The following is a 72,089-nucleotide window of genomic DNA, read 5'->3' on the forward strand; positions in this document are numbered from 1 at the left end:
CCACCTCTGGAAGGGACCTGGACCACCTCAGTAGTTTTCGGTTCTCACCCCTTATCTGCATTAATCATAGGAGGGGCCTGTGGTCTGTCTGAACCCAGAAGTGAGTCCCAAACAAGTAGGGTATTAGCTTCTTCAGTGCCTGGAACAAAGAAGAAGCTTCTCTCTTAATTGTGTTCCACCTCCGTTCCCAGGGAAGTAAACTCCTCTAATGAAGGCTACATGTTGGTCTAGGTCCTCTTAATTTAGCTGTACTAGAACTGCCCCCACACCATGCTCTGAAACGTCTGTCTGCACAACAAATTCCCTGGAAAAGTCGGGGGCCTCCAGCACGGGCACCACGCACATGGTAGCCTTCAGGGCATCGAAAGTGTTATGACAAGCCTCAGTTCAGTTCACTTTCCTGGGATGCTTCCTTCAAGTCACCTCAGTCAAGGGAGCAACAATGGTGCCATACACCTTGACAAATCTCCTGTAATAACTGGTGAGACCTAAGAAAGTTCTCACCTCAAGCTATTCTGGGTCTTGGTGTACTTCCAAGCCAGAATGATGTCATGCTTGGGTTGTAGGGGCGCCACCTGGCAGCTTCCTACCCGGTGTTCCAAGTACACAACAGAACCCTATCCTACCTGGCACTTACATGCCTTGATAGTGAGGCCTGCATTCTGGAGAGCCTTCAACACTTCCCAGAGGTGATGCAAGTGAACCTACCAACTGGAAAAGAAAACTGCAATGTCACGTAGGTAGGCGGCACTGAAATCCTCAAGCCCAGCCAAGACCTGGTTGACCAACCTCTGAAAGGTGGCGGGGTGTTCTTCAACCCAAGGGCATCACTCAGAGCTGGAATTGCCCCTCTGGCATTGAGAACGCTGACTTCTCTTTGAACCATCCGTTAAGCCAATATGCCAGTACCCAGACATTAAGTCAAACGTACTGAGGAACTTGGCAGTTCCCAACCGATCTATGAGCTCATCAGCTCTGGGGATGGGGTAGGTGCCAGTCTTAGTGATGGCATTGATCCCATGGTAATCTACACATAACAGTAGTTCAGGTGCGGCACCAGGTGCAGCAGCCTTGGGGACCAAGACCACTGGGCTGATCAAAGGACTGCTGGAGGGATCTATCACCCCTAATGCTAGCATTTTGGAAACCTCTTCATTGAAGCTGGCTTTGACCTTGTGAGTTAGCTAGTAAATGTTATGCTTTACAGGTGGACTATCTCCAGTATCCACATCATGGGTACACCAGTGGCTGACTCCTTGGGTAAAGGAAAACAGAGAGGCAAACTGTTTCAATCACTGGCGACAGTCACTATGCTGTTCCAGGTTCAGAGTTGAGGAGAGGTTGACGCCCTCCAAAGACCAATCTTGCTCCCTGGCATACAGGAGGTTAGGAAGAGGCTCACTCTCCTTCTCCATTCCATCATTTGTAGGCAGGATCATAGTCACGTCAGACCTCTCAAAGTGAGGTTTGGGGCGGTTCACATGTAGGACCCTCAAATTTTTCCTTGGAGTCTGCAAGTTCACCAGATAGGTGACATCACTCTTGAGCTCCACCACCTCAAAAGGTCCAGTCCACTTGTCCTGGAGAGCTTGCAGCTCCACTTGGACCATGACCCATACTTTCTGGGCAGCCTGAATCTCAATCAGAGTGGTATTCTGGTCATACCAGCATTTCATGTCCTCCTGGCTTGCTTCCAGGTTCACCTGAGTGAGTTTCCTGAAATGGGCAGTCTGGTTTCTGAAGGCCAGCATGCAGCTAAATACATCCTAGAGGAGCTTCTTACCAGCCTTCTTTCACCAGACTGAGAGGTCATCACATAGGGTGCCTGTACAGAAGGTCAAAGGGGCTAAAGTCAATTACCTTAGTTCGGTACTTCCATGTAAGCAAAGAGAAGACATGGCAAGAGGACGTTCCATTTACACCTCATGGAGTCGGTTAGACCCATAATCATCCCCTTCGGGGTCGGTTGAATCTCTCAACCAACCCATTTCCTTAGGGGTGATAAGGCGTGATTAACTTGTAGGTTACACTACACTGCTCCTACAGAGACTCTTTATATGTGGATATGAAGTTTGTACCCCAGTTGGATAACACCTCTATGGAGAAGCGCAAACAGAAAAAGATCCCCATCAATCCCCGGCCCACCACGGACACTGTCATTGTTCTCAGAGGTATAGCCTCTAGATACTGGGTGATATGGCCCACCAAGACGAGGATTAACCTGTTGCCCATGGCTGTCTTGGGATCCAGAGCCCCCAAAATATCGATGCCCACCTGCTCAAATGGGGTGCTCATGACAGGGAAAGGCTGGAGCGGAGCTTTACATCTCCCTCCACTCTTGCCACTTGCCTGGCAAATTAGGGAAGTACTGCAAAGTGCATTGGAGTACATTCTCATTGGGGTGCAAAAGAAGTGGGTGATAAGCCTTTCAAAGGTATTAATCTGCCCCAAATGTCCTGCCTAAGGCACATCACGAGCCAGACCCAGTAGAAAGGCTCTGAAAGCCCCAAGCTTAGCAACCTTAGGCTCACTATACAGGAGACCATTCTACCAGTAAATCCAGTGGGATCCAGACTCCTTACCAGCTGCCTGGTACGCAGACCCTGAAGAGTGGGCACTGTTTCTGTTCACTGCAGAATTCCTCCCTGGTGGGACCCCCTTCTTGCTGCCAATGGGTCTGCTCAGGCAAGTCTCCAGTTTGGCCACTTGCTCCCCTGTTGGTTCTGAGGTGTCCCTCTCAGGGTCAGCCTCTTTCCAGACCATGGGAACTTCTGGGGTGGGTTTCCTGTGCCCCCTTCCCCTCCTCTTCCTGGTAGGGACCTGGGCCACTCTTTCAAGCTCCACGTCCTTCTGATCACCCTTATTGGCTGCCATGGACTGAGTGATCATGCATGCCCCCTCTGACAACCTTACCATCTCCTAGTGTGACCGGCATGTCACCTCACCCAAAGGGGAATCCTCCAGGTCAGTTTCTAGCAGACAATCAACATGAATGCATGGGGTCACAGCTACCCTCATGGAACCTGAGAACGCCCCCCCTCAAAGGGAACCTGAGCCACCTTGTACTGACGCTCCCCGTTGTCCACTGCAACTACTTGGTGGCACATATTGGGGACTACCTTCTCTTCAGACACCAAGTGACACCTTACCGTAGTCACACTGGCTCCGGTGTCTCTCGGAGCCTCCACCCATTGATGGTCACCCACTGTCTGTACTTCTTAGTGTTATCAGGCACGAGGAACTTCTGGACCACCTCACTTTCCTCTAGTGACACAAGGGTCATCTCAGCTGACTCCCACCCTTTTCCTGGAACTAACTCCTCTCTAAGTGCTGCATTGGCCAGCCCCCATGACTGCGCTCCAGTAGGTTCCGGTGTCCACTTGGATTCCCTCTCATGTGACCCTCTTTGCCACATGCATATTACTTGCGGGGACCCCTCTCTGCAGGCTTCCCTGTAGAGATCCAAGGTTTTCTCAGCTGGGGGGTGGAAATCCTCACCCTGGGAACTAGATTGGGGCCCTTGAGAGAACTCCCTCTGTTTAACCTTGTCCTCTCACTCTTCTTCTGGGGACCCTGGCCACCCTTGGTGAGTCTCCCACTTACTCCTTGTGGACCATGGCACTCATCCACCGGTCCGCCTTCTGAGCAGGTTTTCTGTGGTCAGTCAGCTTGATGTCAATCAGATGCTGTTGCAGCTCTGAAAACAAAGACTATACAAGTGCCGCCATGCAATCAAGTTATACAACCCATTATAGTCAGTTACCTGGCTGCCCTATATCCAACAATCCAGTGCTCTGCAAAAATGTTCAACACATTCCAACCAAGTATGAGAATTAGTTTTCTTAAAAGATCTAAACTTCTCCTTGTACTGTTCTGGGGTGAAACCATACAGGGTGATTAGGGCATCCTTCATGGTAGAGTAGGTGAGATCCTTGGAATGCCCTAGGGCTGTCAAAGTGCTTCCACAGGCCCACCCACCAGTGTATGTCAGGGACCGCATGCATGTGGAGAGAAGACTCATACCCCAAAAACCACCTGTGTATGTCATCCTCCCTCTTGTAATCCTTTACCAAATCCTTGGGACTGTGCACTCTCCCCTCAGACTGCACGGGGCACACACTGCCATCCGTTGAACTGGACTCTGTCTGCTTGGCCTTGATGTCCAGCTCCTTCGAATACAACTCATGAGCTTAAAGCAATTTTATTTCCTCCTGAGCAAGGGGATCCTTCTCAAACTTTTTGCTCTCGACCCTGAGTTTCTCAAGCTCCCTCTCATGCTCTCTGGCCTGTCTCCTGTCCTCCAGCTCATCTGAGGACAGAGTCCTGGATAACATGCTGCTGCAACCCCTGGAAGTTGCTCCTACAGGCAGATTCTGAGCTCCAAAGTCCCCTTGCTAGCTTTGTGTATCCAAATCCATTTACTGATTCTTAGCCTCCCCAGCTTCTCTTGCTGTCCATTAGGCCCTCAGCACCTTTCTCAGCTCCTTCTTCCTAGAAAAGCTTGTAATTGGGCATTCAAAATCCTTGCAGAACTGTTTAAGGTGAGCCACTGTATAAGACTGCATCCTCTCAATCTCAAACACCAAATATGCAACAACACTTTCTGGCTCACCATCCTGAGACATGATTTGTGGATACTTTAAGGGTTGTCACAAGACAGGAAACGTCAAAAAGCAGTATGTGGTCGCGTATTGGTCTGCATTCAGTAGTAGTGTACAACAATCACTGTATGTCAAAGTACAAACACAAGTCCTATCCTCACCCCTGACCACCAATGTTAAAAATGGGGGGGCTCTAATTGGCAGTGGCTTGTACCCTGGTCAAGTAGTGACCCTTCCTTCTAGTCAGGATAAGGGAGTTACACACCCAAGATATCACCTGCTCACCCCCTTATTAACTTGCCTTCAGAAGTCGGGCCTACCTCAGAGGCAATGTGTGAGGTATTTGTACATAACCCAAACAGTAAAACAGTGAAAACACTACAAAAGGACACCACACCAGTTTAGAAAAATAAACTTTCTTCATCTAAACCAAACTGGACCAAAACAACAAATATCCAACATACAGAACTCAAGATATCACTTATTAAAATCCATATAACTCTACTGATAGAGTATACATGTTATCTCTCACCTATTTATGACACATGTTGCATTGAAAATGATTTGACATTATTTTTACAATATGACAAATGTAAGATAGGTTATCATGTTTTAAGAAAACACACAAATTAAGTTTGATTTAGATACTTCATCCTAAAGGCATGCGGAATGTTAGAAGTAGGCTTCTAATAACACTTAACAGTTTGTGAAGTTAACAATTATATTGACATGTTCTCATGCATAGATGAATATGTAAATAAAGAACACAGAACATTTCTCATGTGTTAGAAAAACGGTTAATAAGACTAGAATGTGAAATGTGAGCACTGACATTGACGATAAAAATAGATGTTACACAAAGTAATGCTATGATTTGTACTTCATAAAAGTTTATTTCAAATGTGCTTTCAATCCTGAATGATGCATTGAACATATAATGTGCATAAAGACTTACAATATTATATGCAAAATAATAGTGAAGAGTTGATTTTTTTATGTTTACCATATACTTACATGAAGTAATTGCAATTCATTAATCTGCTGAATTGAAGAACTAATGTACTGTTTTGAATAATGCGAGATTCATATTTTAACCCAAATTCATCGTGCACAAGCTGTGTTTCATGAAGGCCTCAAAATGTGCGTTATTTCCTTGTATAAACTTATGAACTGAATAGTCTGAAGTCTATGGGAACCTTTCTTGAAGTTTCCACTTGTACGCTAACTCTCAATTGATTTATTCCGTGCTTGTAGCTTACTTGACTAGACTAGCAACAAAATTTGTTGATTCCTAGGTCCCATGCTTGGGAAAGGTCTGACAAAGAATGTAAACATCGATTCGCCCTACTTCCTAAACGTCAATACCAATCATATGACTAAAGTACAGTGGTCCTAAGGAAAATGCTAAGTAATGGATTACTTAATTCTTCCGGATTTGTATATTTTTACCTATTACATCATCTTATCCTTTCAAAACTGACCAATGGGGCAGAATGGTTCGACAATTTGGTGATGTCAAGGAGTGTAAACCTGGAATCAATGGAATATAATTGCCTAAACTTTGAACTAAGGGTTAGTTCTCACTTTACCCATCTTGGCGTACAGAGACTGACGATTGGGACTTCCAGAAACAATGCAAACTGTGACGAAAAACTGCGCTTGCTGTTGGCTGGTATGCTCCTGTAGACGAACATTTTTGGCAGATAGGGTTCTCGTCTGATCAGCTGTGGCATTAATGCTGCAGTACTGACAGGGGCAGACAATCCTGTCAATGAAATGGAACTGGTCATTTGGAATTCACTGAACTTTCATTATTAGGGTTAGTATGGGATCTGCTGATTTTTCTATAAAATTACTTCTTAGGGTAAAATCTCTCTCGGCTGAGGAAGACAGCTTCCTTCATATCTGGGTTTCACTAGCTTGTCAATCCTTATTAAATCTGATCTAATTTAAGTTTAGGTTGTATGCAAATGATTTGAAAGTAGATCAAATACAAATTTAAGATCAAAAATACTCTGCAGAATGTTTCATTATTTGTTGTGGCTAAAAATGAATTTGAATTAAGATCAACTGATCGAGGGGTAGAAGCTACCTGGGAGGTTACATTAACCTATTAAATGATAGCAATTGTCTTATTCTATGTCCTCATATGATAATTGTTCATCCCCTAAGTATTCGAGCCCCTTACAAGACAGAACAAGATCCATCAGACGACCTAAGAGAGTTGGAATGGTAGGTCAGGTTATTCTGAGATAAGAGAAATTAAATCAAGTAAAATAATTTATGATGTCCAACATGTTTACGCTACAACACTGTGGATGCGGTGCTTTTACACAAAATACCTTAGATGCATCTTAATCTTCAATGAAAAACAGCCACACAGGAGGGAAGCTTCGGAAAACACAGCAATGCATCTGTTCCTGAGTCCCTGGGGAGGCAATGCGTTAGTGCGGTGGTCTCGGACTTTGGAGACATGGTGTGCTGATCTCGGGCTGCTGCGGTTTCTTTGTGTGCGGGCAGGTGCTGCTTAGATTTCTTCGGCTGCCCAGCAGTAATGCATGGAATCATTTTGCCCATGGCAGTACTGCATCGGAAAAACAGGTGCTGGAAGGGCAAAGCATCGATTTACAAGTCTTTTGTAGCTTTTGGCAGCAGAAACTACCTACAATGGCCCAGAACTGGAATTAGTACCACTTGGCAGGTCAGAACTCCCAGTGTGCTCCCTGTGTAAATTTTGATTGATTGGTTCTCCATGATTGGCATATTTGATTTACTGGTAAGTCCCTAGTAAAGTGCACTGAGGGTGCCCAGCGCCTGTAAATCAAATGCTACTAGTGGACCTGCAGCACTGGTTGTGCAACCCACATAGGGAGACCCGTAAACTTGACTAAGGCCTGCCATTACAGAATCTGTGAGTGCAATTTAAAATGCAACGTCGTCCTGGCAAGGACAACCATTTGCTAGGCCAATACTTCCCTTGTACTACATGTAAGGCACCCCTAGGGTAGGCCCAAGGTACCAGCGTGGGCAGGGTGCAGTGTATGGGAAAGGTATGACTTGATGTGTTTTACATGTTCTGAATGTTTTTCACTATTGCAAGGCCTGTCTCTCCGAGGGGTTAGGATAGGATCTGCCTTGTAACATTTTACAAGTGTAACTTTCAATTGGAAAGAGATAGAGATTTGGAGTTTGAGCTCCCTGAGCTCAGAATTTAAAAATACATATTTTACTGAAGATGGTTTTCAAATTGTGAGTTTGAAAATGCAACTTTTAGAAAGTGATAAATAGGTAAAGGTGCCATTGGCGCATTTGTGGTGACAACGGGCAGTGTAGGAAACAACGGCAGCTAGCGATATCTACAGCTAATCCATCCGATTGCTGTGAATGATTTTTTCAATCACCTTGGAGTTTTTAATTACTCGTCCGGCGTTAGCTATATGGAATTATCAATCTAAATAGGATTCTGCTGGTCTAAGAAATACATTACTTGACCAGATATAAGGGTCAATCATTAAACTTTTAATTCATCGTCCTAAAGATGGTCCAGCGGACTTATCAGCCATAGAGACCGAAACGTCGACTAGCTCATCTATTTCCACAATTATTTGCTTTCCTGGAATTGTTTTTGTTGCCTCAGATTAATTTTCCACTACACAAAAACCTTGGAATAGATGTTTATATACTGGACCCTGAGGTCACAATTGTGTACAAAACTGATTTACCTCGGTCTCTGTATGTAGGTATATTATTTTGTACCCTGGTTATTTGCTTGTATTAAATATTCTGATTTGTTGAGCTATACACACCCGTGTTTAAATTGTTTTCTGGAAGATTCATCTAAGTATAAATAAGTTGATTCTAATTTTGATTGTTCATTAGTCAGTCACCATTGCTGGGCTTGATAATAGATTTCTTCATGTGACTGGTGTTTATTTGACTTCTTTAAAGTAAATCCCTTGTTGGCACCTTTACCTATTTATTTTTATGTGTCCCAAGCCTTCAAGGGTCTATTGGGATCCCCACGTCTTGTTTACTTTTAGTAAGTGGGCATTTTCTTGCTTTACCTCTCTATGTCCCTCTGCCTGCTTGTGGAATCAACGTATGGTTCAGATTGACAGGGGCTCTTTGTGTATTCACTCCAGACACTCACACAAAGGGAGCTGAGGTGTGCTCTGCACTAGTGTGGTGGGGGGAGTTGTCACTGACACCTGAATGGGGTTGTGTCTGCCTTTCACAATGCTGTCGCCAACCACTGTAGTGTCGCTGGACCAGGGAGAACAGAACTGGTTCTAGTAAGCTAGAGAGACTTTCTTTGAAATCTGCATACTTCAAAGGCTGAAAGTAGAATAAGTAGTGGGGCCCTGACCCCAGAACTTTGAAACACTTCTGGACCGAGAGGAACCTCATCCAAGGAGAAGAGCTGATGTGCTGTGAGGAGGAATACTGCACCTTCGCTGTGTATTGCTTTGCTGGGGTGGCTCACAGTTGGAGCTTCTGCTTTGGAGAAGAATGAACTTTGCTTGGTATCCTGCTTTAGACGTTTCTCCAAGGGCTTGATGTCAACTTGCCTCCTGTTAAGACGTTTGTAGGGACACAAAGACTTCACCTGCAGCATCCCTGAACTCTACTGCTGGGAGTTCTCACCTGCCTTGTGGTGCCAACTCCAGTTCTGGTTTCCTTTGAGGTATGTTGCTCCTTTTGCCGAAAATCCACACATCGCCGGGCCAGTGCCGTTTTTCTGGCCACAAGCTGCAGGGGGTTGAAAAACACATGCTTCGCCGAGGCTGAACATACCAACGCAACACCTGTCTGTAGTAAAAGAAACCGCCATAGCCCGAGCAATGAGTTTCTGAAGTCCAAAACTCCCGCTCTGACTCTAACGCAGACCCTGCTGTGCACCTGGAAATATCTGCACATCACCTGTCTGCGACTGCAGAAATCGACGCAGTGCCTGGATCACCCCTGCTTCGATATGTAGCAGCTGGATTTTCCCACTTATCGCATCTGTGCACCAAATCTACATCGACGCTGGGCTTCCAGTAAGAAACCAATGCATCACCTCCCCTCGCAGTAAGAAACCGACGCATCACCTCCCCCCCAATAAGGAACCTACGCATCACCTCCTCTCCTCTGCATGGCAGTAAGGAACCGACACATCACCTCCCTGGAGCAAGGAACCGACGCATCACCTTCCCTGAGAGTAAGGAACTGATGAATCACCATCCCTGCTCCTGTTTTCGTCCTGTGATTTTGACGCATCCAATGTACTTAGTGCTAAAAGTGACACACTCATAGTTTTCTATGGACAGCATTGTTTTTATCTTTTAAAAGTTATATTTTGATATCTGCATGTTGTATTTTTGTCATTATAGTCTTGATTAGATAAATATTTGCTATTTTCTAAACTGGTGTGGAGTCTTTTTATGATATGTTCACTGTTTTACTATACGCGAGCACAAATGCTTTACACATTGCATCTATAGTTTAGCCTGACTGCTCTGTGCCAAGCTACCAGAGGGTGAGCACAGGCAAACTTAGGTGTGTACTTTACTCATCCTAACTATAAAGAAGGGTCCCTACTTGGACAGGGTGTATACCACTGCCAATTAGAGACCCCCAATTCTAACAATTGCTATTCATAGACTACTCTTCTAAACTTACTACAGTCCTAAACATGTCAAAACAAACTTAAATGTACAACAGTCGAGGAAGTGAAATAGAATAACACCCTATAGGAACTAATGTAATCAATTACATTAGTTCAACGCTTATATTTACATAGCTATGTGTGTGTAATTGTATTTTAAAATATAACCTAATTATGAAAATAAATAAAACTTGCATTAAAGAATTTGCAAATAATTTCAATTAATTCAAGACCATTTTTAAAACAATGACTACATCTAAAAAAATAATTGTTTGAAAAAGGGTTATAAATTAAATTATTAGGAATGTATATTTAAATGTAAATATTTAATACATATATATTCTGATGAGTTACTGTATTGCAGCATTTTATTTCCTATGTTCTAGATGAATAATACATATTTTATATTCATTTATATTCACACCATGCATTAAAATATTTTTTGTTTATTTTGTTTAATGAACTTTAAGAATTTCTCCTTCTTTTTGCACTCATAAATCCTCTTGTAGGATGCTCCAACCCCTGATGTGATGGGGTTGAGACATGTAAGTCTACATCTAGGTGTAAGTCTGCTCTTGTAAATGTTGAACAGCAAAAATGTGTAGAGTTACATCAGGGTTTAGTAATGAATATACTCATTTTATTTTGTGATTATGTAATTTTATTATATTTGGAGAGTACAGTTTTGCTTCTAGTTCTATGAAAACGAAATGGAATATTAATATGTTTCCACATCCTATGTATTATTCTCTGCATGTCTTACTTTGGTCCCATTTGTACAAAAATAGGAAACATGAGTCACTTCTGCGTGCATTTGATAGGATTTTTAAAACCATGCAGTCATGACCTTCTAATGTGTGACAAAAAGCATCTCCAATTAGACATAGGAGTGGCTAGCAGTCATATGAGTAGCTAGTAGGATTTAATACCCTTTGACACTAATTATTTTAATTTTTTCATAATACTTTGACTTCTTGAACCTAATTATCACAGAATTATTTATAAGAACGCATAACATTTGGAGGAAAGTTTAAGCAATGCAATAGTTAGATTTGTACAGATGGTAGCTGGAACTGAACAGATAGAAGTAAAATCAAACCTGGTTTTACGTCTATTCTATATTGATGGAAATTAACAATATGCCCTACACTTCTTTGGTTGCTCAAATTAGAAATATTTTTCAGGTTTCAAATTAGAAATATATAAATAAATAAAAATACATGTATATATAGTTTTTTTTTCCCCCAACCCAGTATTAAATATATGGAGCCGAGCCCCGGTGGTAACTTTCCAAATCACCAGGCCATGTCTATAAATTCTAAGATAAAAGCAAAATATAATGACGATTTCTTTTTTAAATAGACTTAACCACTGATATTTACTCTGGACAGTATTCCAGTTTGTTTTCGTCCTTTTTTGGTAAATGTGTGATGATTTACAGTGACCAACCATATACAAATTACTTTTGGCACCATGCCTTTTTTAATGTTAGGAGAAAAAAGCTGAATGCCTGCGACTCCGAATTTTGCATTTTTTAGGTTATAACGCTCTGTAAGGTGTTCCACCCTGTTTTGGAAAAGGATGGTAAATGAAGAAAAAATACTTTACATAATCTTTTCAGCAGACCTCACTCAGCAGAAATCTATTTCGCTGTAGGAAAACACAAACATCTGTTGTGCTCACTGAAGCCTTGACATACTGGCGCTACGAGGGAGTGTGAAAATCTTATGTTTGAAAGTTATCATGCTGCTCTGAGGACCACAGTAGTACTACCTTTCATTGTAGGTTAGCTAAATTCTCCCATTTGGTACTGTTGGGTTCCTGTCAGTTGGTATTGATTTCATCAACACAGCAATACAAATATAGAATTTCACTACACGTAACAATTCTGAGGAAATTGTCGACCCCTTAAGTGTGAGAGAAATAGTCAATCGAATTTTTTTAATGATCTGTAAATTGATATGAAAGATACTAAAATGTATTTCTTGGTCTGAAGTTATTTCTTCTGGTATTGATACTTTTCATATAGAGATTGGCTTAAGATCTAAAATTTGCAGTCAAATTTGAAATAAATAACGTATTAAAGTGTCAGGCTGATAAGGCGGCCTTACTCTTGATATGGACATATCAGACTCCAAAGGCATAAGAATCAAATATGGAGATGCTGCTGACCCATAACTTGACTTTAAAAGTAACAACAATGGTAGCATCCTTTCCATTCCATCAGGGTCTCTGCTCCATCAGTAAGTACAAAGACTCCCCAATCAAGATGACGAGAAGTACTTCCAGGACATGTTGGACAGAGACAGTATTTAACCCAGCACACATTAAAACATCCTGCCGCGCAATTGTGCATTTTGATGGGTTTCTTTGCTTTCATACCAGTTCACACTTGGCCTTACTTTCGCATGCACCTTTGTTTTTTAGTCATTATTTGAGTTTTCCTCTAACAATATTCTGCCTAACTTCTGCTCTTCGTCATTCTAGTTTTCTATTGCTATGACCCAACACCTGGCAACCTGTTCCTACCATCTCCTCCTCTACTATAAACCCATCACTGGAGTGTTTACTTATGTTGTGGGTGATGCCTTAGCTTTAAGTGGGGAATACTATCAATTAGCTTGGCACATACCAAGAGCATTGCTTTTTCAACTGGTGTCCACACAAAATAATATACCAGGTCTCGCCATAGTTGGTGGGCAACTATAGAGCAAGGGTAGGAGCCCTAAGAAGTCTGTGGAGCCAATTCAATGTTACTCACTTTTTTTTAATACTTCCATCTGTTTCCTTTAGTCTCATACATAGTGTTTATTCTTTGAGTATGTGAAGTCACCATTGGCATCCTTAGAACAGAATCCAGCCACAAAACTTTTGAAAATGCATTATGGAATGCACCAAAAACAACAATTAAATGTGACAATAAAAACAGCAAATGTAATCTCTTTAAGCAACATTGCTGCTAAGGAATCTTTGTCTGTAAATCCAAATATAGTAATTATATCTTCAGAGAAAGGTTGCAATAAAGTGGTCTGGGATACTAAATACTGTGTGCACTGTGGAAGCCTTGTGTCACTCAGTTATTCCAGTTTTTACTGCAGAAGAAAAAGAGGTATAACATTGGAATTAAAGAGCACTATGGAAGAGTGGTGGAATATAAAAATTGTATCAAAAGAAGATTTAGAATATCTGATGATTAGATTTCTTACTGTGCCTCCTTTCTACTTACTTCTGAAAGTTCCTAAATCGACAACCAAGCTACCTGGCTTTCCCATAATTGCCAGCATTAGATACTTGACGTAACGGCTCTTGAATTAAGTGAATACATTTTTATTTCCCATATATTACAGGATTAGCATCCTTTGTACATGATTCTATAGAGGTGTTGAAGAAAAGTAAATGATCTGCCATGGCAACAAGATGACTGGATGGTGACATGAGATAACCATCTTACATCAGCATTGACAATGTCTCTGTTCTTATGGTTGAAAATTACTTCCTACAGGAAAGATCAGTGTCCTTTTCTTTCCTACCACAACACAATACTATTGGGATTAATTGAATATTTACCCAACAACAATTAGTATTTGGTTGTCAATATTATCTCCTAACATTAGGTGTTGCAATGGGTAATTGTATCAAACGTCCATATGCAAACCTTTTGACGGTGGCCGGGAGAGATTCCCTTGACCCAGTCAACAGTAGTGTGTTGTGTATCAACTCATCTGCCTAGAGAGAGTGACAATTTCTGTTTGACTTCATCCGTGTTCATGTAGTCCTTTTTGTAGGATCTCCAGCTCACCCAGCTATTAGCATAACTCCATTCGAAAATTAAGAAACCACTACATGAATCCAGCAAACTAAGCATAATCTTTCTTTAAACAGTCTCGCTGCCGGCAAGAACAAATCATAGGCTGCTATGGTGTGAAAAGTCAGCATTTCAAACCGTTCGAATAACCCCCAAGATTCTTTTTTTTTTAAATGTATTAGAAGATTTTACATCATCTCATCATAATTCAATAAAATATACATTTATCAGCAATCACAGTTCATAAAATATTGATATATAATTAATAACATTATCGATTTGCTCAAGTTCTTCACATTCGCTCCACCCCACAGATTAAATTGCAGCATCACATACACTTGTTATCACTTTCCACTATCACTTTACACTTTCAGAACTGTTTAAACAAACCCATCCTTAATGCACAGCCTCTTTTACATTCCTTCACTCAGTATTTTCGACATCCACTGACCACATTTTTTTTCCCTTTTCTGCAAAATTAACAATCTTGCCACTAATGTGATTATATATAATTTTCTTCTATGGCTGTTGTCGCATCATATACTTGATGAATAGCCTAAATTGTGTGTCATCTGGAAAGTCAATATTTAATAAACTTTGACAGTAACATCGTATGGAGGTCCAATATTCCGATATCATTTGGAATTTCTTAATTGAATGTGACCAATTCCCTACCATATCTGACCATATCCATAGCACAACCAAAACAATTTTCTGGTATCAGTGAATTCATTCTATTTTCACTAGCAGGTTTCCTATACAGCAGCCATTTACTATAAAATTGCATATGTAAAAAGTTTGCTTCTTTCAATATAGAGAAATTATACAGATTTAGCATTCTCCAAGATTCTGCTATAATATCCAGCCCCTCTAAAGATTGCCAATTCTGGCTAATTCAGATGTTAACCTCTGTCTCATTTGATTCCATCAATCTACTTTTCCAATATTTTACCTAACTATTTGTACCTATTTCTGTCAGGTTCCCCACTAGATCAGAGTCTAAGTCCTTTAGAAAATATGCAATTTGAATTGAGGATCATTGAAAGGAGCTTTTGGCAGTACTAATAACTGGTTCGATATCCATCCATTTCTTCCATACATATATTTTTATAAAATCTTCAAGATCTCTATAGCCATTAATTCTCCCAATTACACACTATATTTTTATCTAATAGTGGCTGTTGCTCTAGTAAAATATCTTCCAATCCAGTGGATATATTACATAACGGAATGGCATAATTGCAAAACACTTGCTCTTTAGTTTTTAACATCCAAATCAGTACTTTGAATCATCCTTTGTAGTGCAATTTGGTCATTCCTAGGAATCATGGATTTTATATTCATTAAACCTAATATCTAGGAATAACTTATTTATTGTCTTAACTAATCTCTGATTGGCACCAAATACGATAAAAGGAATGTGCAAAACTCACAAAATAGTATTCTTTCACATTTGGCAAGGCAAGATCTCCTGCATTAAGCAGTTTGTATAGCATACTCGGTGCTAATCCAAGTATTATTTGCCCAAATGATTACCAAGAATAGTCCTTCAATTCCTTTAAAACAATTATTGTGTAAAAAGCATGGCAGAGTAAAATAAAAAAAATTAAACAGCGGTAAAATCGACATGCGAATCAGTGCAATTCTCCACATGATAGATAATGTCAAATTGTTCCATGTTGCAAATAAAGACTTAATTTTACCTATAATAGGGGAGATAGTTTAATTAAAAAAAGATTATATGAGTCCACAGTCATATAAATATAGCATGATACCTCTTGGCTAGTTGATTGACTAATGGCTGAAGTTCAGCGAGTAAAGTGTAGTGCTATTACATAATAAAAGTCTGTTTTCAATTCATTAATCTTATATCCTCCCAGCAGATAAAATTGTTGAAGGATGTTAAAGACTCTTTATTGAACTATGATGCTTGGTTTAAAAAAAGTGTGACATCATCAGCATATAGCTTAATCTTGGTCATCCCATTTAATCCTTTCTTATAGCAATAGCTATGGGTTCAATATATATTGCAAATAAAATGGGAGAAAGTGGACTTCCCTTCCTAGTCCCACGTTTAATCTTACATACACCAATTTCTATAGAGTTCACAATTAAGCATGCTTGCACACCTTTATATATATTGGAACTCACTTCGATAAATGCTGCACAGAAACCAAAATCCTCCAAGATACAGAATAGGCTCTACCAATTAACAAGGTCAACTGCCTTCTCGGCATCTAATAAAAAAAAACTGGCCTGGAATTTGTTTTCTTTTTTTTTTTTAAATCCAAGGCTTCAGTTAAACAGTTGATATTAGAAGCCAGTTGCCAGCCCGCTATAAAACCAGTCTGATCCTAGTTGATCAAACCTCCCACAATAACATTCTTTCTGTTGGCAAGTAATTTCATTATTATTTTACAATCCATGTTTAAAAGATTAACAGATATATATGAATTTAAATTATCTGGATCTTTCTCTTTCTGTAAAAAAATCACAATTATGGCTCCATCAAATGAGGGTGGAGTATGCCCCCCTTTCAAAATGTGATTTTGCAAGTCTCAGAATATGATAATTTAAGAATTGTGAAGACTTTTTAAACAAGCATTGGTAATGCATCGGGTTCACCTATGTGATGAATAAAGAGCTGTTTTTATCAATCATCGTTCGGGATAAGGAAAGAGCTCCCTGACAAATAACATGTGAGTAGAGAGGATGTGGCAAGCTGTGTACTTGATAGCTGGGGATCCTGGTTCGAGTCTCCTTATTGTCTCCTTATTTTCTTTCAAAGGGATTCCTTGTTTTACTGTTTGTTGTTTAACATTGTTTATCCACTCTGACCAACTAGATGGAGGAAAGTGATCACGAATATGATCCAAAAATTGTTCTGCAGACAATACGCACAGCACCTTTGTAGGAGCAACGATAGCCTGAGGTGGATCCAAATGTCTTTGTAGTGAGGAATCTTTTCTAGAAAGGGCATCTGCTTTTCTATTATCAGTACCTGGACGGTAAGTTACAAGAAAATCGTACTCTGCAAAGAATAGCGTCCAACGCAGTTGACGCGGAGTTAACACCCTTGCATCACTCATGAATTGTAAATTTCTATGATCCGTAAACACTGTCACAGTGAAACGGGCTCCCAGGAGATGAGGACACCATTCTTTGAAAGCATCATGTATAGCAAGGAGTTCTTTTTCCGCAATCGTATAATTTTGTTCTGCGGGATTAAGCTTTCTCGACATGTAAGCTACTGGGTGTAGCTGACCAGTAGTACTGTGTCATTGTGATAAAATGGCCCCAATAGCAATGTCCGATGCATCAGCTTCCACAATAAATGGTTTGTTTACGTCTGGGTGAGTCAGAATGGGAGCAGCTGTAAAAGCTTTTTTTAAAGATGAAAAAGCTAAATCGGCCTCTGAAGTCCATTCAAATGCTACTCCTTTTCGTAACAACTTAGTGATAGGGGCTACCACCAATGAAAAATGATCGATAAATTGCCGATAAAAATTGGCGAAACCCAAAAAACATTGGACGTCTCTCACTATCCTTGGTTTGGGCCACTCTGCTACAGCTTGAATCTTTTTATTCGTCATTTGCATTCCTTCAGGAGTTAGAATCACCCCTAAAAATTCTACGTTTTGTACATGAAACTCACATTTGGACAGTTTACAATATAAATGATGTTTCCGCAATGTAGTCAATACTTTTGTAACATGTGTTTGATGCAAATCTTCAGAGTTGGAATAGATAAGTATGTCATCGATATATACTATGACAAAAATATCTAAAAATTCTCTCAAAAATCATTAAAAAAACTGAAATGCTGCCGGAGCATTGCAAAGCCCAAAAGGCATAACCAAATATTCAAAAAGACCATACCTGGTTTTAAATGCAGTTTTCCACTCGTCACCCTCTCGGATGCGCACTAAGTGGTATGCTCCACGAAGATCAAGTTTGGTGTAAATCACTGCAGTTTTTACTTGATCTAAAAAAACGGAATGAGCGGTAGTGGATATTTGTTCTTAATTGTAATTTTATTCAAAGCCCTATAATCAATGCACGTGCGCAAATCTCCGTTTGCCTTAGGAATGAAAAAAAAGTGGAGATGCTGCTGGTGATCGGGAAGGACGAATAAATCCGTTTTCTAGGTATTGATCTAAATATTGACGTAGGTGTTGATTCTCAGGCTCAGTCAAAGCGTAAATCCGGCAATTTGCAACTGAAGCTCCAAGCATAAGACCGATGAGGTGGAAGAAGAGCTGCTTTGGATTCACTAAATACATCTTGAAACTGTAAATACTGAGATGGTATAGGGATGTCTTTTTCGTCTGCCGTAGCGATTTGTGCCTTACTCTTGGTTTCCAAATGCGGTTTAGAAAGACAATTAGCAGAACAATATGTGGATTCGAAATACAAAGTTCCTAATTGCCAATCAATTCGTGGGTTGTGTAAACACAACCAGGGCATGCCTAGAGTAAACCCATAATGTGGAGCCTGAATAACATCAAATTGAAGTTTTTCACAATGATCTTGTTTTTTTAGCATCCGTAAATTCCATGACAATTTCCACAGTCTGTGAAGTTACAGGACCTCCAGCTAACACTTAGCCATCAACCGCCTGTACAATCTCTGGGGTTGGTTTTTTCTCACATGCTATTTGTAATTTTTGTGCTGTTTCTGCATCAACAAAATTTCCCGTAGCTCCAGAATCTATTAGAACCAATAACTGATGAACTGTATCTTGAATCTTAATGGGGACAGTTAAAGGAAGATGGGCCTTGTAATTAGAGACCCAAGAATTGACTGAAGGGAAAGCTAGAGCACCCAGGAGATCCCTTCAAACCCTCTTGGGCTATTCAGTTTTCCGTCGGGGAATGTGTAGATGCTGCCAAAGGCTTGGATGCAATTGTCTTTCCTTTAGGTTTTGTTGGACATTCTTTGACAAAATGCCCTTTTCGACCACAGTACAAGCATTGTCCATTGTTCCGTCGCAAATCCTTCTCTTCCTTGCTTAGCGGTTGTCTAATAGGTCCAATTTCCATGGGCTCAACCATAGATTCTGAGTTCAAATACTGGCTTCTGTATTTTGCTGGACGCCAGTTTCCTTTCTCACATCTCTTTTTATCATGTGTTCTTTCAGATAAACGATGGTCCAATCGTAATGTGAGATTAATCAACTCAGGACATGAAGTAGGTTGTGGGTCTATTTGTGCGAGCACGTCTTTTAAATCGTCCTTCAATCCTTGGTAGATTCAATCCTATGGCCGCTCTTTTTTCCTCAGGCCATGAAGTTTCAGCAATTAAACGATTAAAATGTGATAAATAGGTGACCAAATCTCTATTCCCTTGTTTTAAATCCAATAGTTCTTTGTCTGCTGACAACGTGACTGCTCTTCTGTCAAACACTTTTTCGAACTCTTCAACAAAACGTCGCCAATTATATAACAACGGACTGTCTTGTCTAACCAAAGGCACAGCCCAAGTGGCAGCATCTCCGCTTAAATATGAGATTAAAAAGGCTATTCTTGACTGAGGGTCTGGAAATGCAGCCGGTCTACAAGTGAAATGTAATTCTATCTGCGTTAGAAAAATTTGCACTTTGGCAGGATCTCCTGAGAATCGCTCTGGAGGAGCTAATGGAATTTGCGTAGGAATATTTACTGCTATGTTAGTTGAAGGTTGAGACTCAGATCTAGACGAGGGGTTTTGCTGGAAAGTACCACTGGCCCCCTGAATATTTTGCATATTATCCACCTTCGTGTTTAATGCAGCAGTGGCGCTTTTTGCCTCGGCTAAATCTCGTTGTATTTGCGTAACTACATTCAAAAGGTCATCTAAAGTGGCCATTGTCACTTAGTGTACAGATCGGGAGGAAAAAAGATTTGTGGGCTCACTATTCTGTCAGGACCACCGGTTAGGAACCTGTGGAACCTTAGGAACCTCGGGGGCCTCAGCCCCTCCAGCTCCCCCCAGTTCCTCTCCTTTGACAGAACTCTCCCGACTGTCCACATCCATGTCAGAGGTGATTACTATGTTACCAGCACTGTTAACAGCCGCAGCAGCTGGGACAACACAGCCGCCATCCGGGTCAATGACTTCCCCTTCTGTCCTGCCCTCCTCCTCCGCGAGTACTACGCCAGTAGCAGCTGCCACCACTCCGACACGTCCGGTTCCCTTAGCTGAGGGTAAAAGGTTCTTTACTCGTTCGGCTTTGGGAACAGAAGAAAAAGAAACTATTGCTGTACAGGCATCCCAATGGATGCAGCAACCCATTTATTCATTATCGGATATTTGGAGCACCATGAGAGATTACGAGCCGGTAATGCAACAGCATGCATTAGAACATATGGCGAACCGCCTTATATCATTATGGGAACAGGTACACACGGAGGGAAGGGCCCCGGCCATATTATACAATATCGTTACACAAACCCATAGATCCGGCCTTACCCCAGAAGAAGTGTATGGGAATGTGCAGACCTTGGTGGCGTATAGAACTAATCCTACGGGGCTATCCCAGTACCTTATGCGGGAAGTACACCCCATCTACCATCCAGAAGTTACGGAAGTGGTAGACACCCTCGGGGTAGTTACTCGTCCCAGAGTGGAGGCACGTTTCCAGGAACAATGGGTGTATACCCCCTGGAAACGAAGTGAGGTGTTGTCACTAAAAAGTCAGTTACCAGATCCCAGGAAGAATCCTACCGCGTATTACAAAGAGCTAACTGAAGCGGCTTCCTCCGCAGTAATGACGTTGGCGGACATTGAACTATTCTTTGCTTTATTAGTACCGGTGGACATTTGGCGCCAGGTACACGATCAGGACCATGCAACCGAATTTGGGGGAACTTGGGAACAGCTACGGGAATGGGATAGAGATCGTAAACCAGGGAATAAGCCCCGGGCGGAAATATTGGCCCTTCCTGATAGGATAATAAATGATATGCATTCGCTGATCCCTCCCCGGAAGGTGGATTGGGATAAGTTGACGGCCTGCAAGCAGAAGAAGGAGGAGAGTGTATCAGATTTCTTTACGAGATTTGAGGGAGTTTTCATTGACTTCAGTGGACAGGACCTGGCCACTGAAGGAGGGGTACGTTTGTTCGTGAATCGATTCGTGACCAATCTGTTGCCGGAGGTATCGGCTCGATTACAGGCTGCTGGACAACTACTACCCCTACGACAATATTGAGTATGGCTCATTATTATGAACATCGTGAGAATGAAAGCAAGGACAGGACAGAAAAGAAGTCGAAGGACTTGAAGACTCGAGTATTGTTACAGCAAGTAGAGAGAGGACGGGGAAGAGGGCGAGGGTCGCAGAATTTTGCTCCAAGAGGGGCGGGTCCGGCACAGACGACAGGACGGACAGACTTGGGCATAAATCAATGTGCCTTCTGTAAGCAGGAAGGGCATTGGCGAGCCCAGTGTCCGTTATTATATGAACAGAACAGTGTTCCGAGAGGTCGGGGAAGGGGACGTTTTGGTGGACAGCGAGGAGGATCTACGAGACAAGAGCATTCGGCGACAGGTGAGACTGGTCAGAATTGTTTTGATCCCGGTCAGGGGAAGCAGTATTACAATGATGTTTATAAGACAGGCGAGGGATCAGGTTATTCTCAAGCATAGGACAGCCAAAGACAGAGTCAGGGGCAGGTGTCGATTCCAATTGATCAAGCTGGACCTTATGTCCATGCACGATTATTGAACGTATCAGGTAAGTTCCTAGTTGACACAGGGGCCATGAACAGTTCTGTTTCACGTGCCCTAGTCCCGGGGGCTGCTCTGTCTGGCCAGAATAATGTGTCTGTGGGGTTTTCTGGAACTCCGGTGGTAAGCCCCATCTCACAACCGCTTCCCCTTACCCTGGGGTCGGTATTAATAAACTCACCTTTCCTTTTGACCTCCCAGTGTGGAGAGAACCTTTTAGGCATGGACATATTGAAAAGATTGCATGCTCGCATCTATTGTTCCCCGGAGGGGGTTTACTTGACCATAAAAGACCCTTCGCCCCTCTCCGCGCAATGCTTATCTAAAACAGAATCTCTACCACCAGAACTGGCGTGCATCCCGAAAACCCTCTGGGCGACTGGAGACACCGATGTGGGCCATTTGCAAATTCCCCCAGTATCGATTACCTTAAAACAGAACGCCCAGTTGCCGAAAATTCCCCAGTATAAAATTGCCCCTGCTGGGGAACGAGCTCTAATGGCTATCATTCATGATTTGATTAAAACCGGAGTAGTGGAAGAAACGGCCTCTAACACGTGTAATAGCCCTATTCTTCCGATTCTTAAACGAGCCCCGGTACAACAGACTCCTGATTATGCTGATACCTATCGATTTGTGATTGACCTACGAGAGATCAATAAGATCGTGGTACCCCAGTACCCTGTGGTACCTGATATTAATTCCATCTTGACGATGATTCCTCCAACCGCACAATTTTTCTCAGTAATAGATTTGAAGAATGCTTTCTTTAGTATCCCTATACATCCAGATAGCCGCTATCTTTTCGGCTTCTCATTAGGGGGCCGTAGCTTCAGATTCTGTCGCGCCCCCCAGGGGTATACGGAAAGCCCCAGTATTTATAGTCAGGCACTGAAAAAGATACTAGACACCTTGAGCTTGCCGCCAGGTAATGTATTACTCCAGTATGTTGATGATCTCCTGGTGGCCTCTGATACTGAGGAGGGCTGCCGGACGGCAACAGTGGATTTACTACAGCATCTGGCAAGAAATGGTAACAAGGTGTCACTGTCAAAATTCCAATATTGTCGACCGGAGGTGACCTATCTCGGTTATCTCCTGTCGAAGGTGGGAAGGCGATTGACCTCGGAGCGTATTGCATCCATTACTGACATGTCTGTTCCTCGCACGCAACGTGATGTCCGTGCTTTGCTTGGTATAACCTCTTACTGTCGCCAATGGATCCCTAACTACTCTCTTATCACTAAACCTTTCTTGTATCTAATCACCAAAGATGTGCATGAACCCCTACCCTGGACTGATGAGTGTCAAATGGCTTTTATTTCTTTGAAGACTGCTTTATGTTCTGCTCCTGTGCTCGGCACCCCAGACTACCGGAAGCCTTTTGTGCTCTACGTGCATGAGGTGGACGGTTGTTCGCTTTCAGTGTTAACACAGGACTTTGGAGGTAAGCAAAGACCCTGTGCATATTTTTCGGCAGTTTTGGACAATGTCACCAGAGCGCTTCCCAGCTGCCTGAGAGCCACGGCCGCTGTAGCGGTGGCGATCAGGCAATCGGAAGGGCTAGTCCTAAATGCGGATCTCACAGTGATGGTACCACACGCTGTGGACGTATTGTTAAACAGGACACAGACGCAGCACTTAACCAGTGCGCTTCTTACGGGGTACGAATTGACCCTGTTTGCACCTCACATAACGATCAAGAGATGCGTCACTCTGAATCCTGCCACGTTGCTACCCCTCCCCTCAGGAGAAAGTGGTCAGGATGTACATGATTGCATATTTCGGACTGAAGAAGAAACAAAGGGCCGGATAGATCTAACAGACACCCCTTTATCTGAACCCCAAGGGGAATTGTATGTTGATGGCTCATGTTTTAGATTGCCCAACGGTACTACGGTTGTGGCTTATGCAATTACTACCTTGCAGACCGTGGTCGAGACGGCCAAAGTACCATATCATTCAGCCCAAGCGGCTGAATTAATTGCACTACTGAGGGCGTGTGAATTGGGTAAGGGATTGAGGCTGAATATCTACACCGATAGCCAATACGCTTTCGGTGTAGCCCATAGTTTTGGGAGGGGTGGGCAGAACGAGGGTTTCTTACATCCCATGGTGAAAAGATAAAGAATGGACAATTGGTCGAGCGACTGCTGGCTGCATTACCTTTGCCAGAAGCCCTTGCTATTGTAAAATGTAGTGCCCATAAGGCTGTAACTGATGATGTTGGGAGGGGAAATGCTTTTGCAGATAAGATTGCTAAAGAAACTGCCCAGTCCGACACCCCCTCCATGTTTGTGGTCAGCCAGTGCAGAAGGATGGTAGAAGCAGACATTTTTCGAAACACTGTAGATAGTGTGAAAGAATTGCAGCAGGAGGTCACCCCAGAGGAACTGCAGTATTGGCAGGAGCAGGTGGGGCGGTTAGACGAGAATGGGTGTTGGACGGACCTGTCAGAAAAATGCAGATGGCTACTACCGAATGCATTTGTGAATGCGGTGGTAGCCATGGCACATGGTCCCGCCCATGTCGGGGTTCGAGGCATTTGCGCGATATTGGACCCTGTATGGTACAACACCAATATCCAAAAAACGGCCAGGAATTTGGTCCAACATTGTATGGTCTGCCTTCAACATAACCCGGGGGGTGGTACTCCTGTTCTGTCAGGTAGTTTTGCCCCACCCACCTTGCCTTTCGAGGTACTCCAAATGGACTATATACAGCTGGAACGGGTTAACAACCTCAAATACGTTCTGGTGGTAGTCTGTACCTTCAGTAAATGGGTAGAAGCGTACCCCACTAGAGAAAACACAGCTATAGCAACTGCGAGAGCCTTAATAAAAGAGTTCTTTCCCCGATATGGGTTACCACGAGTGATCTGGAGTGATAATGGGACACTCTTTAATGCTAATTTAGTTCAACATGTATGCAAGGGTTTGTCCATACGACAGAAGTTTTACGCCGCGCGGCACCCTCAATCAGCAGGCCTAGTTGAAAAATATAATGGGATCCTGAAGTTAAAACTAGCTAAACTACAGGACACGACCGGCTTGAAATGGCCCGATCTTCTACCATTGGCCCTGTTGTCTGTGAGAACGACCCCTCATTCTCGGAGTGGGATTTCCCCTTACGAGGTGGTTTTTGGGAGACCTGCCAATGTATGGGGGGTGCCCCGGCCCAAGTCATTCAGGGATATTGAGTATCCTATGTTAGCCGACTACCTCTATGCGTTAACTAAAGATCTCCGTTCTATCCACCAACAGATTTCAGCAGTACTGCAGCCTCTGCCGGAGGGCCCCGGACACAGCATCGAGCCAGGTCAGTGGGTCCTAATTCGGAACTATCAGCGGAAGTCGAGCTTGGAGCCCCGCTGGACCCGGCCACATCAAGTGCTTCTGGCCACAAGGACGGCGGTAAAGGTCGAAGGGAAACAGCATTGGATTCATGTTTCCCATTTGAAGCGTGTCCCGCTTCCCTTGCCCGAGGAGTGTTAGGACCAGGAGGAAAACGTACAACACAGAGGTGAGCACGACACCGAAGAATCACCCTCCCCCGAAGCCCACGGAGAAGCGGAAGGGCAGGGAGAGAGGGCCATAATTTCGGGGTCGGCTGTGGCAGATAAGGCCCTGCCTGGGGACCAAACGCGTGACCAGGAGGGCCACACACCTTGATCCCATTGATCCCACTGTGCCCATCTTGTTCATGAATCCTGAAACCCCTGGTCACACTCGATACCACCTGCGGCCCCGCAAACGGAATGAGATCCCCCGGTCCGGCCTACAATAAAAGGTGAAGTCTGAGCTAAGGGACCTGGGGATCATATAAAGACTAGACTGAACTCGTGGGTGGAGGGCGTGGAACTTTAAGTGATAGCCCTGTTCAGAAAGAAGGTAGAGACACTGATAGAAAAAGGGGCCCAGGTAACCTTCCTCTTCGACCAGAGTTGCATCAAGTGCAGCTCCTACGCGAGAAGTTCTTGCACCCTTGATTTTTTTTTTTTATTTTTTTTTGTTTTTCGTTTTTTGCTGTTTGGAATGCTAAGAGTCTGCCTGTGAGGCTCTAATACGGACACAGGAAAGAAGCACCCTCCGGCAGATTGGACTGCTTGTAAACTCTTTTTGTTTCCCGAGCTTAGAACTGGACTTTTAGTGAGAATGTATCCCATTGCTCGTTTTGCCCTTGAAGAAGAACGTCCCATAATCCCTCGCCCTAGATACCCATATTTACCAATGTTTTCAACATGGAGTTTGCGTGCTAAAATTGTGTTTATTTCTATAATAGCTGTGTCATTTCTATTATGTTTAGGAATGTTCATTTATCTAGAATTCCGCCACCTAGTCCATACCCTGGTGTTATCTACCCCCACTCCTAAGGAACACCATTTCCAGACTTTGGCCCCTCATAAAGAGAGGCATCGCCAGACTTATGTACATAATGCTTTCATAGAAATGTTGCATCAAACCCACAGTTCCACTAATGTTACCGATTGCTGGGTATGTGGCCTCCTCCCTTCAGTAATGCATAAACATGATTTGTTTATTTCAATGCCGTTGTCACATTTAGGGAGCTGTGAAGCTTGGTTTAGATTGTTGTCTATGATATACGAGCATTATACTGTAGACGCACACAGGTTCTCAGAGAAAGATTATGACTTAATATTGGCCTACATAGAGAGGCATCAGGGGTTCACTCCAAATGCAGAAGGTACTGACGGCACTTTAGATCCAACAGCCTGCATGAATGTGTACATGGACCATGAGAATGATACTTGGCTAAGGGATGAGATATTAGATTTTGTATCCTTCAATTTTACCGAATACTTCAGATACTTCCAGGAACGCAATGTCTCGGAAGACAAGATTATACCAGTCCCTGTATTAAATACGTCATCCTCCTTTTGTATCCAGGGTGCCGGCCATTTGTTCGTGGGATTTAGCAGATGCAATTACACTTATCGATTACGGACTTTTAGTAGTCCGCCAATATTGACTCCTCTGAACATATATTTCGTATGTGGGGTAAATGCTTACACCTGGCTTCCCAGGGGATGGTCAGACAGGTGTTATCTGTCCTTCCTCTATCCTCCTGTTTATATTGCCCCATCAGATTATCACAAATCCCATTCCCTGAACAAAAGAAGTCTGTTATCCACGTCCACTGATAATGATGTCACTGATCAAACAGATACCCCGGCCCAACACTTCATAGATATTATGAAAGGGGTCCTACCTATATGGGGCCCTATCCTAACTAGTAAGGAAATTAGGAGGCTGTCCAGGGTGGTGGAAGGAGTGGTCAATACCACTGCCGGGATATTGACTAATATCACTGTTGAGCTTCAGGCGACCCGGCTTGTGACCCTTCAAAATCGTCTTGTTCTAGATGTTATATTGGCCGATCGCGGAGGAGCATGCCGGGTGATCGGGAGCTCCTGTTGTGTATATATACCTGACTCCGCCCCTTCGGTCCATTTAGCTATTCAGAAACTCCACCCACTGGCATCCGAAATCCATACGGAGACCGGTACCTGGTCCCTGTCAACCTGGTTCTGGGATCTCCTGACCACTTTGGGGTGGAAACTATTCATGGTCCTATTGGGTATAGTGGGTTTCCTTTTTACCTGCTGTATTTGTATCCAGTGCGGTCCTGCTTGTTGTTCTTATTGTGCCACCCAATTTCGCTCTGCAATACCTAAGTCCCCACCTACCCATGCTCAAGCTAATGCCCAGATGACCCAGAAAGAAATTCATAATATTATGCAAATAGATGAGGGCATTTTTGAGGAGTAGTCATTTTTTTTAAAATTTATTTTAGCTACACTCTGCTAAAAGGGCCGTTCTGAAGGATTCAAATTAAAATATAAGATTAGCATAGCGTAACTAAAATTAGCTTATTTGATTTAGTCCCGTAATAAGGCCCCTCTTCGTCATTATAAGTTAGTACGACGAAAAGGGCCGAAAACAGGACCGCGTCCATCTTGGCCCTTAACTCTCTCGTCGTGTAGGAACTACGATCACGTGGTTCTCTGAGCCCATATTTTCCTCATTTAGCACACACCAGTTTAGAAGACAGGCTGAATTGTATTTACGAACGAGAAGCAAGGTCACATCTGCTAAAAGGGAGTACCAAGCAAAATTCCTTCTGAACCTGGGACGAGAAGGGAGTCACCCGGCCGACCTTCTATTCTTAAAGATAGTAACCCTTTGTGTATCGCTGAAACTAGATATAGGATGAGCTCATTAGGAGCGCCTGGACGGGCTGGTACTTTTCCACTTGTAAGGCTTTGTTTGTTGCGCTGATAATGTATAAAAGTATGAGTTTGTCAAGGAGCCAGCAGTCTTCCTCGGCGCACCTCCTGGGTGAGGATCGATGAGGCTCCTCTATGTAGAGTTTTCTGTCTGGCCAATAAACGCTTGAACCTTCTACGTTGCCAACTGCTCATTATTTGACTTACATTGCGGGCCACCGGTAAGTGTGGCCCTTGAGATGAAATTTTGGTTACAACACGACAAACAAAAGGCCCACCTCTCGATACCACCAACTCCAATTGTAATATACTGGAGGATTGATGTGATCAAGCGGGGGGAAGGAAATTAGGAAGGGAACTGCTGGGAGGGAGACCTGTAAAGCAAAAGTTAAAAGCAAACAACATTCATATTTTCTCACCTGTTGCCTGTGTGGATTGAAGAGGGAGCTTTGGACTGCGAGCACGCTGGAGCTGCTCTTCTTTTAATTTCCTCAAACAACTCCTCGCGGAACCCGCTTCGCGGGTCCCGCTTCGCCTCTGGTTCTCTGTATAGCGCTGCTGGAAGTGCGCTGTGACTGCGAGGTATTTTATCTGACAGAGCCTCTGTGGCGGTGGTGTGGGCAGGGCTGCGAGCGTGGTCAGGCGAGGACTTCAAGTCCCAGGAGCGCCTGACCCTCGGCATCACCAGCAGCTGACCCGCTCTCCCTGCTGGCTCCTCCCCCGCCTCAGCGCGGCTAAAACCAGCGTGTCAGTTTCATTGTTGGTTTTCTCACCTGTTGCCTGTGTGGATTGAAGAGGGAGCTTTGGACTGCGAGCACGCTGGAGCTGCTCTTCTTTTAATTTCCTCAAACAACTCCTCGCGGAACCCGCTTCGCGGGTCCCGCTTCGCCTCTGGTTCTCTGTATAGCGCTGCTGGAAGTGCGCTGTGACTGCGAGGTATTTTATCTGACAGAGCCTCTGTGGCGGTGGTGTGGGCAGGGCTGCGAGCGTGGTCAGGCGAGGACTTCAAGTCCCAGGAGCGCCTGACCCTCGGCATCACCAGCAGCTGACCCGCTCTCCCTGCTGGCTCCTCCCCTGCCTCAGCGCGGCTAAAACCAGCGTGTCAGTTTCATTGTTGGTTTTCTCACCTGTTGCCTGTGTGGATTGAAGAGGGAGCTTTGGACTGCGAGCACGCTGGAGCTGCTCTTCTTTTAATTTCCTCAAACAACTCCTCGCGGAACCCGCTTCGCGGGTCCCGCTTCGCCTCTGGTTCTCTGTATAGCGCTGCTGGAAGTGCGCTGTGACTGCGAGGTATTTTATCTGACAGAGCCTCTGTGGCGGTGGTGTGGGCAGGGCTGCGAGCGTGGTCAGGCGAGGACTTCAAGTCCCAGGAGCGCCTGACCCTCGGCATCACCAGCAGCTGACCCGCTCTCCCTGCTGGCTCCTCCCCCGCCTCAGCGCGGCTAAAACCAGCGTGTCAGTTTCATTGTTGGTTTTCTCACCTGTTGCCTGTGTGGATTGAAGAGGGAGCTTTGGACTGCGACCACGCTGGAGCTGCTCTTCTTTTAATTTCCTCAAACAACTCCTCGCGGAACCCGCTTCGCGGGTCCCGCTTCGCCTCTGGTTCTCTGTATAGCGCTGCTGGAAGTGCGCTGTGACTGCGAGGTATTTTATCTGACAGAGCCTCTGTGGCGGTGGTGTGGGCAGGGCTGCGAGCGTGGTCAGGCGAGGACTTCAAGTCCCAGGAGCGCCTGACCCTCGGCATCACCAGCAGCTGACCCGCTCTCCCTGCTGGCTCCTCCCCCGCCTCAGCGCGGCTATAACCCTCCCGTGTGACACCGCAACGCGGGAGCGCGCGGGAGCGCGCCGGGAGAAGCCCGGGACAAGGGCGGGACCGTCCAAGGCCGTCAGAGGCTGAAGAAGGCTGGGCTGGGCCCCCTCCCTTGGTTCTCCGGTATTAAATTTGTGTGACACTGCCTTTTTAGATTCGTATTGTATTTTAGGATTCTTAGGTTTCTTATTCTACAATCGTTATTAATTGATACTTACTCCCCTCTTAATACAGTCTCATGACGGCTAAAAAACTACGCTCTGGGCGAGTGATTGTAGGGAGATCTGGGTCTAAAACCAAATCTAACCCCCTACGGAACAAAATTGCAACTTCCATGCAATTGAAAGGTCAATATCAGCTTTTCAATTTATGGGACAAAGGGAAAGATAAACCCACTGATCCGCAGCCCCCGAATGAAATCCCAGGGTTTAACGATTCGGTGCCTGTTAATAGGGTCATTGATGTTTCCTCTAGTTTAAGCTTGGTTGCTAGTCACTCTTTGCCTATTCTAGTTAGTCCCGAAGTACCAAGGGGCTCGCCTTCGGCGTCAAACAATGTACATCTGAAACAGAATGCTCCCCTTGAATCTTCGGGTAATATGCCCTCAAAATCTGATAAAATTGTCCCCTCCCAAGTTGCATTAATGGATGTTCCTAAAGTTTCAGTGAATACTGATCTTTTGTCAGCCGCGTTAGTTAAATCCCCGGTAGTAGGGAATGATTTTACACTGCCTGACATTGATTTAACAGCTCATAGGGCGCGGGTGGGATCGTTACATGGGAACCCTAAAGGTGTGCCTTTAGAGGAAGCAATAACTATCTCGAGTACCGATCCTCTAAGTAGCACACCTTCTAATAAACTAGATTTTTCCCTTCCACAATTAAATTTTACGTCTTGCTCAGGTCCAATGTTGAACAATTTAGCTGAGGGTTCTCCAAATATTAATGGGAGGTTAATTTCTAATTCTTTGTCCTCTTTGGAATCAATTCTTTCTTCGATTTTGAGTTTACTTGAAAAGTTTGTGGGAGGTTCGGAATGTATTTTTGACACTGTAACGCAAATTTTGCAAGTTCTCTTGCTAAGTAAAAATGAGTTAGTGTCAGATCTTCCCATACCATCGGCTTCTCTGTTGGTGCCCCCAAAAATAAGCGCTCCTTCCGCTTCGGCAGCTTTGGATTTAGCTCAGTCTTCTCCTTTGACAGAAGGTCAAAAGGAAAGGAAGCCTGTAGTTCTTCCTGCTGTCCCCAATCCTTCCAAAGTGGTTTCGGCTGGCGCTAATTGTATAGCCCCAATCAGTGACAAGATAGAGGTATTAGCAACATCTCCTCTCATTTCCAAATCCGAAATTCCATCTCTCTTTCCGATATTCTCCTTGCCATCAAGCAAAGAAGAGGAGATTCCCACAGTAAATACTGGATTGATGGGAAAAGTGAGTCCCCTGAAACACAAAAAGATTAGAATGAAGAAGAGGAAACCCATCCGAAGATTCGCTAAAAAAAGACAGAGGAAACTTCTTTTTGATAAGAATGTTGAATTAAGTCTAGAAGATTCTCCGCAGATGGAGCAGTCTCCTACCTCTCATGTAGAAACTAGGGTTGTCTCGCCTAAAGAAGACGCCCCTTCCTCTGGTCTAGGTCCTATAAGCTTTACTAATCCTTTCCTCCCCAAGGTTTCCCACCCTCCCGCCAATCCTTTTTCAGCATATTGTAATGTTAAAGCAGGATCTTGCCAAGTTATTTCTAAGGTTACCTCTTCTTCTGTCATCCCGTCCCATACTTCCCTAAATCCTTCAGCAAGACCCTTTCAGGCTCCATCCTCAAGGACAGTTATTCTCCCAAAAGAAAAAATAAATGTGGATACTTTATATCTTGATTTTTCTCCCTTATTTGAACCAGATTTAATTTTAAATAGATCTGCCCTACTGATCTGTTTTAAAGAGACCGAAAGTTTGAAATTACTTCAAACGTCCGATTTAGATATTGTATTTCTCCTTAACTCCTTCGTGGGGAATCCAATAAGATCAACAAGGGTGAAATTTCATTCGAAAGTTGTGTTAAATCTTGTTCTACAGTGGGCAGAGGAATTACAAGTTAGAGGGATAGATGTCATGCCACACTTTGGGGAAAAATGTACTCAAAGTATTCTCGCCAATTCTTCACTATCACTTCCCTCTAATACGGGTGTGCTGTTGTCGGATTGGTCTAATCTTAGATCAGAGGACCTAAAAATTTGTGTGGCTAGGAATGAAAGGCTAGTTTCATACAAAAACCCTCCCCCTAAGCAGACAGTCAAGGATGACCAATCTAAATGGAGTTGGTTACCTGGAGTTCTAGCGAGTAAATCTGCTCCCTGTTCTAAACAACATTCCAATTTTTAACAGAGAGCTGAAATTTATCTCATGGAACACTGCCGGATTCAAGGATTATAAGGAGAAATTGGATTTCTTGCATTCTCAAAAGGCAGATATAATCTGTTTGCAAGAAACCTGGGTTGAAGGAAGATTAGCTTTGGAAAAAGACTATTTTGTTTTAGAATACAGCGCAACCAGCACTAGAAGAGGCCATGCTAAGGGAGGGTTAGCATGCTTGTTATCTAACAGATTGCAATGGAACTATTCACACTATCTAGATCCAGGGAAACTGTTTCAAGCAATAACCCTAAAAGATGTATTTGAGGATTGCCCTAATAGATTGTTGATTGTGGTTAATATTTATATTCCCCCCAATTGTAGTTTTAATGCTGGTGTAAAAACTTTGTTCACTTTTTTAACTAAAGCGTTGGATGTCTCCCCAACTCCGCATGTGTTAATGTTTGGGGACTTAAATTGTAATATATCTAACTGTGGGTCGGAGTTGTTTAGAAATATTCAATTGGAAGAGTCTTGGAATATACCTTCTGCCCAGTTTCCCTCTAAAATTAAAACTAACAAAAGAGGTAAACTTATCTTAGATGGTTTATTTAAAGTTGAATGCTTAATAGTAAATGGGAGGCTTCCGTCTGACACCCCGGCAGCTTATACTCGTAAATCTAATAAGGGAAAATCTATTATTGATTTTATCATGGTAGATTATGCCGGTTTTCACCTACTGAAGGACATGAAGGTCATTGAGTCTATTCTTAGTGACCATAATGCATTGATGCTTTCTGTCTCCGTTAGTCTTCAGAAAGTGGATTCGTGGAGTCTGGATACAGATTTTGTGAATTTTGATTCCAGCTCAGGGAAATGTTTTTGGAACCCTTGTTCTGTTGAAAATGTGGGGCCTCTTTTGTATTTTACTGTTGAGAATTTACCCCTTTGGGAAGGGAGAGAGCTGTCGAGTTTTATTAATTTTTTAGATTCTGTAACTGCTAGTGCAAAAAAGAAATCAGGTGTGAAACAATCCCTCGTAGTCCCTCATCCTCTACGGGCTATAAATAGAGAAATAAACAAAGTGGTAAGGGGACAATTTTTATTCTTTACCCAAGAAGCTAAGTCTAAGTTGTTTCTCTTAAAAAGAAGGAGAGTTAGGCTTAAGGCCCGTTTAAAACGTTCTAAGGAAAACGCCCTCTGGATTCAATTGAGGGAAGCTTCTTATAATGGCCAAGCCAAGACATTCTGGTCCTTAATTGGCAAAGGCTGTGGTACCAGAGCCAGTCCTATGCCTATTGCCATTGAGGAACAGGTGTGGGTTCATTATATCGAGAAGTTGTACAGTAACAATAATTCTCAAGTTTTTAATGTTGAATCTGATAACGTCTCACGTATACTTGACTGTCCAACGGAAAAGGAAATTAAATGTGCCATTAAGAATATGCGCTCCTCTGGTGCGATGGGTCCTGATAAAATCCCAATTTCAGTATTAAAACACCAGAGTGAACTTTGGAGTAAAATACTCTTTCCAGTGTTTAAATTTTGTTTTTCTAGTGGAACAGTCCCTCCCTCCTGGAAAGGAAGTATTATTGTCCCCTTATATAAAAAAGGGGCAAGAGATCTACCGCAAAATTACCGTCAAATCGCTTTGCTTGATGCCATTGGTAAGGTTTTCGCAAAATGTGTGCTTACTTTAATGAATCAATGGGTATCTGAACATAAAATTCTTCCCATGGAGCAAACAGGTTTCAGACAAAATCATGGAACTTTAGATAACCTGACTGCATTGCAAGTTATTAATGAAAAATATGTGAAAGTCCGTGGTGGTCAGGTATATGGCGCCTTTATTGACTTCTCCACCGCCTTTGATAAAGTAGATAGAATTTTGCTGTGGAGAAAGTTATTTAACTTAGGTATGCCCCCATTCCTGATTAAGTTAATTCGCGCCCTTTACTCTGACACCTGGTGCAGAGTTCTACTTGGAGGTGAACGTGGTGTATCTAAATTAATTCCCACTTCCAATGGGTTGAAGCAAGGTTGCCTTTTGGCTCCATTGCTTTTTTCCTTATATACAGTTGATTTACCCGTCACACTTTCTGCTTGCGCAGGTATTGCCCCGTCCTTGGGTGGAGTTCCAATTGCATGCCTTATGTATGCAGACGACATCCTGATTTTGGATCTCACCCCAAAGGGCCTGAACAATCGGTTGCAAGCACTCTCTGAATATGCGGAAAGTCATTTCTTATCAATAAACACGGCAAAAAGCAAAGTGATTTGCTTCTCTGGTAGAAAGAAGCCTAAATGCCTTAATTATCCATGGGTTGTGGGGGGGAAAAAACTGGAATGTGTGAAATCTTATACCTTCCTAGGTAAAATTGTCACTTATAATTTAAGTGTCAAATTACACATTGACAATAACTCTCGGAAGGCTATTTCTCAGGGAAAGAGTTTAGTTTCCCTGTATAAAGCCACAGGTAGAAGGCATTTTTCTATTCTTTTAGATGTTTTCAGAGCGAAAGTTCCGGCCTCCCTGTTATACGGAATTGAGTTAATTGATGTAAAAAAGTGGAGTTTTTTAAACTCTGCGGAAGGAAAAATTTTACGCAGTTTAATGTCTGTAGGTACAGCAAGTTCGACTGCTTCCTTGAGACAGGAACTGGGTTTACGTAGCAGCTGGGTTCAAGGTCTGGCAAGTATCATACGTTGGGTAGTAGCTTTTTCTAAAGGTGAACCTAATTCCTTAAGAGATCTTATAAAAAATGAATTATTAGGATCTTTTAATGATTTCTCCCTGATTGTAAAAAACTTCAGATTTGCCGTGCTACAATTGAAATTGGATGAGGAGACTTTATTTTTATTATCCTCTCATCAATTAAAAACTGTTCTGAAGTCAGCCTCCTGGGAATTGGGGTTTTGTCAGGATAGAGACTTCTGTTTAGCGAAAAAAGGTGGTACGCCTGTTATCGAATCTTATACCCTGCGGAAAGCTCAACCATATATGTATTGGAACATTTCCCATGGCGTCAGACGCCTTGTGTACTTATTAAGACATAATTTGCTTCCGCTGAAAGTTCTACATGCCAGCTGGTATGGTCATTCGGCATGCTGTGATCTTTGTCAATTGTATGATCAGGACTTAGATCATGTCATGTTTGTTTGTCCTGCACTGATGTCTTGCAGGCGTAGATGGTTAAGACCAATTTGCTTACAATTCAACATATTATCTGCCTCTTTATTTAAGGTAGCCTTGATTAACCCACCTAATGAAATGTTCGCTTTTAAACTGTACAACTTTTTAAAATGTTTTTTGGATCTGTATTAAGATGTTTCGTGTAATTGTGATGGAATAATATTTTATGTATTTTTTGTTTTGTATGTATATGTTGTTTTATGTGGACCTCATAAAGAGTTCCTTATCATAATAAAATAAACTTGAAACTTGAAACATTCATATTCTGAATATCTGCGTTACATTTCAAATGCAGCAATAATTGTCAATGATCAGCTATGAAAATTATACACATGATTTTAATCCAACAATTATTTTCTCAGCCTTTTTGTTGAAAGAACAAACTCAAATAAAGAAATCACTCATTCAGTTATTCTCAATTTCACCAAATAAAGAAAGAAATCACTCATTCAAATATTCTCAATTAAACACTCGCAATGTCCCTTGTTATTATTATTCTGTTATGGAAATCGATGCAGACCAACCTTCCCTGAGCGCTATGGAATCACCGATCCTCTCACAAGCTCGGCTTCAGAATAGTGAGCACAATTGAAAGGGCGTGTCCCCTGTCATTAACGTTAGAACATCTGTTCATCCTCCCAAGGAACCATGGGAAATGGAGTCTCAGGCTAGAAATCTCTTCCTAAATAGCACCTGCAAGGAAAACAAGAAACAAACAAGCATAGACACAAACAAGACAAATAACCTTTTGTTCACTGTACACTTTACACATGATAATGGCACCATGACCACCAACGAGTTCGTGATACAGCGCAATGCGCACGCCCACAACCTCTTTTAGCACAAAAGGGCATAGGCCAATGATGGTCAATTAGAGCAATACCTGTGGGAGGTGAGGCGGGTCCTAGACCGCACACCACCCTAGTCCTGACATACCCACTTTGCGCCACCCGTAGCCTTCCGCATCCTCATCCTGCCTACCCTTTCTGAGCCTTGCTTCTCGCTCGCCGTTGGAGGCATGCTGGTAAAACGCCAACAGCATTGAGAATGCTGGCCCCATCACCGGCACCACAGAGGGGCTACGAGAAAGCAGAAGCCCCCCCTCTGGCAGGTTACAGTTTACTCTCGCCGGGACGCCCGAATTCTGGACACTTACGGCTAGAGAGTGGAATCTCTATGTTACCATATAGATAGACGCTGGACCTACAGCTAACACGGGCCATGGCTGTATCTGACAGGCTACTGAACTTGGTAGCCAGTATATTTATACATTATTTTCTGATATTTTGTTTATTTTTGTGCAGTGACTATTTATTTGGTCCTAAGGGATGCCCCAGAACCTCTAGCGGGGTCCCTTAAGGGCAGAAACATGTTGAACTGCTGCAGGAGTATATTTGTCGATAGCTCCTAGTCCTCTCTTGTTTTAACCCTGTCCTAGGACACTACGGAATAAAGGTCAATTGGTCTTCTGGAGACAGTTTTACTCTTAATTCTTTCCTTAATTTCACTCTGCCCCTCATTACCTTCACTTTCTCACATGAGTTTTCCTAAAACAGCTCAGATCCTCTTCAACCTTGAAGATTTGTATCCCACACCAATTATCTTGTGGCCTTGGTTTGAGGAGGGAACCCAATGATAAACCATGTCACCTACGGGTGAGTGAGGGTTCTTGTCCTGAAAGAGGTTGTCTCTTGTATAATAGTTGAAACACTCTGTTTGACACCTAGACTGCAACAATGTTGTGGACAGTCACTATTCATCCTTAGTTTTTCAAGCTGTCCTTTTTGTGAGATTCAGATAAAGTCGGTGAGTAGTAGTCTTTCTGGTTCAGGGCCTCTCCTGCTGGATCCTTGGTGTGTTCATGATACAGCGGAAATACCACTGCGTAGTTGGAATGTGGTGGCTGCTGGCACTCGTGGCATTTTGAGACCTCACTACTTAGAGTTGCTGGTAAAATACCTCAGTCCGTCTGTGGATCCCCTGGAGTGTATCAAGGAGGAAATGGATGAGATGACTTTTCGAGCCCCCCAATGCCTATGGTATCACTTTTGACGTTGTACTTCCTCAACTTCTGCAGGTATTGTACTGATATTCTGACCGTTATAGAGTGGGTAATAGTATTGGCACGACCAGGATACAGTATAGTGATCCCTCAGCCTACCTTCTGATCCCTTGTTTTCTTTGGATAATGGTAGTTTTCTTTTTGGGGTAAGCTTGGGTAACAGCCCTTGATACAGAAAATATTTTTGAAAAATTCACCTGAACTCTGGCAGCTAAGAGACCCAGGGAAGGAGTTAAAGCCTTTAAAGCAGTAACAGCTGGGGGGAGAGCAGACCCTCAGGGGCCTATAGAATGAGCAGCACCATCAGATGAGAGGTACATTATACTGGAGTAAGCACATAAAACATGCAGGAGGACCAAGTGAATTTAGGAGGCAATGCAACTCCTCAATCAGAGCAACAAGATAGTCACGATACACTTGGAGGGGGCAAACAGCTCCAACTGAATTTGGGATGTTGGATTCCAATAATAGAGAGGCAGCTATGAAGATTAACCCTCACATCCAAGGCATTGTAAAAATTGCCAAAGGAAAGTCAAACTAGTGCACAGCAACTTCTCAGCAAGACAGAATAGGACTGCAAATATTTATTATGATATGCCTTCTATTAGTAAGCTGGCTACTATGAGCGTTCAGGTATCAATGTAGCAGGCTACTCCTCAAAAGCTTTCCTGTTCGACCGCATGCTCCAAGTCTACCGAACTGTTTCCTCTATTTCTAAATAATAGGGTCAGTACAAATCAGATCAGCAAGTTTTAATTCACACAACCCGGAGCTAAATTATGCCTTAGTAAGGTTCATGGAGCAGGCCGGCAAAAGAATAATGACAGGGTCAAAAAATTGAAATTATGATCATGGACTTTGTTGGGATGCTGTCCTTGAGTGGCGAGGTCAAATTAACTTGAAATCACCCCATACCAAGACTTTGCAAAATTAATTTTATAGAATTTTGAAAATGTTTTAATAAGAGCGAATGGAGAATGGACTCCAAACCTGAAAGTCCGTACTTTTACGTTACTCAAATGCACTTTATTTATTGCACAGAATGTCACTTTTAGAATCTGTACAGTCTTATGGTAATATCGCAACCTTTTAACGTATTTAATCAAATTTTTCTTTTACACAAAATGTGTTGCCTATCTATTTGGGCTTATGTCATTGTACAATGAAGTGGATTGCAAAGGTTTTTAGTTAACTAAGCAATAAAGTTATTATTATTATTATTATTATTAAATCAGATTACTAGAAAAAGAGCAGAGTATTATCTCAGTAACAACTCCTTTAGAAAAACTGATTCAAGATACCCTACAGAGGGATCAAGATCTGTTAAGTATCATGAAGAGAGTTCAGCAATTTTCTGTGCTGACAAAGGAAATTCCAACTGCTCATAAGGCATAAGAGGAAACAGCAGTGGAAGTGAATACCAGTAGCTAAACCCCAGTAGCACTGTGAGAGATATTAGGTGAGATATTGGGGTAAATTAGGATGATTATTCAGCCAAACAAATGTCCAACTGCTTGGTTAAGCTTGATGAGAAAATTACTCAAATGTTGGATAGGGTGGAGGAAATGGAAAAGTGAATTTCTAATTGTAAGGACAGACTCTCGGACACCTCTAGGCTGGTAGTTAAGTACGCGAAGGAGATAAAAATACTATGGGATAAGCAGGAGGAGTTGGAGACCCTCTCCAGGAGATCTCATCTAAGAATTACAGAGATTCCGGGGCACAAAGCGAATATAGCTGGGCGGTAAACATTGTTTACCTCAAAGAGTTTTCCCCGCAGGGAATTACTATGCGGTGGTTACAACGACCGCGTTGTAACCACGCATACATTACTCCACAAGTCGGAACAACAATTTGCGGAGGGGGCAGAAGGTTTTGGATTTGAAATCCAACACCTTCCCTACTGTCCGCACAGAGTGGAGTTGGAATTGTACATTATACTATTCCAACATCCAGCGCCCCCCCCCCTCCGCCAGTCGTCGTTACGACTTGCGGGGTAATGGAATGCGTGGTTACAACGCGGTTGTTGTAACGACCACATTGTAATTCCCTGCGGGGAAAAAGGATGCTTAAAAAAGCGGTATATTCTAGCTGGGCTATTGAATATGTCAATGATTTGATAAAAAAATATGCTCTGCAAGGACATACACAGGATTTAAATATATATGAAGCATGAAAAAGATCGCTATGTTGATTTAATCATATTTTAACAGCTGTATTAGTATTTGAACCTCTTAAAATCCTTTTTATTTCTGATATAGTGTATCCTTCATGATGTAACAATCGAATAAAGATTTTATGATGATGATGATTTAATTATAGTGCAAGCCCTTCGAGTTCCTCATTGCCCCCAGGAGAATGCAAAATATCCTTGCACAATATTAGTGAATTTTGAAGACTTTAGAGTAAAAGAAAAGATTCCTGAGTAAGGCTATATAGGCCAAAACATTTGATGTATGTTAGGAGTTTTTGATCAGACTCTTCTCTGATATTACTATGAACTCAACCCGACGACATATAGATTTTAAAACACTATTAATTCCCTTGCGCTTGGCTGGAGGCCAGGAAACTATTGTTCAGCCTGCAAAACTGAAAGTACTGTATAAGCGTGAATTTAATTTGTTGGCGACTATGGTGGAAGCACAAGATTTCTTGAAGGAGCCTGGCAGAGCCTCAGAAATAAATGTGTTGTTTGTTTAAGTGTTGGGGGAGATACCAGGGAGAGGAGATGTGGAAGATTGGCACAAGCCCCAAGATTCAGTCACGCATTCCTTCTGCTATTTTCCCACTATGCCAGTGGTCACCACAAATGTACCAACTCACTTCTCCTGCCAATATCCTTTGGTTCTCCTACCAGTATCTCTCAGTAAATGCTGCTCTGTGATAAGATTCATGAATAGCAAGCTCCCTGTGACCTTCACTGGACAATTCACAATCCATTTTGTCTAGGGACCCAAAATTATGAGAAATGTGATCCTCTGTTAAGACAGCCATCCTCCATAAGTGAGATTAGAGAACGTTGTTACCTTGTTTTAGTGCCTTGCAAAGCATGTAGAAAGTATGTGCTGAAAATAAAATAGCTTCCATCTGCTAACTTTATTCTCCATACAAACTGACATTCATCTACGGTAAGCATTAGCTGAAAGCATCTCCTAGAGCACAGCAAGGCAATTTACAACTTTTTCTGATATCCCATGGCTAAAGGAGCTGATTTGTCTAGAGGAAAAAACATCAGAGTTTAAAGAAAAAAAAGAAAGATGGAAATATCAATGCATGGGGCTTGATCATGGTTGAACTGGTGAAAGCTGATGACGGGGCACAGAAAGATGACAGAGGGAGGCAGGGAAAGTGAAAGAAGGACTAGTGAAAGCAGATACTTAGAGGATAGAGGGAGACGAGGATAGAGGACGGCAGGAAAAAAGAAAGTTGGAAGGACATAAGGGAAAAGATGCCATATTACAGTATGAAACGCATGAAACTCAAAATTGTGCCCCTGGGGGACTAGGAATCCAAATGTCCAAAGGGAAATTGAAGGGAGGTAGAGAAAATGAAAAAATGTGAGGGTCTGGAATCGATGACAGGTGCAGATTGTTAAGTAAACAAGCATTTGCAATGCATCGGTCTCACCTTTGGGACCTTATATGTATTTGTACAATGCAGCATATTAGCCTGGGTGCTGAAACATCTACTATTGTTTAATATGGAGGGAAAGTAAGCACCAAAGTGTGTGACACGCCAGGTATGGGATTACATGTAGAGAAATATTGCCTTTCAGCGGGGAATGGTATAGTCCAAAGCTCTGTTTTTAATATAAAAGCAGGGCCTTCGGTGGTCATATCACTGAAAATACAAGATTTGAAAAAAATATTTTTGTCTATTGTTCTTTGGGATAAGCCTGTCCGCTTGTGCCAAGCTACCAAGGGGATGAGCAGGGGTTATCTAAAGTGTGTATCCCCTTACCCTAACTAGAAGCAAGGTCCCTACTTGGACAAAGGTACCTACCTCGGCCAACTAGAGATCTCCTGTTCTAACAGTGAGTGCTTAAACATGAACTGAGAAACACTCCTGTCCCGATGGCAATGCTATCAGTAAACTAACATGCAAGTCAGTGATCATGTGCACCCTATATGTGGGCTCAAGTCCTATTATACATGCTGCTAATGTTTAGTCTATTTAATCAAACAAAAAAGTTTTGTACAGCAGAAATGCTGCACTCACATATTTGAAGGTGCACTTATGTGAGAATGAAGAACAAAGTGACTGTAAAATAAAATATTTGCCTATGACCACACAATTTCAGATCGGTTCAAAGGTCAAGTAAATGACAGGTCAAGTATGCTAGATGTCCCCTTGTAATGAGGCGAGGAAACAGGGCTCCTTACGTGTGCCTGGAACCTCATGAGGGGGCAGGACTTGGGCATTTGAAGAGGCAAGGGGGACAGGAAGGGCAATGTTTTCATCACAAGTGTGTGAGGCATTATAGACATTTTCTGTCTACGCCCTCCCATATAATACTCCAAAACAAATCTGACCGAGTGGGGTAGTCTGTAAAGACCGAGTGCATTTGTAAGTAATATTCACTTTGTTATTGCTACAGTCCACACATGGTTGACTTCTGGCTGGTGTTTTCACACTCACTTATGGGCAGCGCCTTGAAACCTTGCTGGGTGAAGTCTGCCCTCTGTAAAAGAACAATTAAATAGGCCCTCTTGCTGCGCTCTTTTCCAGCTCCTCAAGGGCTGGTGCTGCCCGGCAGAGGCACCACCCCTGAATGCAATGGTGAGTGCCCGGTGGCAGTAGGAAGTGACACCCCGAGGGAGCTGCTGCCCGTGCCCCGGTACACCTGGTGCTTACCTAAACTTTGACTGTCCTCTGCGTCCCATTGAGAACACCCCCAGTACTTGCTAAGACCCCGTGACCTCCAGTGCCCATACAGCACACACACTGCCCCGTTGTGCCCACCAAAGGGGCTGAATCGCCCTCCCAACCACCAGTGCCTGCTAGCTGCTCCCTAACCACACCCGTCCCATTCACACCCTTCTCTGGTGCACACACGGTGTTTGTGCATGGTTGACTAGGTTTGTTATTCACCACAGTGATCTCATGCGACAGTCAGCTGGTTTACCCGTGATGCCACCCTACCATCAACTGATTTCTGCTGGCCAGTAGTGCCAGCTACACTCTCATAAACAATAGTGCCATGTGCTGCCTTCTAGCCAAAGTGCCTGCTGCACTGTCATGAACACAAGTGCGAGAAAAATACCACTTCTTATGAATCAAAGCAAAATACTACACGTTACTAAGTTCTGCTGAGGCATTTATTCCCAGTGTCCCGGGGTGGCACCCTGCAATCACCTGTGGCACAGTGAGCAGCGGGGACGCCGGGTCCCATAGAGGGCAGTAGTACCCGCACACACCAGCCTTACCTCGCACGAGAGCTCGTACAGCGGCGCCGCCTCCTTCTCCAGACCCCTGGGTTACCTCTATGTCAGCCCAGTGAGCAGCCACCCCACCTCCAACCCTTACATTGGCGGCAGCGGTTCTGGGCAGCCCTCAAACCCCGGAAGCAGCAGCCTGGGCCGGCTGGAGGACTCGGGTACAGTGCCACTCTGGCGGTGTGTGACCCTGCGCTCGCGCTGCTCTCTGTCCCATCCTTCGCACCCTCAACCCTTCCCTCTCACTCTGGGTGCTATAAACTCTCCACTTTGGGCACTATAACTGCTTCGCCCACAGCATAAGATCCTACAATACGTCCATCCACGCCAGGATCATAGGCTGTGGGGAAGTTGCCCCTCAGTACGTTAGCTCGCTCTGTAGTCCAGAAGAGCCAGACCGGCAGTGACCAATCAAAGCCGGGCATCCAGGCAGCAGGCCAATTAGCTCCTCTGGCTCATGAATATTCACGGCGGCAGAATGAAACTTTTTAGGCGAGTGCGTTTTCTTTTGAGGGCCGAGATGCCAGCAGTTTTGTATACCTATCATGTGTAGTAATACATTTACCAGTTGAAAATAAACTCCACGCCTCTGTTACCTGCATCACTGTTAAACATTTCATCAAAAAGGTATTTTTCTACTGCAGTTCTCCGTGGCACGGCCAATGCTGTCATAGCAGCCTCCAACAGACGTGATTAGAGGTTGAATGTGTGAATGCACACGTGCACTGTGCCTGTCGAGGTGTAAAATGACTTCTCTGAGATCGGGGTCACACCCTTGCCATCATTGACATGCCTGACCCAGCGGTCCGCCTGTCTACAGAGATGGCTACGCCTGTGTGGTGGAAGGCTGGTGGATGTGGAAAGGATGTGGTCTGCCGGCTTGATTGCCGACTTTGGTGCTGGAAACCAAGCTTCGAGCCTCGGAGTCGCGTCCACATCCTGTGATTCTGGGCAAATCACTTAATCTCCCCGTGACCCGCTCTATATAAATCTGCATTAAAAAAAAACACTAGAAAAAAAAAAAAGCAAGCTGTTCAAAAAAATCAGCAAGACGCAAGTGCGAACAGAGGCATGCCGGGATATCCAATCCGCCTCGTACGTCACAGAAAGGACTTTATAAGCAAGCATTGAAAATGCAATAGGACTCGCATTTACGCGACACCTATTGCATTAGAATCGGAAGTGCTGGTGGGAAGAAGGCACAAACAGGAGTGGGGGGGGCTTGTGTGGTCTGAGAAGTCACGGACTGCAGGAGGGGAGGGGGGAAGGCAGGGGAAGAAAAATACTGTTGGAAGTAAAGGGGCTGGTAGCCGTAGAAGGATACAAATGACGAATGAGGAGGGACTGACAAGCCTCAAACCAATCGGAAGGCATCATTAAAGACAAAAGCCAATAGGCAGAGAGTGGGCATAGCTTCCATGAAGCTTCCGCGCTACAGTATATACTGCATGCCTCGCAAAGCGATGGCAGCGCATTTGCACTGCAACGCTAGGCGAGACCTAAACATGAAGGGAGGGGGAATATGACATCGAAGCTGGCCATGGGAGGAAAATGGGATATTGGAAGAAGATAGAAGGGAGAGAAAGTTAAAGCATTTGACTGTAGGAAATATATAGAAAAACGAAACATGATGATGGGAAAAACACTCAACTGAGCATTTGTTTGAAGCATACCAGAGCATAGGGAAGGTATGGCTTCAAGATATACAGATGCATATTCACTTTTGTAAGTATCAAATGTTTTGCTTCAATTCTCTGTCATTAAAAAACAGAAGCCAGTGCCTGGTTGTGATGGTGCTAGAGATTATCAAGGAGCTGGAGCCAAGTCTTTAAGCAGAATGTCCTCTGTATCAACACTAGTCACTTGAATGTGGGAAAAACATCTATATTCAATCTCTAGAACATCCTTTTAGCTACGTTTTAGAAGGTGTTTGTGTAAGATGTGCAAGCAGCCACCATTAATAAAGACAGATTAGGAGATCAGAAACATTGGGTGCAAACAATGAGGCGAGGGAAACCCGACAGCCGGAAGCCAGAAATGCTGCAAACAGCGGGGATGGCGAGATGTAAGAGAAGGGGGCGTGAGGAGAGAAATGTCTGAGAAGGGAGCAGGTGAAAGCAGATGAAAGGTGGAGGGGCAAGTGAAAGCAGGAGACGTTTGGGGAAATGAAAAGCAGGTGACAGGAGGTGGGAGGGGAACTAAGTGCTGGAGCAAGGAGTTAAACATTGAGAGGCTTTTAACAGGGCCTTTAAAGCATGGGGGAAGTAAAATTAGATGATGGGCGGCATGAGGATTTAACCAGATGACATGAAAGGGGAATTGAAAGATGATAGTAGGGAACGTGAAAGCTGATAATCAGAGAGACAGTGTAAGATGATGAGAGAGGGAAAGTGAGCACAGGCTAAGTGAAAGAAGCAAGTGAAGATAGGCAGTAAGAGACGTGTAAGACTACTACTTTAAGCCTGCTATCAAAAACTAGTGGGAGCCTACTGTGACACTGTAGACTTCCACAAAATGCCATGAGCCTTCAAGCAATAGAAACCATGAACAAATGACCAATGGCTGAAGGGGTAGAACGTTGGTTTACACTCTGCGTTCCACTTCCTATTTGTACATATATAAGGTATTGGTACCATGAGTACTGCCAGGGAGCTGAAGTTGTGCCTGCCAGACCTAAAAATCCTCTCCAGTATATATATATTTATTTGTTCGTGACAAACTCCAAAAATATTAAATTTTCAACGTGTTATTTCATTCACACTGTGGTGCAAAGTCAGTTTTTTGGAAGATGTCAAATAAAAAAATAAAATTGTTTCCCAGTGTTTTCCTTCTATTTTTCTTTGTCCTCTTTGCAGCTATTGAGGAAGAGCGGTGAAAGCACACTGTCCTGTTTAGAAAGTTAATGGGCCCTAGTCAGGACTTGGTACCATGTAGTACTAAGGAAACATCCTAATGGCTGTGGAGTTGCAAGGCATGTTTTCAAAGATGCTTAATGTTTTTAAGAAGTGCTGCTTATGTAGATCTCCTATGAAACAACATTCATTAGGATGCACGACTAAGATTTGTTTGAGAAAGCTCCCTGAGGGGTTGAATTTGTGTGTGGTGGCCAATGAGTTTATTGTTTTGGAGGTTAAACTAACAAGCTCCCAAATTAAACCCTTGTAAATGTATAATTTCAAATCTTACAATTGGTTGATATACTTAAGCAGAAAAATTCTTCTGTAATGTTGTTGTGGGTTTGTTTAACATTCTTCAGTCAGCTTTTGTATGTTTTAGGCTGGAGTAAATGTACGTCTATATCATCTCTATTCTTTATGGAAATAATGTTGACTAGCTATCAAAGTGATGTTTTACAGCAATCTTACTCTTACTCATTTATATATAGAAAGAGTACTTTGGTCAGGAACCACCTATTTCTGCTTCGCTGTATCCCTTGTTCATCCAAGTGTAAAATAAATTTAGGAACCTAACAAAAAGTTAGCATATAGTGTCTGTAAATTACATAAATTCTTAGAATTGTAGTGTGAGAATTGTTATAATGCCAGTCAAGTTGACAAACAAGTCGCTAAACATTAATATTTTACTGACTAAACCAAATGTAGTCGGAACTCCTTGGCAAACGAGGGAGCCCTTCCCAAGTATGAACATTAACAAATACAGTTTTTAAGAGCAGGCAGTGGCCCCACTGAAGTTGTTGGGATAACACCACCACCAAGCCCACTCCAGACTCATTGGTCCGTGAGTGAAAAGGTTGGAAAAATTCAGGATATCGCAAAAACCGTTAAAAAGCCAAGATTTTCTTCAAGCCATGCAAGTCTTTGTTTTTCCTAGCGCCCTTTGAAATTCTATTGTGGAACTGTCTCAACAAGTTAGTAGGAGGGGCAACTTGCTATAAAAAACTAACAGAATAAAATGGTGGCAATAGTCGAGAAAGCCTAGGAAGAATCTGATTTCCATCATTGCGGTAGGTTGGGCTATATTTTGATTGACAGTGATTTGTGGGTGAGTCTTACCATTTCCCAGAACATATCAAAGATATTTACCTTGCCAGGGTGCAACTTGGGACCCCTTCGCAGAATCCAATTTTTTGTCTTTAGCATGTGTCCTTAAAAAATAAAACATTCTGTTGCAAAATCAATAGAACTATTTCAATTGTTACATTGGTATGGTCTACGAAATTTGTCAGAATCTGTTTACAATAAAACGGGTAATGCAATTATGCCCCGTTCTTCCATGCTGGTGTACAATGACCGCACTTTCAAAGTTACAAAAGACATGTTTTCTTCCCAAATCGTATCACTCAATATATTAGGAATATGTTGGATATCTCTAATCTACAATGGGGGATTATTAACCAATGAGCTCAAAAACATATCTACATATTCAGATATTTTCCCAGCCTGAGATCCATTCCTTGAAAGAATAGGATGCCCAGGAGTGAAGGGTGCATTATTATGAACCTTGGAGAGAGAGAGTGTAAATACACATACATCTTAGATTAGAGATCCTCCTATACCTGTATTCATCAAAATAGTCACATCATCCCAAATTTAAGCCCATCATTGATGGGTTTGTTAGTCCAAACTATGGGTTTACTTTCCAGTTTTACATAACAATCCGCACTGTTGCCGCGATAAACCACGGCCTTTACGGGCCCGCTCTAAACCCGGCCTTTGAGATGGATAAACTATTACTGCCGGGTGGTGACTATAATCGGGCGCTTTATTCTCGATCGCTCGACGCGCGTCTGACGGGCCCTACGCGGGTCATGGTACGGGTGTGGCACGTGGCAAACTTGGCGATGGGGTGGAAGGATCGATTGACCCGGGCGACGCCACTGTATGCCTCTGAGCGGCTGGGCTCCCTGTGGACCTCGAAGGGCTTTGAGAAGTGGGACATGATAGGCATCAGCAGAGTGGGCGATCTCTGGACGAGGGGGGGATTCAAAACGTTCGATGTACTGCAGGCTGAATTCCAGTTGCAGGACAGGGAGTACTTTCGATATCTACAGGTCCGTCACGCGCTGGTCTCCGTATTCCCGGATGTTGCCTCCATCCCGGAGTACTCCCCTCTGGAAGATAGAGTGCTAGATGGGCATGTGCCGGACGGCACGATTTCCTTGATTTACCATAAGCTCATCAACGATCGCTCGGGACTGTTGACTAGCCTTCGTGAGGCGTGGGTCGCCGATGGATTGGAGCTGGACGACGAGGACTGGGTGTCTGCGGTGGCCTCCTCGAAAGAGGTGGCCATACCGGCCCGCCTTCGCTTCGTCCAGCTCAAAATACTCCATAGGGTCTATGTTACGGGGCCGGGTCTGATGCGTATGGGATATTCCGTGGATGGGTTGTGTAAGCGTGGGTGTGGTTCCTCAGGGACCTTCGTCCATATTTTGTGGGAATGTCCGGAGGTGGCGCGATTCTGGCGTGGTGTGCATGCAGTGTTGCAGGCGGTCACACATGTGCCGCTGCTTCCTGAGGCGAGGAGGTGTCTGCTAAATGTGTGGGAGCCGACTGATTACTCAGTGCCTCAGACGTGGTGGGTGACTCTGGGCTATATGGTGGTCAAGAGTGACATAGCGCAATTGTGGGGCTCCCAGAGGTCGCCAACGATCTCGGCATGGAAGGACAACATGGATTGATGTATGTTTCGGGAAAAAGTGGTGTATGTCGCGAGACTCCTACCGTGGTGGAATTTGTACCCCGCCGCTGACGCCTGACCTGGCACTGGCCCCATCTCCCTAGTCTCCTTGTCTCCTTGGTCTCCTTGGTTCTGGGTACTGAGTCCACTTTGTTTCCGCTCCGGCCTGTCCCCCCCCCGCTCTTCCTGTGTATCGGTAGGGTCCTCCCCAGGGGAGCTCATACTGCTGCTTCGACTTCTTGCTGCCTTGTGGATTTGTTTGTTATTTCTTACATAAAAATGGAACCGCCATCTGGGGGGTCCGGACGGTGTGGCCGCCAACGTTTTTTATTTCCAACTCCTGTGATCTCTCTCACGCTGCAGCGTGTGTTTCCCACTTGTATTCTATGCTCTTATTGTTTGCTAGCGGCCGGCCCGAAGGTTGTAGGCCCATTTTTGTATCTCCTTTGACTTCTGCAATAAAGGTTTCAAAAAAAAAAAAAAAAAAAAACAATCCGCACTGTTTAGGTGCCCCATTTGTTCTTTGTAATAGTTCACTTTATTCACCAGCCCGATCTTCCCTTCTTTGTCTGCTTCTCATATGATAATCTCTTTGTCTTATTTTTGGATAGCCAGCCCATCCTTCTCTCCCATTTGTAGATTTTGGTTTGCGGACAATTATTTAGTCTCCTCCCATTTATCCGGATCCTTCAAATTAGTTTGAAAAAAGTATTGATAATATTTCCAGGGTTTAAATTTGGCACAAATTTAGGGGCTCATTACGATGACGGACGGAAGCCCATCCGTGCTGGTGGTGGTGGCGGCAAACCGTTATGTTTTCTGCCCCAGGTGCGGTCATTGGGACCAACAAATCACAATGGACCCACAGAGGCTATTTTCTGTCTGCCGCAGACTGTCAGGCTCCTCACGATTTTTGCGTACGCAAGGGTGGCGAACAGAGCTAATATGGCAGGACCGGCGTGCGGAAACACGTTCTGTCCGCCAAGCAGATCACGATGTTGCAGACAGCCCTTCCCATCGCTCAAAAACCAACACGTTGCAGATGGCGGAAATACAACTATGGAGAGGAAGAGTCGAAACAGAAGCCATCTAATCCACCGGAGCCACCATGGATCCTGCACTACAGGCCTTCCCACTGCACCACCTGCTGCACCTCCGGCAGACAAGACGCCGCCTCACCCAACAGCAGAAGTATGTACCAAACATTTCCACGCATGCAACCCCTGAACAACTACAACTCCCAGCAAGCGTGCAGCACCATGATGAATGTGGCAAACTGCCAAATGCAAAGTGAGAGGCCCACCCAATCTCCATGAGTGACCCTCGGTGCCGCTGAAGGCAATTGGGGCCAATGATGAGCCTCGCAGTTGCAGAGAGCGCACACCACAACATCTAAACACGTACACTGAAGTCACCCATTGGCTGATGGCTCATCCGCATAGTGTGTGCCACACCCTGGCTGCCCGGTAGCTGCTACCGCAACCCTGCAACATTCAAGTGGGGCCAATGTGTCATTGCTGTGAATGCCAGCTATCGTGCATGCTAACACATACTGCATTTGCATTGGCGCCCTGCGAATTACATCACACATCACAACTCATTTGCCTAAAGTGATTGATGCACCCCATGTGTAATGTTGTGGGGCACGAGGCCCCCATGCATATAAAGTAACCACACAGTCACTGTACATGTATAGGAGAACCGGCCCAGGGCACGTGTGTCCTGCTCCGTTTGTTGGCAGGGTCACATGTCCAGTGATGCCTGTGCTGAGTGGCTGTGGGGTGGGGGGTAAGCCAGCCCTCTGGGAGTGGCTGGTACATCAGAACAACTAGAACAGTGACCAGCTGCTCACTACTCTGTGAAGGGATGAGAGAGTGTGACCCGTGAGCCAAGTATTTACACACATGGAAAGTCCAAGGAAAGGAGAGTGAAATTACATACATAGCCATGCCTCGTGGCCAGATGGACTTAAATGAGGGAAGGAGTCAAAAAGGATAAAGGTCTCTCGCACTGTACCAATGTTGTGTAATGAAACATCCAACCTGTGAACCCGCTTGAATATCTCTTGACATCTGACTGGCTTCTCTCAGCCAGGGGTCGACTTGTGAAGAGTCAAAAATCCTGCCCACCAGTATGTACGACATGTGAATACCACACCTTGCAATCCTCATGGGCTTTCGTGAAATTCCCTGATTTACTGACATATTTGCATGACTGATTGTCTCTGTAAAATGTGTGCGTGATGTAAAGTACTGTCACACCCTACACCCATATCAGTAGCGCGATACAACAAATGAAATGCACATGAGCAATTGGCTATGGAGTGATGATGGGTGCTGGATGAGGGTGGCAGAGTGGGAATCTGAGGAGAAGGGCATGAGTGAGAGCATGAGAAGTGTCACTTGCCTGATACTCCCACCTCAGGAAACCTCCTCCTCCCATCAGGAGTACCTTTTAAGGAAAAAACACACTTCTTGAGAGTGACAACATCTAGAAAGAGAATTTGGAAGGAAAGGATGCATCTCCCTGGCCCTTGTAAAACTGAGGAGAGATAAAGGATGGCCCTGAAGCAGGCCTGGCGAGAGACATAAGTGAAAAATCAGGCACGCAGTAGCCCACCCGAATGCCGCGTTGGACCACACAAATAAAGATTCCTTGAGCCGGCCCTGCCTGGGAGGCATCCCAAATGTTGATGGCAGCCATTAATGGTACACACATTGGCCTCGTACCACCACAGGCAAGTAAACCCATGTATAGGAACCGCAAACACTACCACTCTATCAACTTGCAAGTGGTATGACAGGCGGAGCAGATCATCCCACACGTGTGTAGAGTATCCGGGGTCAGCACATGACTGCTACATCTGGCGGACCAGCAACATCTCCCCGCTCCCAACCCACACATGCCCAGTGACGATTAAGCCTGGGCAAAGCACTACGCTACTTTGCACTACGTGAATTGCACGTAGCACAGTGCAAACATGCGTAGCGTAGCATTGCGTAGTTCAGCGGTCATGTTTTGCTTGCTCGCGGTCCTCAACATCAAGTTGGCGACCGCGAGCAAGCAAAATGACATCCCGGCGGGACTTTTTCCTTGTTCACGATCAGCAACATCAAGTTGCCGATCGCGAGCGTGGAAAATGAACATCCCGGCGAGATTCTCAACGCGAGGAGGTCAGGTCTCTCATTGCGAGTGGTCGCGTATGCTCGCGACCGCTCGCGATGAGAAACTACCAGTCCACGTTGAGAAAGCTGCCGCTCGAGTAAAAATCTACTCGAGTGGCAGAAAACTACAGCTCGCACTGTGCAAGATGCCGTTTACAATGATTGCACAGTGCCGGATGCTTGTCCGCATCGAACTACGCCCAGGGTTAGTGACGATGACAGTGGTGAGGAAGGAGGCCTTGACCAGCGTCAACAGCTCCTCGTCAACTACTTCCGTTGAGTGTGATGCAACAATGAGGGACTATGACTGTGTCTGTGTGCCTTGCTGTTGGCTCACAGACTTTGACAAATGTTCCAGAGACTTCATACACATACTGGACAATGCGCCGGATTAGAAAACACATGCATGCAGGGACTGAGCACCCCGAAGCACCCCTACGCACAGGACACCATTGCCATACTGCCTCACTTGCTTCCCTACTCACTCTGAGGCATTCAAGCGCCTGTACACAAGCAGACAAGTTGAAGACAAGAAACGTTTCCAAAAGTGAAGTTTTTACTACAGTGTCAAAGCATGCAACATAATTGCCACAACAGGTTGAAAATGCAAAAGTACCTAACCAGTACCCACAGTGACATATCCATTTAATATGAAGCTAGATGCCACATCAATAATCCCTCTGGACGTCGATCCATGTGCAAATCCCCCCACCCCTTTTATTAAGGAGTTGAATGGGATGTCCCTGGTCCATGGTCTCTGTCAGCAGAACCCATTACTCAGCCTATACATGGTGAAATGGCACCACATTGGCTGTGTCGTACACATCACTTGATGGATCACCCTCCAAGTGTGCGGCATCTGGCCAGCAATCCCATGTCATTAAAAGGGGATCCGTGTCCTCCTGCAGCTGTGAGACTTTGTTGAGTCGGGGTGCTATGGCCTGAACAGAACTAAATGACAAGGGATAAGGTTCTCCGACCACGGACAGAATGTCCAGACAGTACTCCAGGACCACGCAGAGAACGAGCTCTGCGGACACCTCTCATGTGACAGACATGTACTAAGGGACTTGCAGGGCACAAGTCCTAAAAAAAGAAATGGGGGGACTGACCAAGTAAGACAAAATGCAAATGACCTCACAACGTCACGACGTAGCGCTATGAAAGAAGATAAATAGTGCGACTAACATGATTTGTGCAAATACTGGGGCAGACTAACCAATCTGACAGTCTAACAGTGTCCGCATTGATATACAGGGACTGAACAAAGGCAAAAGCATGCCTCCCTTAAGTACCTGTGAAGAGACAGCAAGCTGTGTGCATATGTACAAGGCGTAGCCCAGTCAGCATGTACAAACAAAAGGAGGTCAGATGGCCCCTTCACCTCGGCTGGAAGTGAGTAAAGGCTCACTCGCTGCATGCACGTTGCTACTGGGAATGGACAGCAGTCAACATGCAGGTGCTGCCGAACGTTTCCCGGTATCTGGAGAGTACACTGGGACAAGTTAAGCATATTCATGTGGGGACCAACATCCCGGCAGGAGGGACGGTGTCCATCCTGTGCAAAGGGGGAGGGCGCCGTGTACCTGCGTGTACCCCGACTCGAGCCATGGGTACTTGCAAAACAACAACACCATATAATCTTCGTGTGCTACAGCTGCATAATGGAAGCCGGGCTCATGCCAGACGACAATGTCCACGACGGTCAGATGACAGCCTCCACTTGCTCTGGTCTGTGGTACCAAGCTAAATAGCGATATATATACTGTGCTGTGACCTCAGATCACAGCACAGTCCAATCCAATGCAGGCAGGGCCAAAGTCATAGAGCTGGTTGCCAATTCTTGTCAGGAGGCGTGAAGAAAGGGAAACGATGATTGAATTAGTCACCGGCAGTTCCTGTTGCTGTGAAGTAGTTACGAATCCAACAAGGCACAGGCAGCTTCGAAGGCAATCAGTTCCAAGAGACGATCCAGTTCCTCTTCAGTGAAGAGGACTGCCATCTAATCCAGCAGTATGAAGGAACAGATGTGCTCCTCGCACCACGAGGTTGAAAGGTGCATCCCATCGCAACCTGGTAGAGGTTCGATGTAGACTTTGCACAGGAGCCATTGCGCAAACGCACAGGCGCAGCTGTCAGCTTGCCTGACACATTGAAAGATATCCCATAAACGTGTGTCACCAAAGCAGTCTTGCACGTGGACCAACAAAGGAGTCACCCACAGCTCATAGTCCAGGTCAGCAAGGGATGTGTTTGAAAGGCAGACATCCATGGCACACACGAACAGACATCTTCTGCAGGAAAAGACAGGTTGCACGCAGGTGAAGTAGGCATCGCAGAAAGTTAGCTTATAACTGATGCCCTGCACAGCCAGTGGGACAGATCCAAAGAGAAGCTGCATCCAGGCACAGTACAGTTGCAACTGACCGGGCTCGGCCCGGCCCACTGGACGGTCAGACATGGCGTGAGAGCAATCTCAGAACCAGCGCTCAACTCTACAGCCAAACGTATGATCAGAATGCGTGAAATGCAGTGTGCTAATTGGAGGACTGACACCCGGTGGTACTCCCGGAAAAGCATGGAAGGAAGGGACAAGGCCAGAGCCCACAAGTCTGATAAAAAGTGTGCAACGGCCTTCAGTATCAGATGCTATCAATACTCTGTGGGCGAGCCATGTTCAGCACTGGCTGAATGGCACGGGACGGTCAAGACACCTGATAGCCGAAGGACTTCGGGCTAGTGTGAGAGCGACTACTTGTTTAAACAGAGGCCCATTGTGCATGCACACTCATGGAAGTATGCTTTCACTGTGGGAATTCAAGGCCACGATTGTCTATCCACAATCACTTATGGGGGACTTAGCAGAACGTTGGCACAAAAAGGACACATTGTGCAACTGTTCCCATATACGTAATGCCTTGTCTGTGTACACAGGAATGGCCATGTAGGTCTTCTCCACCTGAACAGACCAGGGACTATGCATCCGAGGCTTCACCTTCCGGGGGGGGGGGGGGGCGGCTGGGCTCGACCATGGCACGGTCGCCTGCTGTTGCTATCGAGTCACCTTTTGGAGTTATGTCACTTTTGTCAGCATGTTCTGCACACAGCACAATTAAGATGTTCATGTCTGCCACAATTGAATTGAGGTGACACGACTTTTGCCTTGGCTTTACTAGGCATTGATGTCAGTATAGCATCAGCCGCACATGATGTTGATGTACATACAGGGCTTTCAGTGGGCCGGTTCTCACCGGTGCTGTGCACCGTCCCTTTTTCTGAGTGGGCTTTTTACGGGTCTCTTTCGTGCTCTGTTTTGTGCCCTACCACAGGCGGTCCATTCTTTTAGCTGGAATGCATTGACAGCAGGCACATTGATGTGCGCATGGTCACACTCCGCATGTCTCACTGGCGGAATCAATATGGCATGACGTCATGCCAGGTGAGCGTTGTGGGGAGGCTAAATCAGGGATTCATTCTGTCTCTGGAATTCACTCCTTTGGAGAATCATGGGCAGCAAATTCCTTGTGGTGTCAACACGGCTTTAAGTGGAAGATTTTCCGATGTTAGATGTAGGCCATAGTTGCAGCTTCTTTGTCTCATGCAACTTACAAACATTGCCAAGGTCAGTAGTCCGGAGTTGTGGTAGCTTTCAAGTTACTTGTTGTATCATATATCTGGGTGAATTGGCAGTGACAGAAAAGTGCTAGTCGGGTAGCCCAATATGCTAATCCCAGATTTAGGTCTGAGGTTTTTTGGCCAAGCCCTTTAATACATTGGCCAGGCCCCTTTGAGAGACCCCCCCAGTTTGTTCATCCCACTTGAAGCCCTGGGTACCTACATTGCTCGTCGTTAGCGATGTGACATGGCTAAAGGGCCAATTTCATGTGTACCGATGTTGTGCTACCAAGGGCATGTCCTCTGATATGAACTTGTTGCTCACCCCATTCAGTTAATGCTTGGACATTTGTGTCTTTCCGATGTGTATCTGACTACTGTCCTGCGACTTTGTGATTTGTGTTGTGCTTTTTGTGCTTACCTCCTGTCGTTTTTGAGGTTTGACAGAGTTTGCATGCATGTGTTGTGTTGACCCGAGTCTTTCTGCTTTGTGGCTATGGGACTCGCACTTTGGCTTTTTGGGGACGCGTTCTTGCATTCTGCATTGCAGTTGGATGTGACTTCATCAGTGACACTGTGAATTATGTGGCCTCTCGATGGTGTAAGCTGTAGGTGCACAGCCCATACACTTATGGGGGTTTACAAAGTTGGCTACCCATTGTGAGATGTGGTGGCCATTTGGCTCCATGCTGTTTGTGAGTGGAGACAGATGGCCTTGTGGGAGTCATGCTCTTGCTGTCAGGTTTCAGTGACCACGCCCCAGTAAGATGGCTAGCTGCCTGTTGGGAGGCACTGTCGACGGAGTTAGCTGCCACATGGCTGTGGGGTGGGGAGGGTGAGCCATGCTGTTTGGGAGGGAGGCCATGGAGCATGAGTTGACCACCTACCTGTGAGGTTGAGCTGATTGAGGAGATGCTGTCCTTGTGATCCATTCATGTTGTAAGCGTGCATTCCACATGGGTTTGATGTGGGCGGACAATTGGGGCTCACTTGTTGTGCACAACGGTGCATTGTAGTGTGATGTGGTCATTTTGTTGGCACTTGCCAGCCTCAAGTCCCCCATCGATTCATGTGAAACACTCTGGATGCATTATGGCAGGCACCGTCTCCTCCCATTCAGTGAAGGTTAGTGGTGGAATGGGAGGGCCGCCACCAGTTCTCTCGGCCGCTGCGTGGTTCCTCTGGGCCCGAGGCTTGACCCGGCCCTTGAGGTCGCCCCACCGCTTCCGGATGTCACGCACAGTGCATAGGGTGGTCCCTACGGCATTGACTTTGCTATGGATCCTTGCCCACATCTGTTTCTTGCACGCAAGTGGGGTGTGTTGGACCAGGTGCCCAGACAAATGTGGTTCGACCCTGATTGTCTCGTCTGCCATCACTTTCAACTCTGATTCTGTGAGTTTGGGCATTCTTGGAAAAAAGGTATGCCCTAATGTCTTTTCAATGTCTTGTTCCACCATAGAAAGTAACAGTGGTGTAACGAATGTTGAGAGGGCCTCCCTGCCACGTACCCGGGGGGCCCCCCACTCCGGATTTAATCCGAAGTTCTTGGGCCCGAGTATTGTGCTGAGGGGGCCCCCTGCAGCTCGGGCCCCCCCCCCCACACCGCGGGGGCTTCGGGGGCCTGTGTTACGCCCCTGGAAAGTAATAGAGAAGTATCATCCAAATCCTGCAGAGTTAAGCTACTCTCTTTTTACGAATACTTCTTGTGTTGCCTCCTTATTCGTTCATCAGTAAAAACCTTTTTAAATTCGAAATTGTGTAAATGTAAACATATCAATCAATATATTGATGTTCTATTCATAGGACAAAACCGAAGTCATTTTTTAGAACACACATTATGTTGGTGGTCTATGCATTATCCAATAAGTTTTTTTAAAGAACTTTCATCAAACACATCATCCCTCATAGTCATAGTCACTGTATTGAGTTCAGCCTTTCTCTCTATTAGAAACTCACCCATAAAACTATGACTATGTGTTAGTAAGGCACTCCCCAAACAAATGGGACTCCAGTCAGCAGCTGATTGATTAACAAAATGCCTGGGGTAGCAGAAGTAACATCACATGCGATTTTACCTATTGACAGCATCTCAGGAAGTGACTTCTTAGGATTGTTGACCAAATGACTTAATACAAAATGACATCACATGGCCTCTGACCTGCTGTCAGTATGTAGAATCACTGTATTCTGGACTCTTGTGCATTTTAATTCAATTCAGGTTATTTGGTATTTAGGTACAATGCAACGGCTCATATGCATCTAATGCTCACTTACACATTCCCCTTATTTGGGGGTGTGACTCGTTTTGCCAACTCAATATCATAATTTTAGTCTGTAGCTCTCAATCATCACACATCCCAATACTTTTCCATTGTAAGTTTAAATTGGACAAACAATTCAATATTAGAGATACCCACAGTACATCTGAGAGCAGTGCATAGTGTCCAGTTATGGGAATGCGCAACATCACAACCTACGTTCTTGTTATATTTGTCAGAATAAAAATATGCAAAATGCTGTTCAATAAGCACATGATGGGCAACAACAAAACAATCTATTTTTGGCTTGAGACATTGCATTGAGGTTAAAAAAAAACTGGAAGCTTAGTGTGCCTCACAACAGCCCAGTAGGCCACAATGCAATGCACCTGTATATTGCTTGACACATAATTCAAAAAGTGTGCAATGCAACTCTTTAAGCACAACATAATAGCTCTCAAAAGAACTTGATTTTGTTTGGTATAAATGTGACCCACCAAATCAGATTTGCTCCTTTCCAGTACATTTGATTTATAAGTTAATGGCATGCTAGCACTTATATGAGGACCATCACTACAACAGATACGCTGAGAACTATGCCTAATGCTCAGTTAACACCCTGTTAAGGAACTGGTTAGGCCCATGATGGAGTTCTACAGACAGAACAATGGGAAAATAGCACGGCTCCTGACATTCATTTTTAATGAGAATTATTTTTAATGATTTGCAACTCTGACAAGTTGCCTCATTGCTCTTGGTACTAAGTGATAAGTATTTCTTTAGTTTCACTTCGTGTGCACATATAGTGTTTTTTGTTTTTCTCATCTTCTACTCGTCAAGAAAGAGGCTGTATTTAAACAAACTTCAGCAGTAAGATACACAGCTACTAAGTATTGAGCGATTGTCTCTTAAAGTTTATAAATCATGGTTTCTAAACTGTAAAACACATTGCCCCTCACCCGGGCTTAGATCATAATTATGGCCTATGCCTACCTTGCTATGAGCAGCATCTCTCTTCCGAGTATAAATGTATGACACAGACCTGTTCAGCTTGTCTCTCCAGCCTTGCCCATGTCATCTGCCAATAGAGAAAGAAATGACTCCCCATTCCTGAAGGACTACGGGAAGTAAACTTGGTTCTTAGAAAGCTTTGTTTGTTTCTTGTTGCTGTTCTCTTGAGATCTCTATCACAGCAGTTGCAATGGCAGTGCCAGGAGTTGCAAAGTGAAAGCCAGGGGTCACAGCTGCGACCTCCTGCGACCCCTAAATGATGTCCAGGAGATGAGTGCTTTGTGACTATCCTTCATGAGTGGTGTTCTGATTGATTCCAAACTAGTTTCATGTCCACCGAATCACCAGCTGGTTCAAATGTCTTCTACTTTTATTTGAGAGTCTTCAGGTGCACACTAACTTTTTGGAATTTCTCAAAGTGAATAATGGTTGCCAATGCTTTTGTTTATCCTTGCTTAGACTTCTGTAATGCTATTTGGGTCTTTTGGCTAAAGCTTTAGCTCACTGTAGCACATTCATAATGCTCTGACAAACGCCCTCTTTGGCCTGGAAAATAACAATCTCAGCTAAGCACAGAAAGCTGCATTGGATTACTGTGCATAAGAGGATATTGTTGAAAGCAGCATGCTTTCTGTATCAAATATTTGAACAACTCATCCTTTTTTTTTTACAAGTAAATACTTGAGGTATGCCTCCTAAGATTTTTTTCAGTCTGCCACTAAATGTTTTATCTTTGTTCTTAAATATAAAACAACTACATTAGTTGCTAGGTATTTAAAAGTTGAGTGCTGAGTTATGGATTTTCATGCCATTAAGATAGAAAAAGTAGAACCAATTTTTTTTTATCTTCCAAAGAAATTTGAAGCATGGCTGTTCAACAGTTAGGGCTAGATTTAGAGTTTGGTGGGCATTAGTCGATCACGCAGGTGGACAGTACGTCTGCCACCCTGATGATTATCACCCGCCAGACTCAGGGATCACCGTTGGCCCGCTGGTTATCGTTGTACCTTGCGAGGAAGAGCTGTCACAGTGATTCCAAAATGTTTGGTGGGTGGCCACTGTCAGTTTTGATGGCAGTCTACCAAACTTTTTGTTTTTCAAAAACAACCTTCCAAAGTGGGAGTTTGCTTGATTTTCAAAAACAAATAAGTAATGATCCCACACCCACAGAGGATTTTCCCTGGTTGTGGGGGCTGTAATTCTTAATTAGTTTTCCTGTCTGTGACCGCCTTGTTTTTCTGCCAGTGCCGGATGAAAAAATAGCCATCAAACTGTATGCTCGAAATCGGGCAGGCAGTCTGAAGGCTATTATGGCGGCCCATGCAGAGAAATTTGCTGCTGATGGTGGAGCCAGTGTGTGCATTGTGAGGTTCCGTGTGGGACCGAACGACACTTTTGAGTGGTGACGAATATGGATGAGTTGGGTATCTACGAACCGCAAATGACGAGTATAGTGGGTGTACGCAGTTTTGCTACGCAACCACGTATGGTTCGTCTTATTTTCGGGTTTGTTCATCTGAACCCTCGGGTTCCATTTTAGATACGGCATCCATTTTGTTTCTTGCCCTCAAGTAGCCAGCGAACTGACTTTGTCCGCTTCGTGACCCTGGGACTCCCAAGCTTACACGAGGGACACGTGTTCCTTTGAGTATGACTTTTATGACGAGGGAAATGACACGACGAAGGCAGATGGCCCCGCTCAAGGCTCATCTTGCCGTGCCGGTCTATTGTTTCAGTCATGTAAACATTAGACACGGGGTCTCTGATCCCGTTATCAAGTTTCCTTTACTACTCCTAACACTCTTCTCTAATCTGTTGTACATCCTTGTCCTTTCTTTGCATCTGTTTTTGTCCCTTCTCCTAATGTGTTTACGGTCAGGATGGAATGTGTTTTATTGCAGAGAAGGTATGTTTTTACAGTTGGGAACTGGCAATACTGTTGTAATTATGTTCCGGCCTCCTGAAACATGAACGCGACTCTTTTGAAGTTTATTGTGGGAACTGAGTTGTAATCTTTGTTCACCATACTGTTCTATGGGAAAAACGTGTATAAAAGGAGCGATCCACTTTTGCAATTGGAAGCAGTCTCCGAGAACCTACACGTTGTGTACTTCTTGTGACCTCTGTATCCCTGCAGTAAATAAACGCTGATCTCTGACGTCGCTGGAAGTGTCCCGTGTCTCTGTGTTTGGTACGCCAGAACAGGTAACCCACGAAGGTTTCAGGTGTTGTTCCCTGGCACCGCTGGGTCTTAGAATAACCCAGTCCTTCAGTTGGCGCCCACCGTGGGGCGACATCAATGGTACCGGTCCAAAGCCCGACGATCGTGAGGAACTTCGTGTGAAATCTCCGAGGGAAGGTGCACCCCGCTTCATCGATCCAGTTGTCGAAATAAGTGGCCCGACGTCTTTTCCCGCGAAGATCCCCGCCTCCTGACGGCTGCGACGGACTGATGCCCTGACTGTCGACCTGTTTTGACGCCTGGCGTAGTCCTTTGTACGGCGAGACGATAGACGGGCCTTCCTGGCGACGCCATTGTTCTCTCAGTTAAGTATTTGTGGGTCGCTCCCAGTGTTCCTTTGTTGTCTGCATGGTACCATAGCATTCGTGGTTCTTAGTTGTTGGGTTTTATTTGACGATTGCAATTGCCAAAAACCGAGGGTCTCGCATTTTTTTGCGAGGATATCATAAATTCGATAGCCCTTGAAGTTTGTAAACTCAGTTAGTGTGCGCGATGCCTAGCCGTAGTACTTTGTTTGGGTTTCTCAAATGTTGCAGAATGGATTCCCGGCTGGAGGATTCATGTCCGATACCTCCGGTTGGAACTCCAATTTACGAGCTCTATAGTCGCCATGGTGTGGGTCCTATCGTGTATAATGAATATTGGGTCCGCTACACTAAAAATGATGGTGTTCTTAGCTGGCCATCTCATGGTAGTTTCGAAACTGCCATTTTAGATAATTTGGAAGCTAAACTGTTTAAAAAGAAGGCTAGGCCGGCCATGTTTGATTCCTTCCGGTTATGGCGGAAAGAGGCCAAGCAGAAAGAAATCAAACAGAGTAAGAAAAATAAAAGAGAAGGCGTTATTACGGTGATGCAAAATGCTGAACAGTATCAGCGAGACAAAGATGAGAAAGAGAAGGAAGTTAGTGCTCGACTTCATCATATGGCGGTGGATAAATGTTATCCGGTGCTACCGTCTAATGTCGATAAGTCGGGAGAAGAACCGATAGAGGATTCGCTATTGTCTTATCTGTTGAAGTCACCACCTCCCTATGCTCCCGATACTCTGGGCCCTGTGATTCTACCTCTTCCTCCACCTGCTGTTTTGGCGGCTGCTGGTCAGCCCGCCGTTCCTCCTGCTCTCCCGAATCCCCTTGTGCCGCAGATCGTTCATCCTCTTTTACCGGCTTCTCTTCCTACTGCGCCTCTTCAAGTCCCTCCTCAGTCTGTCGTTCCCACTACTCCTGGTGCCGCGTCTACTTCTATTGCCTCCACCCCTACTGTTGCTGCGCCTGCATCTTCTTCCTCTTCTCCTTCTGTTCGTAGTCGTCTCCTGACTGCTGTTGCTACTCTTTATTCTCCGCTTTTTGGGCCAATACTCAGCTCGGCTCTTTCAGATGTCGCTCAGAGGCGCAGCCAGCTTCCTGATGGTAGGGAACGTGAATCGCTGGTAAAAATGGCACGTAAATGGATTCGTAATCCTGTTAAATACACTTCGCGTGTAGTGTTTGAAACATTTTCTCAGTTTAATGCGCCCACTCAACGATTCGTGTTTGAGGAATTGTGTAAATCGTTGAAGGAGGAGTGGGATCATGATGTGGTAGATAATGTACCGTCTGAGGTTTTTGAGCTCCAGCATCAGTTCACAACTGGTGTGATCGTAGGTGACAAGGTTCGAGAAGCTCTAGAACGTTTGTTATCATTTCGATGTACAGTGCAACCTCGAGCATTGTTTAAGGAAGAGACCGCAGAGTGGATGGCAAAACCTGGTCAATATCCGATGCGGGAAGTTCCCCCAGTATGGATGCCAGGTGATCCTAATGCTAACCCTGCTGTCCCAGGCCATTTTCAGAGAGTGTGGATACACCTCCCTTGGAAACGATCGGAAGTCTTACAGGTGAAGCAAACTTTGCCTGATCCCCGTAAAAATCCAGCAGGTTATTATAAGGAGCTGTCCCAATTGGTGGATGCTACTGTTATGAACCTTGCTGATATTGACATGTTGTTTGGCAATGTAGTGCCCCAGCCGATTTGGGCGAAAATTCGTCACGAGAATCACGCGGCCGAGTTAGGCGGTGACTGGGCTGCCCTTACGGCGGCAGACGCTCAGCAAGTCGGTGGGGCTAAGCCTGAGCAGCTTATTGTGGATTTGCCCCAGAGGATAATTACCCTTATGAAATCGTTATGCCGGCGATGCGCGTCAATTGGGACAAGTTGTCCGCGTGCAAGCAAAAGAGGGATGAAAGCGTTTCCGATTTCTTTACGAGATTCGAGGAATCATTTGTTGATCATAGTGGCCAGGACATGGGTTCAGAAGGTGGTCAGCGGCTGTTTGTTGATAAGTTTGTATCGAACCTGTTGCCCGAACTTAGCAATAAGTTGAAAAATTCTGAGAGTTCGTGGGCTGTTTCTACCACTGCTCAAATATTGGCTACGGCCCAATATTACGAAAATAGGGAAAAGGAGGAAAGTGAACGTGCAGATAAGAAAACAAAGGATCTTAAAACTAAGGTCTTATTGCAGCAAGCGTATCCTCCGCGCTCGAATTTCAGTGATTTGCAACAGCCAAATCGATCGCAATCACAGTTCTCCAGATCGCAGACGCGAAATGACTCTCCCGCACCTCGTTTTGTGTTGGGATATAATCAATGTGCGTATTGTCGAGGGGAGGGCCATTTGAAGTTTAATTGTCCGGTTCTCCGTGATAGGAATAATGGTGTGTCAGCTCGAGGAGGTCGTGGTGGTCCTCAACAAGCTTCACGTGGTAGAGGTCGTGGAGTTACTCAGAATCAGGCCGAGCGTTTTGCCACTTCCTCAGACTCGCAGAATTGTTTCGATCGACGTGAACCATCGTCCGGTAGATCTGCACAGTATCATGTGGATGAATGTTACGTTGAGCGTGATGTTGATACGGATGGTATCTACTAGGACAGCCATAGACAAAGGAAGGGAGAAGTATCAGTTCCGGTTGATCAGAGAGGGCCTTATGTTGCAGTAGCCACATTGGGCGTCGTTGAGCCTTTTCTGTTGGACACTGGTGCAGCAAAAAGTTCCATTATGCATTCGAAACTCCCTGGCGCGCCTTTGTCTGGCTTGACGAATGTTTCCGTTGGATTCTCTGGCGCCCCCGTTAGCAATCCAGTTTCTAGCCCCTTGCCCCTTACGATTGGGTCTCATGAGTTAGAAGCTCCTTTGATTTTGACTACTGGTTGTGGTGAGAATCTTTTGGGCTTGGATTTGTTGAAGAGGTTACATGCGACTTTGTACTGCTCTCCTACGGGTGTGGAGCTTACATTGGGTGAGAATGCGATTTCCCCTATGTATCTATCGATCGATAAGCTCCCACCGGAATTGAGTTCTCTTCCGGTTTCTTTGTGGGCGACAGGTCCCAATGATGTGGGCCTGCTGGATATCCCACCTTATGGTGTTCAATTGAAAGATGATGCGCGCTTACCACGCATACCCCAGTATCGTATTTCCCTTGATGGTGAACGGGCACTATTAGCGATCATTTATGATCTGATCGGTAAAGATGTTATCGAGGAGACACGAGGTAACGTGTGTAATAGTCCCGTGTTGCCTATTCTGAAACGAACTGATCCGTCCAAGCCTCCCGTGTACCGTCTAGTTATTGACTTACGGGAAGTAAATAAAATTGTTGTCCCGCAGTTTCCTGTGGTTCCAGACTTTACAGCTTTACTGACTCTGATTCCAGCCTCTGCATCATGGTTCTCGGTAATCGATCTGAAGAATGCGTTCTTTAGCATTCCGATTGCTGAGGAAAGTCGTGATTTGTTCGGATTTTCGTTAGGAGGTCGCAGTTTCCGGTTCAAACGCGCACCTCAAGGCTACTGTGAGAGCCCATCGATATACAGCCAAGCTCTTAAGAGTCAACTAGATGCATTTGTGCTGCCGACTGGTGCGGCTTTGATTCAGTACGTCGACGATCTGTTGGTAGCTGCAGATACTGAACAAGTTTGCAAGACTGCTACTGTGTCACTGTTACAGCATCTCTGTGACTTACACCACAAAGTGTCACCTTCTAAATTGCAATATTGTTGTCAAGAAGTTACCTACTTAGGTCACTTATTGTCAAAGGCGGGAAGAAGGTTGACCCCTGAAAGAATCGCAGCAATTGCTCGAATGACTGTGCCGACGACCCAGAGAGATGTGCGTGCCTTTTTAGGTATCACGTCATACTGCAGACAGTGGATTCCGAATTTTTCACTGTTAGCGAAGCCATTGATAGCTCTCACGTGCAAGGACGTTTCGACTCCTTTGCCATGGACGGAGGAATGTCAGAAAAGTTTTTCTGAACTACGTGATGCACTGTGTTCGGCTCCTGTGTTAGGTACTCCTGATTACAGCAAGCCATTCACATTATACGTACATGAGAGGGAAGGTTGTGCGTTGAGTGTTTTAACGCAACAATTTGGTGGCAAGCAGCGCCCGTGTGCATATTTTTCCTCGACCTTAGACCCGGTAGCTAGAGCGTTGCCAAGTTGCTTGAGGGCGACAGCGGCAGCAGCGGCGTCTATTCGGCAGTCCGCAGGTCTTGTTATGGATAATATGCTCATGGTGATGGTTCCGCATGCAGTTGATACTCTTTTGAATCGGACAAAGACTCAACATCTGACGAGTGCAAGGTTGTCTGGGTACGAGCTGACCCTTTTGGCAAGTCATATACAGATCAAACGTTGTAATGTACTGAATCCGGCGACATTGTTGCCGATTAATATGGAATCAGATGATGTGCCACCACATGATTGTTATTTACGAACTGAGGAAGAAACAAAAGGTCGTGTGGACCTGAAAAACACTCCCCTGACAGATCCCGATGGTACTTTGTATGTGGATGGCTCGTGCTTTAAATTGCCGAATGGCGATGTGACGACTGCGTATGCTGTAGTGACGTTGAGCACGGTTGTGGAAACTGCGAGATTGAATCAGAATTCAGCACAAGCTGCAGAGTTGATTGCATTGACAAGAGCGTGTGTTTTGTCTAAAGGAAAGCGAGTGAATGTGTTTACCGACAGTCAGTACGCATTCGGTGTTGCGCATAACTTTGGAAGACTGTGGAGAGAAAGAGGATTTATGACATCGCATGGTACGAAGATTCAGCATGGGCAGCTCGTGAATGACCTTTTGGATGCACTTACACTGCCTAAACAAGTGGCGATTGTTAAATGTAGTGCACATCGGAAAGTGACGGATGATGTTGGTCGTGGTAATGCGTTTGCGGATGAGATTGCTAAGGAAACGGCTAAGGATCTTGCGACCCGAATGCATGTCACGAGCTCAGTGAGGTGGCCGACGGAGACTGGTATGTGTGAAAATACTATTGAGAGTGTGAAAGCAATTCAGAACGAAGCTACTAAAGCTGAAAACACTAAGTGGAAAGAAAGTACGGGAAAGTTAGACATGCATGGATGTTGGGTTGACCTGACGGAATGTCAGAGGTGGATGTTACCAGATGCGTACGTATTAGCTGTTGTGACGATGGCTCATGGGTTGTCACATATCAGTGCGAAAGGAATATGTAGGTTCTTGTCCCCTGTATGGAGGAATGAGGGTATTCCTAAATGTGCCGAGAGAGTGGTTAAGAATTGTATGGTGTGTTTGATGCACAATCCTGGCAAGGGCACCCCCACTCCACCTGGTCATTTTGCTCCTCCTGTTTGTCCCTTTGAGGTTATCCAGCTGGACTTTATCCATATGGAGAGATGCAATAACCTGAAGTATGTTTTGGTTGTGGTTTGTGCGTTCTCCAGATGGATTGAGGCCTATCCTCTTAAGGATAATACTGCCCTGTCCACAGCAAAAATCCTGCTGAAGGAATACTTTCCTCGGTACGGAATGCCACGGATTGTATGGTCGGATAATGGAAGTGAGTTTGTGGGAAGTGTAATGCAGAGTGTGTGCAAGGGTCTTGGAATTCGTCAAAAATTCCATAGTGCTAATCATCCACAGGCAGCGGGTTTGGTTGAAGGGTACAATGGTACCCTAAAACTAAAACTCACCAAGATTCAAGCTACGACTGGTCTATCATGGCCTGATGCCTTGCCTCTGGCTCTCCTATCGACCAGAGCGACCGTACACTCTCGAGTAGGGCTTAGCCCATATGAGATTGTGTTCGGCCGCCCTGCGAATATTTGGGGGGTCCCGAGACCAAGGGCTTTTGATAGTCTTGAGTATCCAATGTTAATTGATTACCTGCATGATTTGACCACTAAACTACGGTTAATCCATCAACAGGTCTTTGAAGCTCTACCGGCGCAGACAGAGGGTCCTGGAGACCAGCTCCTGCCAGGCGACTGGGTTGTTACCCGAAATTTCGGTTGGAAACGTAACTTGGAGCCAAGATTTGTAGGACCCTTTCAAGTCTTGTTGACAACGAGGACTGCGGTTCGACTGGAGGGCCGGAAGAACTGGGTACACGCCAGCTACACGAAAAAGGTACCGATCCCCTTACCAACGGATGGTTGGGTGAGGACTGGGATTTCGGCAACAGAAACAGAGACTCCTTTGCACTTTGTGCCGTTTAGCGACGCTCAACCTGTGGGGAATGATTTGTCATTGCCAAACCCACATGTGGAGTCATCGGTAGCAGAGAGCCCAAGGTCTGACTCGTTGTCCACTTCATCGAATACTGTTGCGCCAGCTGAACAATTGTTTGTAGAGCAAACTCGACCTGGAAGAAGTCGATACTTTCTTCGTTCAAGGACTAATAAAAATTAGTTGTATATTTGCTTTTTGATGCTATGAACATTATGGACAATTATATCCTTTCTTTTTGAGTTTTTATGTGCTGTTCCACGGCTAAGAGGTTTGTAATAACACTGAACTTTTCGAGGAAACCTCTCCATCCGGGTCACCGTAGGGCCGTGCGGGTACTCCTTTCTGTTTAGCAGGTTTCTGACGCTAGGTCGGTTACTTTTGTCGATTCCTGGGAACTCCTGGGGATTGATAATCGCTACTCAGAACGAAGTGCGTCAAGTACGTCACGGACGGTTTGTAGAGGATGGCATTCTCTAAGCTGTTGGAAGTAGAAAGGATGTCGGCGCAGAGATCAGAATTAAGAAGAGTTGTACGTACAAAATGTTTTTTGTTTCAGGTGTTCCTACTGTTCCTGACCGTATCTATGTTATTGGTGGGTGGAGTGTATTTTGGAGTACAGTTGTTATTACCTTCTGTTTCACCTACCTTTTCTCCTAAACTAAGCTCCCTCACCACTGTTTCCCCACATTCTTTTCATCCTCTGCCTCAACATGAACAGGTTAGACGTGCGGAATTTATGAATAACTCCTTCGTTCAACTTCTACATCAGCATCAGTTGGTGATGAATACTACCAATTGTTGGGTGTGTGGGTTAATGCCACATACCATGGATAGGGGTATTCCATATTTGGTCCTTCCGTACAGCTCCCAGGGTTCGGCTCGAGCATTCCAAACTATGTTCCGTAGTGCACTAGATTCCTACCCCAGTCGAGAGCCACGTTCTGCCAATTTTCGTCCTGGGCCGTATCACAAACCTTTGGCGATAGCGATAGCGGATTTAGATAGAGATGTTTTTGATGCATCGCTTATCCCAAATGAAGAGGTACAGGCTTATAAGGATTTGAGCGAGGCTGAGTATAGTACGTCAGTGGGTGATAGACAGCTTAAGAGCTCGTCCCCAATATGGATTGTACCACACCTCGGTAATTTCTGCTTGAAAGGTTTGGGTCGAAATCCGAGAGCACAACTTGGGAACAGTGCTTGCACTGACACGTATGTTCTGCCGATGCTCTCTTCCCCTGTTTTTCTGACCGCTAAGGGCACTTATTTTGTATGTTATGAACGCGCATATACATGGTTACCCCGTGATTTTTCGGGTACCTGTTATATTGCGAATCTTTTACCACCGACTTTCACTGTCGCCTCAGATTATCACAAAACTAGAGTTGTGAGAGGCGTTATTAGCAAAGAGGATACTGCCGGTCAAGAAGCAGGAGACTTCTTTAAGGGTTTCTTGCCGTTTTGGGGGCCTATGGTTAATAGTAGGAACCTAAGACAGTTGACACGTGTAGTTGAGTCGACTGCTAATATTACTGCAAGTGCCCTTGGTAATTTAACAGCTGAACTTCAGGCGGATAGACTCATGACGTTGCAGAACCGTATGGTTCTAGATGTTGTTCTCGCAGATAGAGGTGGTGTGTGTAAAGTTATCCATTCGAGTTGTTGCATTTTTATTCCTGACAATGCTCCAACTGTCTACCAAGCCATCTCGAAGTTGCACAAGATTTCCGAGTCCATACACGTGGACGAAGGTAATTGGACGCTTCTAGGATGGTTTTGGGGCCTGATGTCAACTTGGGGTTGGAAGATTTTGATGATCGTAGGGGTTGTTGTAACGTTTCTGTTCACGTGTTGTCTTTGTGTACAGTGTGGTCCTGCCTTATGTGGCCTATGTGCTACAACGTGTATAAGACGGCCATCTGTTACCAAGGAAACGTTGATGAATAGAATGATGTTCCAGCAGCAACTGAACGATCTGATGAATATTGAAATAGATTCCGATCTTGACTAATGCTTGCCTACATGAGGGCAAAAGGAGCGTCTGAGGTTCCGACACTTTTGAGTGGTGACGAATATGGATGAGTTGGGTATCTACGAACCGCAAATGACGAGTATAGTGGGTGTACGCAGTTTCGCTACGCAACCACGTATGGTTCGTCTTATTTTCGGGTTTGTTCATCTGAACCCTCGGGTTCCATTTTAGATACGGCATCCATTTTGTTTCTTGCCCTCAAGTAGCCAGCGAACGGACTTTGTCCGCTTCGTGACCCTGGGACTCCCAAGCTTACACGAGGGACACGTGTTCCTTTGAGTATGACTTTTATGACGAGGGAAATGACACGACGAAGGCAGATGGCCCCGCTCAAGGCTCATCTTGCCGTGCCGGTCTATTGTTTCAGTCATGTATACATTAGACACGGGGTCTCTGATCCCGTTATCAAGTTTCCTTTACTACTCCTAACACTCTTCTCTAATCTGTTGTACATCCTTGTCCTTTCTTTGCATCTGTTTTTGTCCCTTCTCCTAATGTGTTTACGGTCAGGATGGAATGTGTTTTATTGCAGAGAAGGTATGTTTTTACAGTTGGGAACTGGCAATACTGTTGTAATTATGTTCCGGCCTCCTGAAACATGAACGCGACTCTTTTGAAGTTTATTGTGGGAACTGAGTTGTAATCTTTGTTCACCATACTGTTCTATGGGAAAAACGTGTATAAAAGGAGCGATCCACTTTTGCAATTGGAAGCAGTCTCCGAGAACCTACACGTTGTGTACTTCTTGTGACTCCGTATCCCTGCAGTAAATAAACGCTGATCTCTGACGTCGCTGGAAGTGTCCCGTGTCTCTGTGTTTGGTACGCCAGAACAGGTAACCCACGAAGGTTTCAGGTGTTGTTCCCTGGCACCGCTGGGTCTTAGAATAACCCAGTCCTTCAGTTGCCAGCAGAAATCTGATGGTCAACCCGACTTAAATTGAGTGAATGGACCAAGGATTTGGTGGACAGGGTGCTTTGTAACATTTGTGAAGGCGTACCCTGTCCACCAAACTCAAAGTTGGACTTTTAGTACCATAGTTAAGCTAGTCTCTCTTGACTAACCTTCTGGTCTGGTATTCTTAAGTGGTGACAAGTGACCGTCTTTGAGGGCTGACATTTGTGCTTTACAAATGGCCTATTAGAAAAATAAAGAGACATTCTAGACAATTTTTTATGATAAAAGCAGGTCTGTTTCCCTTATGCAACCCTTCTCTCCACACTATCAACCTCTCCTGTTATTCCCAAGAAAGTCTAATCTGGATGGTAGATTTTGATCAAGTTCTTCAAGATGCCCATTTAGTAATGTTTTGGCCCTTAAACTCTACAGCAACTCCTTTAACCATTTCGTACTCCCCTTGCTAAATCTGTCAGCCACCTACTGGGCTAACCATATGAATGCCTGTGCTTGACTCTCAAAGAATATTTACTGACATTCTGAAAACTACGTGCGGTCAAACCACTTCTTACAAAGCTAATGCTGACCAGAAGATCTACAGAACTGACATTGCTCTTTTCAGACCAAAGTTACTGATAACGGTCCAACATCTCAAATAAAGAAATATATATTTCTACAAATGATCTCCTAAATCACCACCATTCTGATCTCAGAGCAGCTCATAAACTTGAAACTGCGGTGAAATTAATTATAGAGGGGGCCTGTCTTTTGAGCTTCTTGATCTGACCTCTGCCCTTGGCTAAGTAAATCATGGAGTCCTTTTAGATACCCTCAAAATCTACCTGAATTTGATTATTAAGTCCTAATCTGATTCTCTTTCCACTTCCAAAAACCGCTTCCAGCTGGTAACATCTAAAGGTGCTCTTTCATGCCCTGTTACTCTGAACTTTTCAGCACTTCAAATTTCCACCCTAGACCCTATTCTTTCAAAATGTATGTGGAACCACTAGGGGAATTTGAAAGTAGCTTAGGTGTTGGCCTTCGCGAACATAACACAAAATACAAAGCTATATATGAAAGTATCATACAAAACTGAAATTCTTCAGCTGTCTCAAAACATGCTCAATCAACAAGATTTGACAATATGCCATGAGCTATAAGCGAAGACATTCAAAACATAGTTACTTCTCATCTTCTTTGTCTCTTCTATACTTATTTTCCGAAAATGGCTATCTGAACATGGCTAACCACACTACTGATGCTAAGTATCGAAATTCTCTATTGTTAACAAAGTCGGGTTCTTGAGTTTTGTTAAATATTATAAGTTACTCTTTCAATTTGATTAACATAATTTCTAACATTATCAACTTTAAAACTTCATGCTCAAGCTTCTAAATTGCCTAAAACAATTGATCCCAGTGGCAGGCTACCAGTTGAAAGTCCATGCATTAACTTGTTCCAGACTTCACTAATTAAATGTTCTTTTTGGGCTTCCCAACAACCATATTGCCCCACTCAGTGCAGTTTCTGATGTTGGAGTCCTTCTTCTCCCCAGCACTAAGACTAAGATGTTTCACCACATCACACATATCTCACATATTGATGCCAGGTGCATCTTCAAAACAGCCTGTATGTTACTGTAATTCTGTAATCTAAGTTTTTGAAATACCTAAAAGAATGAGTAATGATTTCCACATATCACAGATACTTTGTGACTATCTCAGCATTTTACACAGAACATGTGCCTGGATACAGCTGCCTTTAACCCCTTCGATGCTGCGCAGATTCCGCCGCTGTGCTGACGGAATCTTGCGCGGGTGTGGTCATGACG

This window comes from Triturus cristatus, chromosome 12 (assembly GCF_964204655.1).
Source record: "Triturus cristatus chromosome 12, aTriCri1.1, whole genome shotgun sequence".
NCBI lineage: Eukaryota > Metazoa > Chordata > Amphibia > Caudata > Salamandridae > Triturus > Triturus cristatus.